The sequence below is a fragment of the Taudactylus pleione genome, unplaced genomic scaffold (assembly GCF_031769625.1).
Source record: "Taudactylus pleione unplaced genomic scaffold, aTauple2 ptg000040l, whole genome shotgun sequence".
NCBI lineage: Eukaryota > Metazoa > Chordata > Amphibia > Anura > Myobatrachidae > Taudactylus > Taudactylus pleione.
The window spans coordinates 24,258,498-24,330,586 of record NW_028284442.1 but is presented as its reverse complement, the minus strand read 5'-3'; the positions used below and the strand labels follow the sequence as shown (position 1 = coordinate 24,330,586).

The window sequence follows — 72,089 nt, the reverse complement described above, 5'->3', positions numbered from 1 at the left end:
TATGCATGACACAAAATATTGATGCACAAACATATTGATACTATTATAATGATGATAAGCCCTTATCAATATGCAGGTGTCGATTCTGCGTCGATGTAGACACTTTGATATTTGATTGTCAATCCACAATTGTAGAGTGTATGTGTGTCTATTTGTTTACACTCTGGCACCGTAATGGTGCGTACACACAGTCAGATAAGCTGTCAGATATGTACGATAACGATCCTATCGTTATTGTTTAAATCTGACAGCTTCTGGCCCCTGCAAACGATGGTCGATGCGCAGCCACGTATGGTCGTTATCGACTATCGTCGGTAGTCCGTGCAGGCAGGCATACCTGGTCGATATCGACCAGGTCAGCCCGTTTACAATAGGGACCCGCGATCGTTAATTGCGAGTCGTTATAGCTATAAGGTACTTGCAGCATGTGTTGGATGTTCGATAACGATCATCCAACACAGGCAGGACGATCAGATAATTAGATAAGTGCCTCTTGGCCTACTGAAGTTGCATAGTGTATAGTGATCACAATTAAGAATTTAGAGCCTGATACGGAGATGTGCTCTATAGCATAGTCACTGCATCTTTCTATGCAGCGGCTGTGCTAAAATATGCAAAAGCCACAGGAGGCGACTTAAGTAAAAAGACTGGCTTATCTAATCCGATGCTACGTCTGAAGATCATCTGTGTGACCATCAAACATCTCAGGATGTCCAGCAACATTTGATGGTATAACATTGATGGTTATACTGTGCGCACGCGCGAAACCAGTCAGAACTTCGCACATGTGCACAAAAGCTGAGCTACGGGCAGGGCCGGTTCTATGGTTACGCATGGTACGCGGCCGCGTAAGGCGCCACGTAGTGAAGGGTGCCGCGGCCGCGACCATGCAGATTTCAGTGGCTTACAGTGGTGCAGACTGTGTCTCTGTGACACAGTCTACACCGCGCGTGTAGCACTGACCGGACGGAGTTCGGTCAGCGCTACACAGTGCCAAACACACAGCCGCCAGAGCCGGCAACTGTGTGTTTGTTTCAGCAGCTGATGAGAGTCTGTCAGACTCTCATCGGCTGCTGTAGCTCCCACTGCGGGAGCCATCTTCCGGCTCCCGCAGTGGGTAATGGGAGAGACGTCGTCATGACGACGTCTCTCCCATAATGCAAAGCGGCCCTGGAGAATGGTCGGGAGTAGCTGATATCGGCGGCGGGAGCAGGAGCGGGGGTTTCAGGTAAGTGGGGTTTTTTTGTTTTGTTTTTTATAACGTGTGTCTCTACTGGGGGGGGGCTACAAGGGGGATTACTACTGGGGGCACTTGAAGGGGGGATTACTACTGGGGGCACTTGAAGGGGGGATATTACTACTGGGGCACTTGAAGGGGGGATTACTACTGGGGGTACTTGAAGGGGGGATTACTACTGGGGGAACTTGAAGGGGGATTACAGGGGGCACTAGAAGGGAGGATTACTACTGGGGCACTTGAAGGGGGGATTACTACTGGGGGCACTTGAAGGGGGGATTACTATTGGGGGCACTACTACTGGGGGCACTTGAAGGGGGGCTACTACTGGGGGCACTTGAAGGGAGGATTACTACTGGGGGGGACTACTACTGGGGGCACTACATGGGGGGGAAACCTCCACTGGGGGCACAACAATGGGGGGACTACTAGGGGCACTACAAGAGGGGGGACTACTACTGGGGGCACTGTATAAGCTTACTAATGGGGGCACAAGGGGCACTGCACAGGGGGGACCACTACCGCGGGCACTGCATAGGGGGGGCGCCAAAAAACCTACTCGCTTACCAAAAAATTTGGGCTAGGGCCGGCCCTGGCTGCGGGCGCAGACAGCCATCCGATGGGCATGGGAATGCTGCATCCAATACCATCCATCCAACACCCGTAATTCAATGTCTGCCGGAGTGGCAACATATAACCATCGGTTTCATACTCTATTCCCTTGGCAGTATTGTAGCAGTCTGTGACCACCGACATCCCACCCTAGAATGCCATGCGAAGAACACTCTGGGGCGCATGCTCCTGTATTAAAAGTGGGGAACTTAGGGCCTGATTCAGACCTGGGTCGCAAGCGCTGAGCGCTCGCAACCGGGTCAATGTTTGCCCATGCGCGAGACCCAGCTTGCTCCGGGTGCTCCGTCATTCCGGGTCTCGCACCAAAGGGGGCGAGCTGTCGATGGTGAGTGACAGCTTGCCCCGTTTGGTGGGCGGGCTGGGGGGGTGGCCGGCCAAACGGAGGCGATCCCAACGGAACGCTTGCCGTTTGGGGGCGGCCCCACTGATATCACCAGTGATGTCAGTGTGAGAGCTTCCGACTCTGTTACAGCCGAAAGCCCTCTGGGGCTTGCGGCCACGAGACCCTACCACAAGGGTCTCGTCGCAAGCCCGATGGTCGCGATGGTCTTGACCATTGCGACTATCAACCTGGCCGCTCGCTATAGCTGTGGGTGGTCACCCACAGCTATGTCACTGACAGCTATGCGAGCGGCCAAGAGGCCGCTCCAAAAAAAAAAACGCCCTGATGTGGAATATAGACCAGCACACTCCAATGCAAAAAACATGTAATTTAATATCCATGATGTAACAAGGGAAACAAGCCATCCATATGTTTAGGTATATATAGACATCAGTACTTATCATAGCCAACAAAATACAGGCTCCATGATGTCACCATATCAATAACGTGCAGGAACAGTCCCGACAGCCGTTTCATGAGTATTTCTTCAGGAGACCACACCACAATGAAGTGCACCACCACTCATCCACCAAGCACACCTGGAAGTCCCACCGCACGGGTCGCACACCAACGATGTCACGCCACGCCGCCAATGTCTGCAGCGGGCGGAACAGAAGTGGTGGGCCTAGCCGTGTGGAGGAAAAAGAGTTCCGTTGCGCTGGAAAGATGGCCATAGTAACGCCGTGATGGAAACCACGTGACACAGCCACCTAGGCAACGCGTCCACACGGAAGTGCAGAAGCGCTGCCCAGCAGCCAAATGACGTACAACAATAAACATAATAATATAACGTTACGGGGCAAACATCACGAAGACATATACAAAGAATGTGTCCAGCAGAGAATCACTCTAAGCTACACATATGTAAATAATAGGTGATAATGTATTATTTGAAAATCAGAGTCCCGATCAAAATTTCTAATAACAATAATCCATAGCCCATATTAGTGAGCTCGACTGTGCACTCACATGTTACAAATGTAACCCATGCTGTGGGTGATATGTTAACCCTAATTAAAAAAGATGTACAGGTGAAACCTACTCAATGGTATGTACCAAAATAGAAATAACAGGTCATCTAAACAAAAAATCAAGAATAAATCATGATGAATTAAGTCATATCTGCAAGCTAATCTGTAGGATAGAACAGCTCAATTATTAACCCAAAAAAGGTCAAAAAGAGAATTCCTCATTCAGGCCATGAGGACTCAAGATGAATCCATTTGCACTCCTTCTGTAATAAAAGTTTATGTCTGTCTCCTCCCCTCAATGGTGGCACATGGTCTATTGACATAAAGACAAAGGACCTCATTCAGAGGCGGCCGTTAGATGCAAGCGGTCGCTCTGAATGAGGGCGGCCGCTTGCATCTTATAGTGCCGCCTCTTGGTCAATCGCTAAGCTGTCTGTTACCACCCACAGCTCTAGCGACCGACAAGGGTGATGGTCGCGATGGTCAAGACCATCGCGACCATCAGGGCTTGCGACGAGACCCTAAGGTTGGGTCTCGGCACTTGCAAGCCCCAGGGAGCTTCCTGCTGTGATCGAGCAGGAAGCACCCCACTGACATCACTGCTTATGTCAGTGGGGCCGCCCCCAAACGGCAGGCGTTCCTTCGGGAACACCTCCGTTTGGCCGGCCATGCCCCCTGCCCGCCTCCCAAATGGGGCGAGCTGTCACTCACCATCGACAGCTCGCCCCCTTTGGTGCGAAACCCTTAGCAACGGAGCACCTGTCGCTAGCCGGGTCTCGCACATGCGCACGTCAGAGCCGCGCATGCCCAGTGGGGAAACATTGACCCGGTTGCAAGCTATCAACGCTTGCGACCGGGTCTGAATGACCACCCAAAATCTTTAATCGTATGGCCACTTGTGACAAAATGCTTAGCCACTGGCGGCGTAATAGATTCAAGTTTCACACTTGCTTTTTTAATGGATGATCTATGCAGATATTCTTTCCTTTATCATTCTGATAGTCTTGCCAACATAAAATTTGTTGCAAGGACACAAGATAATGTAAATTATAAACTTGGTTTCACAGTTCATCCTATGATGGAGAAATGGAAATACAGGAATGGAAATGGAAATACAGGAATGGAAATGGAATACAGGCCCTGATTCAGAGACGGATGCTCTGAAAGAGCGCTCGCTCTGAATCTGTTTTTTTTTTATTATTATGCGGCCTCTTGGTGATGTCAGTGGGGCCACCCACAAATGGTAGGCGTTCGCTTGGGAACGCCTCCGTTTCTGAAGCCACCCCCCAGCCACGCCTACCAAATGGCGCGAGCTGTCAATCACCATCCATAGCTCACCCCCTTTGGTGTGAGACCCGGAGCGACGGAGTGCCCATCGCTAGCCGGGTCTCGAGCATGCGCACAACGTAGCCGACTCCGTCGTGCGCATGCCCAGTGGGCAAACATCGACCCGGTTGCAAGCACTCAGCGCTTGCGACCGGGTTTGAATCAGGCCCACAGTTCCTTTCGTAGGATGCCTAACCATCGGACCCGTCTTCATATAGTGGCAATTTGTACACCCGGTACATTTAAAGACTTGCTTAATTGATTTCAGCCAACTTGTCGAAATAGTAGAAGTACTCACACCAGTATCGGAAAACATACTCTGATCCTTTATATTTGGGCTGCTTTTATAGTAAAAAAGTGGTGTATTTTGACAATAGTCATGTAGAATCGGGTCAGTTTGAATTATATGCCAGTGTTTAAGAATGGCTTGTTTAATGCCCCTGGATGCAATTGAATAGGTACTAGAAAAAATCAATTGTTCATTTTCATTCACGTCATGTTGTTTTGGCATAAATAAATCACTTCTATTCACATTTTTGCATCTTTGTATTGCATTGTTCACTTCTTTATGGTCATATACTCTATCAAGGAATTTTTGTCCCATAGACTCTAATGCTTCACACAATTTGTTATGGTTTGATGTAATCCTGGCCACTCAAATTAATTGTGAGAAGGGGAGGTCACTCTTCAGTGGTTTAGGATGAAAACTAGTTTCCAACAGCAGAGTGTTTTTATCCGTGGGTTTTGTGTAGAGCTCAGTAGAAAAATGATCTTGGTCTATTCTAATGCGCACATCAAGATAGTCAACCACTTCTGGACTATACACATAAGAAAAATGAATAGAACCTGGCAATATGTTCAAACTATCCACAAATTCTTTGAGCATCATCTCTCCTCCAGTCCATAACATAAAAAGATCGTAGATAAATCGAACATAGAATCCAATAAATGGAGAATATCTAGAATTACCCATGATATGTTTATTTTCAAAATGAAAAATATAAAGGTTTGCATATGCCATGGCCATATTTGACCCCATAGCGGTCCCCTTTAGCTGGATATAAAAAGCGTTATTAAAAAGAAAATAATTTTTGTGAAGAATCACCTCCATTAGCAATAGAAGAAACTCCAAAGGTGGACCTTCGTACAATGGACTGGAAGAGAGAATTTCTCTTATAGCCTGCATTCCCTCTGTGTGTCCTATGTTTGTATATAAACTGGTGACATCCATCGTCACCAGTAGACAATCTTTTAAAGGAATAGTGACCTGCATTAATTTGTTCAAAAAGTCTGTTGTATCACGAATATAGTAAGGTGTTTTACAAACTACTGGTTGCAAATAGAAATCTATGTATTGTGATAAACTTTGTCCCAAAGATCCCCTAGAAGAAATTATGGGCCTCCCTGGTGGGCTGGTCAACGATTTATGTATCTTAGGAAGTATGTAAAGTAAAGGCACTTTTGGACAGTCTTGTATAAGAAATTTGGCAGTGTGTTCATCAATCCAACGATTACCTAATCCTAATTGGATAATAGAGTCAATCTCTTTTTTTAAATTATCTGTAGGGTCAAATGTCAGTTGTTTGTAATATGAACTATCCGACAATTGTGACATGACCTCATTTATATAATCATCACGATTAAAGACTACAACTCCCCCACCTTTATCGGCGGGGCGTATGATAATTGAAGGATTATTGCGAAGAGCAAAAATAGCCTCTCTCTCCTCTTTAGTTGTATTATAGAACCTCATTTTAGATTTTTGTACTAAAGGTAATGCATCATCCTTAACCCGTCGGATGAATGTTTCAATAGAAGCATTATTACTAAGGGGGTCGAAAGTGCTAGTCTTTCTAAATGGTAATTTGGACACTAGAGATGTCTCCTTTTGATTTTTAGCAAAAAAATCTTAAAGTTTTAACTGATGATGGAAACAATAGTTCTTTCTCAAAACCAAAGCTTTTTTGTGCATAAGTCTGTACAAATGTTAAACCTTTAGTTAAAACTGACTTTTTGCTCTCTATCAATATATAAGAAGATAAATTAACAACTGTTATTTCCTGGTTTCTTTGTAATTTTTCTTTGGTGTTGTTTCGCTTCCTCTCCCCTCGCCTACCGGGTTTCTTGTATCTTTGGTCCCTTTTTGTCACACTGCATGTCAGTGCCTTGTCACCTAAAAAATAACTTTTGCTCCCTGCGGAATGGTCTGAGTCGCTATATGATGTATGTGACTCAAAATCATTGAATTGGACACCTGGTCTTCTCCAAAAATTAGTACCTGTCCTCCAAGGACGTCTATTAGACTGACCAACCAACCAGGGATAGACCCTCAATTCTCTATTATCATCTTTCACCTTGCGATATTTAGACTTCTTAAACAACAACAATTCAGTTCTAAAGCTATTAACTGTTTCATCTAACTTTGCTAACCAGTCCAAACTTGTATCTTTTTTTATATCCAGCTAAAGGGGACCGCTATGGGGTCAAATATGGCCACGGCGTATGCAAACCTTTATATGTTTCATTTTGAAAATTAACATATCATGGGTAATTCTAGATATTCTCCATTTATTGGATTCTATGTTCGATTTATCGACAATCTTTTTATGTTATGGACTGGGGGAGAGATGATGCTCAAAGAATTTGTGGATAGTTTGAACATATTGCCAGGTTCTATTCATTTTTCTTATGTGTATAGTCCAGAAGTGGTTGACTATCTTGATGTGCGCATTAGAATAGACCAAGATCATTTTTCTACTGAGCTCTACACAAAACCCACGGAGAAAAACACTCTTCTGCTGGCAACTAGGGCATTAAACAAGCCATTCTTAAACACTAGCATATAATTCAAACTGACCTGATTCTACATGACTATTGTCAAAATACACCACTTTTTTGCTATAAAAGAAGCCCTAATATAAAGGATCAGATTATGTTTTCCGATATTGGTGTGAGTACTTCTACTATTTCGACAAGTTGGCTGAAATCAACTAAGGGAGCCTTTAAATGTACCGGGTGTACAAATTGCCACTATATGAAGACGGGTCCGATGTTTAGGCATCCTACGAAAGGAACTGTGGGCCTGATTCAAAGCCGCTCGCAAGCGGCCGCTCGTTCGCTCCGATCGATGTTCGCACAACTGCACATGCGTATGGGTCGTAATGCGCATGCGCCAACCAGTCAGTGCGGTCGGAAATAGAGCGCTCGCAAAATAGCGAGTGCCTGCTAATTTGAGTGACAGGATGAGGCGTTTGTGGGTGGTAACAGGGGAAGGTGCTTGAAAACGGGGAGTGGAGATCCAACCGCAGGCATGCCAAATGGTCAAAACGGGCGTTTTAAGGGTGTGCATAATTAACAAAGCAGCGTCATCGACCACGTCACTTGGTTGTTTCCTGAACTGTTCGCATGACTGCGGTAGGAAAATCCAACCACAAGCACTGCGAGCAGTTCAGACGCCTTTCGATGTACTCGATTAATCAAATAGCGGAGATGACGTATGATGCGAGCGGCCAGGGGGCGTCTTTACAAAATAGCGAGCGCATGTTTCGTTCGCTCGCTCAGACATAGAGGCGTCAACAGACCGCAAAGAGCAAGCGCTCAATTTAAATAGCCGGCCCCTTTTTCTGAACGAGCGAGCGCAAATAGCGTCCGGCTCTGAATCTGGCCCAGTATTCCATTTGCATCATAGGATGAACTGTGAAACCAGGTTTATAATTTACATTATCTTGTGTCCTTGCAACAAATTTTATGTTGGCAAGACTATCAGAATGAGAAAGGAAAAAAATATCTATACACAGATCATCCATTAAAAAAGCGAGTGTGAAACTTGAATCTATTACGCCGCCAGTGGCTAAGCATTTTGTCACAAGTGGCCATACGATTAAAGATTTTGTCTTTATGCCAATAGACCATGTACAGACATAAACTTTTATTACAGAAGGAGTGCAACTGGATTCATCTTCTTGGTACCATGAGTCCTCATGGCCTGAATGAGGAATTCTCTATTTCACTTTTTTTGGGTTAATAATTGAGCTGTCCTACCCTACAGATTAGCTTTCAGATATTACTTCTGCGATGGACAAAGACATAATTCATCATGATTTATTCTTGATTTTTTGTTTAGATGACCTGTTATTTCTATTTTGGTACATACCATTGAGTAGGTTTCATCTGTACATCTTTTCTTGTTTAATTAGGGTTAACATATCGCCCACAGCATGGGTTACATTTGTAACATGTGAGTGCACAGTCGAGCTCACTAATATGGGCTATGGATTATTGTTATTAGAAATTTTGATCGGGACTCTGATTTTCAAATAATACATTATCACCTATTATTTACATATGTGTAGCTTAGTGATTCTCTGCTGGACACATTCATTGTATATGTATTCGTGATGTTTGTCCCGTAATGTTATATTATTATGTTTATTGTTGTACGTCATTTGGTTGCTGGGCAGCGCTTCTGCACTTCCATGTGGACGCATTGTCTAGGCAACCTAGGTGGCTGTGTTACATGTTTTCCATCACGGCATTACCATGGCCGTCTTTCCAGCGCAACGGAACTCTTTGTTCCTCCACACGGCTGAGCCCAACACTTCTATTCCACCTGCTGCAGAAATTGGCGGCGTGGCGTGACATCGTTGGTGTGCGACCCGCGTGGTGGGACTTCCAGGTGTGCTTGGTGGACGAGTGGTGGTGCGCTTCAGGTGTCACACAGGTGAATGTAGTTGATGGTTGTTAAGGGGGTATTTAGCCTCACTGGGTTTGTCATTGTGGTGTGGTCTCCTGAAGAAGTACTCACGAAACGGCTGTCGGGACTGTTCCTGCACGTTATTGACATGGTGACATCATGGAGCCTGTATTTTGTTGGCTACGATAAGTACTGATGTCTATATATACCTAAACATATGGATGGCTTGTTTCCCCTGTTACATCATGGATATTAAATGCCATTTTTGCATTGGAGTGTGCTGGTCTATATTCAATATTGGATATTTTTCTATATTATTGACCTGGACCTGGCACCTCAACTCTGACTATATTGCTTGAAATTGTGTGCAGATTCTTTTTTCCTATTTTATATATATATATATAGAACGTATAAATGATCTGCACTCACATGGTGCTCCTCACTGTACTAATGGTACAGTACTTGTCAAACGTCTGAGCACACCAGTATATTTTAAGAAATTTTCAATTTAACTGCACAGTAACGAAATAAAACCTGTTTTATTGGCTTTGTTTACAAAATAAACAACTGTTTGAACAAAAAGGAATAAGAAAAGAAAATACTTGTTTTGACTTTTAGGCAACTTTATTTAGGTAGTTTTAGGTAGTCTGCTTTCATTGAAGTGACGACCCTTAGCTTTTATAAGCGCTTTGCATATCCTTGGCATCCTATTTACAAATTTTTCCAGCTTTTGGCGATACATTAGACTCCAGCAGCTTTGAAGAGCCTCCCAGAGGCCCTCAGTGTTGGTAGACATCTGTTTTCGGACTTCCCAGTCTAGTTCTTCCCACAAAAGCTCGATGGGTGAAACATCTGGTGATTGAGGTGGCCATGCTATTTTTGTTACGACTTGAGCGTCTTCTTTTTTTTGCAAATAATTAGTCCACAACTTGGACGTATGTTTTGGATCGTTATCTTGTTGGAAAATTAAGTTCTGACCCACAAGTCGCCTTCCAGAGGCAATCGCATGACGCATTAATATGTTGTGGTACACCTTTTGATCTATTATTACGTCGATTTGTAGTGTTCCTTCTAGCTCCGGCGGGAGGCAGGGCACCAGAGCTAGAGAGGGCATGCAAAGGCGCGCGCGACCGAGAAGGGGGCGTGGCCATCGGAAAAGGGGGCGTGTCTATAAGACGCGTCCTCTTTTTGTCACTCTTGGGGGCGTGCCCGGCACTTACGGACACGCCGGGCAGCCCCCAAGCCGTGCAGACAGGGAGAATAGATGCCGGGCGCATGCGCCCGGCGTCTATTCTCCGGCGGTGACCGGGTCACCGCATGTTTCTCCACCCGCGGGACACTGCGTCCCGCGGGTGAGAACGGCCCCCGCAGGCTGTGAGGGCAGGGCGCTTTTTGCCCTCCAAAAGGAGGGCAGGGCGCCGCGCCCTGCTAAAACAGCCTAGCGGGAACGCTAGATTTGACTAAGTCACCAACTTGGTTGCCTACGAAACATCCCCAAACCATCACATTGCCTCCTCCGTGCGTAACTATTGGTGCTACACAGTCTGGGTGAAAGCGCTCACCTGGATGACGACGCACAAAAGCCCGGCGATGCGAGCCAAAAAGTACAAATTTTGATTTGTTGGTCCAAAGCACTGTTCCTCAGTCCAATCCTTATGCTTCTTAGCCCAGGCGTACCTTATTGATTGTAGAAGTGGTTTTCTTACCTCAACCCTACCACTGGCCATATTCCTACAACCGCAACTCCCTTCCTATTTCCGAAGCAGTCAAACATCTGTTACGCTTGCTAGTAGTCACAATGAAGTTGTCCTCACGAACAGTAGTTGTTTTTGAACGACCAGTTCGTTTTCTTGTAACATTTTGACTGTTTTTTTACTTTCGTTCAATAGCCCGACGCACGGCCCCAACGGATACCTTCAACCGTTTGTGGATTTGCCGCAAAGAATAACCTTCTTCACTCAAAACAATGATTTGAGCACGTTTCCACACTTAACTCAGTTCTTTTTGGCCATTTTTGACTAACTGGAGCTTTCAGGAAACTTGTTGACAATTTGGAACGTAAGAAAGCAGCAGAAGTAGCAGAATATATCATAAACACGCTTATTTTCGATTTCATGGTGTGCGCTCAGACTTTTGTCAAGTACTGTAAAGGGGCCTATCCATTAGCAGATCTTTCTGAAAGACAAAAGATTTATCTTTTGAAAATTCCTGGGGCTGCTGTGACAGACATCTGTCATGTACATAACAGATTTTTGCAAATAACGAACGCTATTGCATGACATCATTCTGGGAGTGGGTTTCTTTTTACGTTTCTATTCATTTTCATTAAAAAATCGTTCGTCGTTTACCGTGACAGATATTTCTATATCTGTCAGCGATAAAACGATAATTGACCAACATGTTGGAGAGACAAAAGACCCAATTTGCCGGCCACCAGAGTGCGCATTTTTTATCGTTCAGAGCCTATCCATTGGCAGATAAATTGAACGACTGAACGATAAATCGTTCATCGTTCAAATTTATCTGCTAATGGATAGGCCCCTTAAGTCCAGATATTCACTAACATGAGGTTTCTCACTAGAATTCATATGCAAAAGACGTTACTGTAATAGCACTGAGCACATCACCGCAAATGGATTAGCGCACAGCACAGCAACAGCCGCCAGGTTTAGTTGCTATGTACACTAACTGGTAGCTGTTGCTGGACGCACAGTCTACCACGGCACAACGTAATCCTACTCGGCACTCAGGCCACGCCTCCATCCGTCTTCGTCACGGCGCATCCAAAGCGCCTCCATTGTATTTCCTGGAAGTTGAACCCAACCGTGTAACGTGACTGGGGGGTAACTTTCTACATCCGGGTCACCGCTGGGATCATCGTGTGCGGTGCGTTGCCGCCATCCTAGTGCTGTGAGCAGCGGCTGGCAGCGGAGACGGTGAGGCGGAGAGCCGGGTATGTGTTACACAGGAGGAGGGGGTCGGAGTGAAGATATTAGTGTGATGCTGGGAATTGTGTGACCGCGGTGCGGTGAGGGAAAGACCAGGCCTCGGGCCTACGCTGCAGGGGGAGCCCCAGCCCGTGCTGTAGTTGCATAGTATCCCCACATTACACCTGATGTCTCTGCGGGCACGGTACTTTGCAAGAGTATCAGTTGTTGTTTATATTGCCCAGTGATGTAAAGCTGCAGTCTCTGGTGTATGCAAAATCCTGCAGCAAGCAATGTAACACATCGACACTTTTCCACACTTCATCTCTACCTCTCCCAGATCTAACCCCAAAGATGAATAGTTGTGGCTTGTCCATCACGTTCCCATTCTGCAGTGGGATTGTGAGACAGTTTTATATGGAGGGGCCAAAAGAAAACACACTGTTTATAAAATTGTTAATCATTACTTACAGTGGTGGCTATTACACTGTGTATAACTGCTCTCACCCTCCTGGTGTTTAGCTCTTTCTGGTGCTAATATTTGTTCATTGGTTGCTTGTGTGCAGTTTTATATCGGATAAGCCAAACTCCATTGCCATTCAGAGATGAGGTTACCTTAAAGTCGTTGTGGATTGTAGGGTTTTCATTCATTTTACAGATCTTGCATGTTATTTGGTGCTCTTAAGGTGTGTACACACTGGATCACTTTTTGAAAAATTTTAAAGATTCTGACGCAACAAAACTTCAGTTCGTCACGTGTGTACACACTATGCGCGCTCCCGTGGCGGTGTCGTCGCATCTTCAGGTCACCCCTACATGCAGCTCATTTGGACAATCTTGTTAACGATGTTGTTAAAATTGTGCAGTGTGTACGTACTACCGGACAACCGGGTGATATGTTAACATTATATAGTTAACGACCAAATGACTGTATGACGCACGATATATCGTTTGGTAGATTGCACAGTGTGTATGCACTAGATTGTTTATTTGTCCGGGAGTTCAAGGGAAATCTGGATGACCATTGCATCGTTTGCAAACAGTCTAGTGTATACGCACCTTTTAGATCATTTACCTACCAGCGGGTAAACCCCTCTAGGTTTTTACACCAGTAAAAGCATGCAATGTGTATGGGATATTTTATGCACTGCTAGGTGTCCTCCATTAACCTGCTCTCCTGGCATGATATAAGCCAGTTTGTATTTTACGTTTAGCGGCCCTTTTAAAGGCGAGCTAAACACAACATATTTAGCCATATAGTTTTAAAAATGTGAATTCTATTTATTTATGTTGCATTTGTAGTCTATGGTATTATGTAATGTCTGTCTTTTTCTACTACACTAGTATTCAAACGTGTTTGCTAATATATTTGTTTTCACAGTCAAGGCTTTACCATGCATCTGTGTCCTCCCTACTTCTTTGCTGAGTACACACTACATGATGTGTGTACCCAGCGATGGCACGATGCAGTGGATGTCGGTGCGATGTGCAGTTCCATGCTGCATTTGGCAGCATGGCGTCATTCATTTGATCATCCCGTCTGCTATGCTGCTCAGCAGATGGGACAGTTCAATGAACGACCTGCGGGCATGCGTGATTGGGCATACACATTATGTGATCCTCACGATACATCGTTCTAATCCGTGTTAGAATGAGATCGTGCATTGAATCAGGTAGTGTGTACCTAGTTTTACGCACACACTGCAGAGCAGGGCTTGACAAATTTTTCTAAAATCTAGGAGCCAGGATGAAAGTGTAGGAGCCAGACCACCGTCCATCCAAAAAAATGACAGGAGTGAGTGAGGAGCACAGCTCTGTGTGTTATGCAACTGTTATACACACTATACTAGTCCACAAAATGGTCACAGTTGAATGGATACAGTATAATGGAGACCCCCTTCACTGCTCTGCACAGCTTCCCTGCTCCACCCTCCAGTAATAACGGAGCACATTTCACATAAAATAATGGTGCCAGAAAGTACAACAAACCCCCCCTCCCCTCGTGGTCACACCACTATCCCTCTGAAGCCGCTCCACAATCCCTGGCCACGCATAGACCCTACTACCGGAGAGCTCAATGCTGCCGGAGATAGGAGACAGTAGACAGCCGGGACGTACAGGAGGATCAGCGTAGATTGGGACAGACAGCAGGGATCAGAGCAGGTCAGGATGTAGAGGAGTCGTCAGTGCAGGACGGACACAGGCACAGCAGTCACCGCAGGCGACACTCGGCATATGCACTCCTGTGCATGATATGAACACCGCAATACTATAGGCACGAATCTCCGCCGGAGCTGATGAGGATCTGCTTCCTCCCTCACTGCAAAATCTAGTTGCCAGGCAGCAAAATCTGGTAGCCATGGCGACCTGGCCCCCGGGATCTGTCGAGCCCTGCTGTAAATACCTTCTGAATCTTATTACAGTTGCTAATTCCTCAAGCCTAAAATATAGTTTAACATAAGTGAAACCAAGAAGTACTGTAACTTTATCAACTTGCTACAGTGTCATATCTAGTAGGACTAACTTAATGGGGGCAAATCAATTCCCAGCTTGGCGGGGCACTCCCGGAGTTATTCGGTTGACTGCGCTGTAAATCCGCGACCAGAGGATTTCTGCTCACATCCTCCTGAGGTGCTAGCACAAATCCGACTTAACCTCTCTACCTCAGGGCAGCATCCCGTGCGGTAACAGCATCGTGCCAGGCACTTAAGTCGGAATATGCAGTTTAGCGAAACGAAGCCCCAGGCATTAGTCGTGGTAAAAGGCATCTCCAAACTTGAGTGCATGGTGCCATGCGGGCAATTGAATAGCTCTGGGCACTCATCACAGAAGCTACATTACTTCACTTGGAATTTATTTGCTCCAAATTAATATTAAGCTTTTTTTAGAAGTCACTTTATAATTCTTGAACTAAGAATTGCTTAAGGTAGTGTGGTATCCATGGTTACACCCTATGGGGTCGATCCAATTATCCTTGAAGGGTGTGAATTGCAGTTGCCACGGTGTTAGAATGCTAGCAGTGGCCCTGCAACTTGCGGCCCATTACCAACCCAAATTTGCTCATTCAGTTTTGCGCAATTCAGGCTGCAGTAGAGTGCGGCTGACTCTCACCCGCGATACGTATGAAACCAATTCAATTGACCCCCATAATTGTTTTCCTGTTTAGTGGTGTAATTTGACTGCGCAGCGCTTTATTTTCTTTAAACATTTTAACAACCTGCTTAGGGGCATATTCAATTTGGAGTGAAGAGTCCGTTGCCAGACTTTTCGCCGTCATCGGAGGTTTCCCCGTCAAAGTTCTCGCGCTCGTCCCTGCGTATCCCCGTATTCAATTCCAAATCGGCTGAAACTCCTGTCTTTTTTGGGGAAATCAGCTCTGACATAGGGGTTCACTATGGGTAGCCCTGAATAGTCCTGATATAGGTATTTGGGGGTCTTTAAATGGTCTCAATAGGTGCTATTTAGCGTCTTTCAGCAAGTGGTGAAGAATAGTATTTAGCATTGTTTTTTTTCTTTAAAAAAAAAAATCAGTTGTCCCATCAAATTTGGGGTACATGAAAATGGATCCAAGCATATTTAAAAATCGCTAAAGTCAAGCATTAAAATGCGCAAAAAAATGCACCTTCAGCAAACACCTGCAATCCACAAAACATCTCCCCCATACTTGCAGACCCCCCCAAAGGCTATTTCGCTAGTTTTTTAATTTGTACCCCCACTTTGAACTTTTCCACCCACATTTTCAAAGTGCTTTTTTTGGGGTGTCCTTTGTTTTTGTTTTGTTTTTTTTGCCTCAGTTAGCGTCAAGTGGGGTGTACAAAGGGTGCAAAGTGGTTTCTGCACCTCTGCACCCCAAAACCGCAATTCTGCATTTTTTTTTCCCGCCAGGTAATAATAGGCGAAACTTTTTCGCCTATTACATTGCATTCCGTTTTTCAACTGGCGAAAAGACGCTACAATTGAACACTGAGATGAGTGAAATCAGCGAAAATGATGTCATTGGCGAAAAAGTTTCGCCGAGAACGACTTTCTGCTCCAAATTGAATATGGCCCTTAGTCTCAAGTAACTTTTTATGTTGTGGTATCTTAGAATGTTCTTTGCTGTACAAGTAATGATGTGAAATGCTGCTTATGCCCAAAATGTGTGGGCAATAAATCAGTGTGTTTTCTTTTTTTTTTTTTTTTTTTTCTCCTTTTTACCCTAATTTCCATATAATTTCCTAGATACTTCTTGGTAGGAATCAAATATCCTGTACATGATTTCTTATTTAATGTATTAATGGGCTCACTGTGTTTTCAATCTCTTACAATTTCTGCAACAAAAATACATTTTGTTAAAAGTATCCATACTGTATGACTCAGCTGGTTTTGCTCTGTTATACATTGGAGGCCCCATTCCTTAGAGACTGTTGTCTTAAGTGTGTGTGTTTTTTTTTTGCCATTTCCAAGTATGGGCCATATTCATTTTGAGGCGAAAAGTCCAGACTTTTTGCCTGTTTTCCAGACGGAAAAGTATCGTGCGTGTGCCAGATATTCCCCGTATTTAATTTCAGAGGACGCGAAAATGGGAACCAGCAAAACTTGGAGCGGCAACAAAGAAAAGGGAATTTTTGAGAAATCATACTTGCCCCCCCCCTAAAGATGTCCAGACATGGGGGATAACTATGGGTACCCCCGTCTTTGCATGCAGAAGGATGTCGGGTTTTTAAATAGCCGCGGCAGGTGCATAAATGTGGCTTTTTTTTTTTTTTTTTTCTTTTTTTAAGCCTGCACCCCTAAACCCCAATTCTGCACTTTTTTCGCCAGCTAAAGGCTGGAGAAAAATAATCCCCGTTTTTTTACATTGACTTTTCGCACCGGCGAAAAGTCAATGTAATGGAATATGGGGATAATGACAATAGGTGAAAATGACGTCATCGGTGATAAATTATCGCCGATGACGGCTTTTCGCCTCAAATTGAATACTGCCCTAAGTGTTCTGCAGTGTTTCTTATGCCGGAAATGCACTGAGAGATCAAATGTCTGTCCGGCCGACAGCCATGTTATCTGACAAGCTGAAACCATTAGCTATCGTGGCCAGACACTGTGAGATAGCTCACAGTGTATAGCCACAATATCGGTTTTCTTCTCCTGGGGAGGAAATATTTCCCTGTTCCGCCTCTTTGAAATAAGGGGAAATGTCAGGTGGTCTGCCGGAACGCATGCACTGCCAGATACAGCTGACCAATTATTAGATCTTTCGGACATGCTGGAGCGATGATTACTACTACAGCGGCAATGCACTGTTCAATTATCAGCCCAAACAGGTGGATATTGGCTGACTGGGATAATAATTGAACAGTATGCCAAGCATTAATAATACTATACTTTGGCCATTAATCTGAATTGTCGGTCGGTGAAAGAGTTTTATTGTACTCGGCAAATAGTTATGGTTCCGCTTCGCACTTCAGTAGTTACATGGGCCGTGTGTCTGCAGATAATTCTGCGTTTTGATAACATTTGCTTCACATGCTTACTCCATCTTTCCTTTGTTTTACAGGTTGAAACACCATGGCTGGTGTGTTTCCATACAGACCTGGGGTTCCCCCAATGCCTGTACCCCCGGGTTTAGCACCTGATTACATGTCTGAAGAAAAGTTGCAGGAGAAAGGTGATTAATACTAATAGACAAAGCTAAATTGTCAAATTGTTTACTTCTGTGTAGTCTATGGGCTCGATTCAATTGAACGTGATTTAAATAGCGCCGGGAGGGAGCTCCTGGAGCTGTTCAATTCAGTGCGCTGTTAGGTTGGAGAATGCCTGTTCTCCCGCCCCTCGCGCCCTAAGGTGCATATCCACTACACGCTAAAATTGAACGATTACGACATTAGTAACGTTCAATCTTTTCATTAATCGTGCAGTGAATATGCCGGCAGCGACCAGCAATGCGACAGGTTGTGCATGTTCAGGGATGAGAGAGGCTGTCTGCACTGAACGACATATTGCTCAGTGTGGACACTATGGCCCTGATTCAGAGGCGCACGCTATTTGCGTGCGCTCGCTCTGAATCAGGGCATCCCTAATGTTTTTTTTTTTTTTGACCGGCCTCCAGGCCGCTCACACAGCTGTGGGTGACCACCCACAGCGTGTGCGTGTGTCCTGGCGATGGTCGCGATTATCGCGACCACCGGGCTTGCGAGTAGTCCCTGTGCTAGGGTAATAGAGCAGGAAGTCCACTGCTGACATCACTAGTGATGACAGTAGGGCTGCCCACAAACAGCAGGCGTTCCTTCGGGAACGCTTCAGTTTGTGCAGCCAACCCCCCCCCCCCGCCTACAAAACGGGGCGAGCTGTCGATCAACATCGACAGCCGCCCCTTCTTGTAGCGAGCCCCGGAGTGAGTGATTTCTCACTCGCTCCAGGGCACGCCGGAGTGCACGCCGCACGTGCGCAATAGCCCACCATCGACTCTCTGGCCCTATGCGCTCTGAATCAGGCCCTATATCCACTGCACAGATGAACGATTACAATAAGGGCAGAAAATCGCATCGCGTCTCTACTTTCGTCGGATCAATTGATCGGCCAATATATCTGCTGCCTGCCGGCCAGTGTGTACAGACGATATGTCTGAACGACGTCGTTCAGGCATATCACATTGGCTGTGCTGCACAGCCAATGGATAGATATGTCTGCAGACTTATCTATCCATCGGCATGTGTGTACTGGCGGTCTGCAGACTGCCCATACACATGCAGCAGCAGGGAGGGTGGCGGACATGCCCTCCGGCCAGCGGGACCCGCAGTTGCTGGATAGATGGTCGTTCAGTGTGTATGAACGACATCTACAGATATATCTGCAGATCACTTTTAAAGATTAGCTGGCTAGTTCTCAGGGAGGAGCTGAAGTTCCCTCCTTTTGTTACAGGCACATGCTCTGCAGAGTGTCAGGCGCATAGCATTCTGGCGTGCAAATTTGGCAGTGATGTTGGTGCTAGATCACTGAAGGAGGAGGAGGAAAGCCATTCTGCATATGTATAGAATGTATTTCCTCTAACAGCTGGGGACACGAAGTAGGACGGATCTGTTGCATAGTATGCGATTGTGTTGGCGAAAGATCAGTTGGCTGCTGGGGTAAAAGGGGTAGAGTTGTGTTTAATCTCTTTAATCTTTTTTTATTTATAATTTTTTTTTTTTTTTTACAGCTAGAAAATGGCAGCAGCTCCAGGCCAAACGTTATGCAGAGAAAAGGAAGTTTGGGTTTGTGGATGCTCAGAAAGAGGACATGCCTCCAGAGCATGTGCGTAAAATCATCCGTGACCATGGTGACATGACCAACAGAAAATTCCGGCATGATAAGAGGGTCTACCTTGGGTAAGAGAATATATTTTTGTCATTGGGCATATGAGTATTTGGCAAGGTAAACGTAAGCCAGAGTAGTAGCATATGTGACACTTCGCCCCTTACCTGATTACAGTATTATAATACACAATGTCTTTGTTTGCAGAGCTCTAAAGTACATGCCTCATGCTGTTCTGAAATTACTGGAGAACATGCCCATGCCTTGGGAGCAGATCCGAGATGTGCCAGTGTTGTATCACATTACAGGAGCCATCTCATTTGTCAGTGAGATTCCTTGGGTTATTGAGCCTGTCTACATAGCGCAATGGGGGTAAGAAACAAATTTGTCTTGCAAGATGTGTTATGCATAAACAGTAATGACATTTACAGTAATGGGTTACTTCCCTTACATAATGGGCGAGATTCTACAAAGCATTGTAGTAATAGTGGCATTGTAAAGGCGCTTATCCACTAGCAGACTGTGAAACGATTGAACGATTATGACATTGTAATCATGCAGTTGTTTGTCTGTTCTGTGCCTACACTGAACGCTCAGTCTTTCAGTGTAAGCACCCTCCCTCATCCCTGAACATGGCCAATCTGTCGATATCGGCAGACTGACCAGCATGTTCGGGCGATGATAGATGTCAAAAACGACCAGCGGGAGAGCGTATTGCTGGTCGTTTTCGATGTTAAACTGCTCGATTTGTGCCTGATTAACAAGTGATTGAACAATAGCGATGTCGTTATTGTTTAATTTCGTAGTGGATACGCACCTTTACAGTAGTAAAATTTTATTCACATAGTTCTATTTGAATCTGCACCAACACTAACTTTACCCTTCGGCTTTACAATATGTAGGGATTGTCTAATGGGGTATAAGCTCAATCTGAACAGGAAACCTCAATTGGAAGAAACAATGTAGACTTCTAACTCAACTTCTTCTATACATGTGGACATTTTTGAAAGCTAGAGCACAGGAAACCTGGTTTTGCCTATAGCAACCAATCATGTTGTAGCACACTTTTGGGGCACTATAAAGAATGAAAGCAAAAATCTGATTGCTATGGGTTTCGCCAGTTTTCTTGGTCTCTAGTTTTGAAAAATGTTCACCCATAGTTGGTAGATTTTGAACCAAATAGAATTGTGTTTTTTCAGATAAACCTATGGTAAGTTCTTTGACTTTGTCTGTCCGAAGTCTTCTTTTTTATTTATTTTTTCCCCCCTTCTAACCTTTTACCACAGGTCTATGTGGATCATGATGAGACGAGAAAAGAGAGACAGGCGGCATTTCAAGAGGATGAGGTTCCCTCCTTTTGATGATGAAGAACCACCGTTGGATTATGCAGATAACATCCTTGATGTGGAGCCGCTAGAGGCCATCCAACTGGAACTGGACAATGAGGAAGATGCTCCTGTCATGGACTGGTTCTATGACCACCAGCCACTAAGAGACAACCGAAAGTAAGACTTGTTACACGTCCTTTACATCTGATTTAACTTGATAAATGGACAGAAGATTGCATTTTTGTTTCTCAGTTGGTTAACTTATACTGTAAAAATTGTTGCCTATGCTGTTATTATTGGTTTGCAAACAAGCCATTGACCTTTAGCACTTGTTCTTTCCTTGTAGATATGTAAATGGAACAACATACCAGCGTTGGCAATTTACACTTCCAATGATGTCTACGCTGTACCGATTGGCCAATCAGCTGCTCACAGATCTAGTAGATGACAACTACTTCTATCTATTTGACTTAAAGGCCTTTTTCACTTCTAAGGCTTTAAACATGGCAATTCCTGGTGGTCCAAAATTTGAGCCTTTGGTTCGAGACATTAACTTGCAGTAAGTGAGAGAGTCATTTGTTTTTACCACTGATTATGTGTGGTTTATTTTTTTTCTGTCATTTATTTATTTTTGTTTGTTTCTTTTAAAAGGGATGAAGACTGGAATGAATTTAATGATATCAACAAGATCATTATCCGCCAGCCAATTCGCACAGAGTACAAGATTGCATTCCCTTATCTGTACAACAACCTTCCCCATCACGTACACCTGACATGGTAAGGAGGAGCAGTCGCACAATTTCTGATATTTCAGTGCATACGGTGAACATGCTGCTAACTTTGATATCTGGTTACAGGTACCACACACCAAATGTAGTGTTCATTAAAACCGAGGATCCGGACCTGCCAGCTTTCTATTTTGATCCTCTGATCAACCCCATTTCACACAGACACTCTGTAAAGGTGAGAGTCATTTATGGTCAACCTTTTACTTGTTGCTTATAAAAACTTCAGTAGTAACTCCACTATAATTATGCTCCTCATATTAGTGTCTCTAGGTTCCGTTCTTGCAAAGGAGCATCTAACCCCCCAATTGCTGCTTTTTATTATTCACATTGTTGTATTTCTGCATGAATTCTTCTATATCTGTATATCTGTGAACCTCATAGTGCTTCTGGCTGTTGAGGCCAGTTACCTCTCTCAGTAAATATATAAATCCTAAACCTCTTTCCCTTCAGAGTCAAGAGCCCTTACCAGAGGATGATGAAGAGTTTGAGTTGCCAGAATATGTTGAACCCTTCCTCAAAGATACCCCTCTGTATACAGACAACACAGCCAATGGCATTGCTTTGCTTTGGGCTCCTCGTCCTTTCAATTTGAGGTCTGGTAGAACCAGGAGAGCTGTTGACATCCCTCTGGTGAAGAATTGGTGAGTGATTTTATCAGTACAATCTAATGACGTTTGGTAGGTAGCGTAAAGTACAAGCTTTACACCCAATGATATTGAATTTTGTCCCTTAGGTATCGGGAGCATTGTCCCGCAGGTCAGCCAGTTAAAGTTCGAGTGTCCTACCAAAAACTTCTGAAATATTATGTGCTCAATGCTCTTAAACACAGACCACCTAAAGCTCAGAAGAAGAGGTATGTTGGATTGCTTATGTGTATAATGGACTACAAAAATCCTTTGATTTTGAAATAACATTGTCTGTTTTGTGTTTCCCAGGTATCTGTTCCGTTCATTTAAAGCCACAAAGTTCTTTCAGTCCACAAAGCTGGATTGGGTAGAGGTCGGCCTGCAGGTTTGCCGTCAGGGCTACAACATGTTGAACTTGCTGATCCACAGAAAGAATCTTAACTATCTCCATTTGGACTACAATTTTAATCTGAAACCAGTGAAAACACTGACCACAAAGGTATAATACAAATATAAAGCCTATGTTAAAGCAACAAGCCACCTGCAGACAATGAAATTGCCTAGTTACCTATGTGTGGAGAGCTGTTCTGTGAGCTTAATGATATGAAGATTGTTTTATGGTAATTCAGAAGCGCCTGATGCTTCTAGCTCTTTTCTTTCCCAGCTTCTTGCTAGTTATGTACATGTAGCCTATAGTTTGCTTACATTGCTGAATTAAAGCACGATTTTAGTGATCCTGTCATTGCTAGTTTTCATTCCCATTCTGAAATTTTAAATATCTGTTCACATTTATCTCCCTAGGAACGTAAGAAGTCACGGTTCGGCAATGCCTTCCACTTGTGCCGGGAGGTTTTACGTCTGACCAAACTGGTGGTGGACAGCCATGTGCAGTACAGACTCGGTAATGTGGATGCTTTTCAGGTAAGGACCAACTAAGTGACTTCTTGTATTCTGTTTTATCTTCCACTTCCAGAGTATGTAATTTTACATTATGCTTTAAACCAAATAGAGAGTTATAATAACAGGAAGCTGAGATGAGAACAATCTGAATAGCCCTGTATTTTCCTTACAGTTGTCTGATGGGCTACAGTACATCTTTGCTCATGTTGGTCAGCTGACTGGAATGTACAGATACAAATACAAACTCATGAGACAGATCCGAATGTGCAAAGATTTGAAGCATCTGATCTACTACAGGTTCAACACAGTGAGTTCTTGTTGCACTTTTATTTTGCTTTTTTTTTTCTGCTGATAAGAATTATCAGAAATTAGACCCCTTCTTTTTTTTTTTTTTTTTACCTCTTAATTAGGGCCCCGTGGGGAAAGGACCAGGCTGTGGGTTTTGGGCAGCAGGCTGGAGAGTTTGGCTTTTCTTTATGCGTGGCATCACTCCTTTGCTGGAAAGATGGCTGGGAAATCTACTGGCCAGGCAGTTTGAAGGTTAGTCATTTAGGATTACCTTTCACCAGTGTGTCCTATGTTCAGAAAGGTTCTTTGAAATTGAAGTATGGTGTTATTTTTCCTTTCAGGTCGTCATTCCAAAGGGGTAGCAAAAACCGTGACCAAGCAGAGAGTAGAGTCTCACTTCGATCTAGAGCTCAGGGCAGCTGTCATGCATGACATTTTGGATATGATGCCAGAAGGCATCAAGCAGAACAAAGCCAGAACCATCCTGCAACACTTGAGTGAAGCTTGGAGATGCTGGAAAGCAAACATTCCATGGAAAGTAAGTACAGGAAGCTTTATTATTACTCTACATCTCCTCAAGGTTCGCTTAGAAGTGTGTTTTTTCTTTACAGTTGTAATATTATGGCCCTTTGTGTTGTATAAAATGAGAAATATAGATTTCGACCACAGATTTAATTTCAGAAATTGTCATGTAATCATTTGAAACTGTGCATGCTCCAGCTTTGCTTTCCTCTAAAGTTTGTTTTTTCTTCCAGGTACCAGGTCTCCCCACACCTATTGAGAACATGATTCTTCGTTACGTGAAGGCGAAAGCTGACTGGTGGACGAACACTGCCCATTACAACAGAGAGCGTATTCGCCGTGGTGCAACTGTGGACAAAACTGTGTGCAAGAAAAATCTGGGCCGACTGACCCGACTATACCTGAAAGCTGAGCAAGAGAGACAGCACAACTATCTGAAGGTGATCAGAGTCCCTTGTATTGGTATTAATTGATTTATTGGTTTAAATTTTTGCTAAGCTGCGTGTGTGGTTTGTAGGACGGGCCGTACATCACTGCTGAGGAGGCTGTAGCTGTGTACACCACCACAGTCCACTGGCTGGAGAGCAGAAGGTTCTCTCCTATTCCGTTCCCTCCTCTTTCATACAAGCACGATACGAAACTACTCATCTTGGCCCTGGAGAGATTGAAGGAGGCATACAGGTAAATAAATGGTTATGTAGCCTTTTTAAATTGGAAAGACTGTATACGTTTAGGAAGCCGGCGGTCGGAATGCCACCCACCGGCTTCCAGACAATTTAATCCCGACGAGGGACGAATGACAGGCGTCTAAATTTAGACGCCTGTTATTTTACCGATGCTGGGAGACCAGCGCCCGGCATCCCAATCAAGCGGATGCCGGGCGTCGCAGCGGACAGTCGCGGGGGGGTTAGGTTTAGGGCTCCTGGGGGGGACTTAAAGTTAGGCACCTGGGGGAGGGAGGGTTAGGTTTAGGCATCCCCGGGGGGAGGTTAGCGTTCGGCTAGGGAGGGTTAGGTTTAGGCATCCCCGGGGGGAGGTTAGCGTTAGGCTAGGGGGAGGGAGGGTTAGGTTTAGGCATCCCCGGGGGGAGGTTCGGGTTAGGCACCACCCCCGGGGGACGTTGGGTTAGGCACTGGGGGGAGGTTAGGGTTAGGCACTCTAAAGGAGGGTTAGGGGGAAAAATAGGTTAGTTTATACTGACCTAGGGCGATCGGGATTTCCTCCTCTGTCGGCCAGCCGCTGTCGCAATTTTGAACAGTCTGCCAAGGGTCCAGCGGTAAATCATACCGATTCCGGAAAGACATGCCAGTCTTTTGGTCCCTATCACATATTTAGTGTTTTTCATATAGGTATTGGTTACTTGTTTTATAGTCTTTGCTCAAGTGCAACATATCTATGGAATTTTCTTTGATCATGTCGCCTTATCCCTTTTAACACCGAGATATAGATTTCTAATATTCTTTATTGGAACAAATTAATGAGACAATATTTTTTTAAATGTTCTTTTCTGCCAGTGTGAAGTCTCGGCTAAATCAGTCCCAGAGAGAGGAATTGGGGCTAATTGAACAAGCATACGACAATCCTCACGAAGCCTTGTCCAGGATCAAGCGTCACTTGCTTACTCAGAGAGCCTTCAAGGAGGTAATGGTCGTTTTTTGTTTACTGATGATTATGCACTTTGTTTGTTTTTATGCAAAAGTGTTCTCTTGCCGCTGTAAAACTGATTTCTGTTCTTTTCAGGTGGGAATTGAATTCATGGATCTCTACAGCCACCTGGTCCCTGTTTATGATGTGGAGCCTCTGGAGAAGATTACTGACGCTTACCTTGATCAATACTTGTGGTATGAGGCAGACAAGAGGCGTCTCTTCCCTCCTTGGATCAAACCTGCAGATACTGAGCCACCTCCACTGCTAGTGTACAAGTGGTGCCAAGGTAGGATACATTCCTGGTCTGTATGTTGGGCTTTCCCAGTCTGCGTTTGTAACCAGAGTGAAACCATTTTGTTGGCATTATATATGCTAAACGGCAAATATCGTATACGATTCCTGTAAATAAAATGGTGGTTCTACTACTTGTTTTTCTGTCTGGTCATGTGGTGCTTGATTAGTCAATAAGTTCCCTGAGGTTAGAGGATATAAAAGGGGAGTAGTCTTAAGAATTTGTTTTTAGATTCAAATTAAGTGCTGTAAATTCATGTATCAGGCTTTATACCAGAGTTTCCCAAACTCCGCAATTACATTCCAGGTATTAAGGATATCCATGCTTGAGTCCAGATAATTAAATCGAATTGAATGAGGTACTAATGAAGTCACCTGTGCTCAAGCATGGATATTCTTAAAACGTGTACTGTAATGTCGAAGTTTGGGAACTTCTGACGTATAGTGTTGTACTAATGAAGTCCTGTGCTAAAGCTTGGATATCCTTAAAACCTGGACTGTAATGGCGGAGTTGGGAGCCTCTAGTATACCCTAAGGTTGTAGTGCCTTTAATAGAATTGTATAGAAGGCTTTAACATATGTGTAAAAAGTCTGTTTTTATTTAATGTGCATGGCTTGAGATTTCCTATATAAAATCTTCATTCCTTTGCATTTTACCCCAGGCATTAACAACCTGCAGGATGTGTGGGACACCACTGAGGGCGAATGTAATGTGATGCTGGAGTCACGGTTTGAGAAGATGTATGAAAAGATTGATTTGACCCTGTTGAATCGTCTCTTACGTCTCATTGTTGATCACAACATTGCTGATTACATGACTGCAAAAAACAACGTGGTGATCAATTACAAAGTAAGTATATAGAAGCTAGTACCTTACTGTTCATTGTCCAAACTATAAATATATGATCTTGTGAATACAGCACAGGTTCTGTGGGCATTGCTGGCACTATAAAGGATCACCGTTGCTCACACTGTTGGTACACTTGGCAATGCACATAGATCAGATTTTTACCCTGAGTGTTTCTCTCTTTTGCACAGGACATGAATCACACAAACTCGTATGGCATCATTCGAGGGTTGCAGTTTGCTTCTTTCATTGTTCAGTACTACGGGTTGGTGATGGACCTGTTGGTCCTGGGTTTGCACAGAGCCAGCGAGATGGCCGGTCCACCTCAGATGCCAAATGACTTCTTGAGTTTCCAGGATGTGGCCACAGAGGCCACTCACCCCATCCGCTTGTACTGCAGATATATTGATCGCATTCACATCTTTTTCCGGTGAGTGAGAATTTTCTGCCGGTCTGTTGTTGGACAGATAGATGCTGCAAGTGCCAGTTTTTAGAGGTTATAATAAAAATGTTTTTCCCCTTTCAGATTTTCAGCTGATGAAGCTCGAGATCTTATTCAGAGATACCTTACAGAGCATCCAGACCCCAATAACGAGAATATTGTGGGCTACAACAACAAAAAGTGCTGGCCGAGAGATGCCAGGATGCGGCTTATGAAGCACGATGTCAATCTGTAAGTCACCTTTCAGAGTATAAAGTTAATGTCCATGCCATGAGTTTCTGTTCTAAGTCCTAGCATATTTCAGCAGTATCCTGATATTCTTTAGCTTTAATGTAGTTTTCAAAGGTTCTTCCAACTTTCAGACATGTCCTGTATTAGTTACTGCTGTTTTCTGAATGCATTGGTATATTTAGGCTCACTCTGGTACACTACTGTTTTATTGCTGTCAAGTATGTAGTAAATGTATAATACCAAGATGACGCAATCCACATGGCAGATCACACTATAATGAAAGTAAGTTCTCCATATATTGGTCCTAGCAAAATAAAGTAGAATGAAATGGCTCCTTTTTTATTTTTTCTCAAATTTTCATAGGTCCTGCAATTGTATTCCTTGCTCCCAATACCAAGTTTAGATGAGACTACTACAGCTTTAACTTTGTAACAGATCATTTTATTCATTGACACCTAAAACTGTATAATATACAGATGTGTCCACTTACATCTAGCTTCCTTGTGCGTTAAACAGCCTTTCTAGTCGCGTCATGGCATGGAGTGACTCGGTAGCGTCAAGTGTCTTTTCGTGGTACTTTTTACCTTCAAATGAGTCTTATTGGCACAACGATGTTGGCACAAGCCGCTACAACGATGTTGGCACAAGCCGCTACTGCTGATGAAAATATGCAGTATACCTATATTCTGAGCGACTGCACGTCTATCTGCATGCATAACGCTACGTTGGTGTCAGCGGCTCTAACACTCTAATGTAGCGTCACACACAGAGCGTAGGCATGCTGCATATAATTTTAATCAGCAGAAGCTCACTGTGCGAATAACTCATTTGAAGGTAAAAAATCGCATGAAAACACTTGGCGCTACTGAGTCACACGGAGCTCCCGCGTCATGTATAGCGCACAGTTTTGATATATTTGGATACATCTGTACTCTAAAGAAAAACATTCTTGGGTTTTGCCCAAGTATGTTGATTTAAAATAAGACCGTATAGCAGAGGTTTTCCAAACTCTGCTATATTACAGTTCAGGTTTTAAGGATATCAATGCTTGAGTCCAGATGTTTAAATCAAATTGAATGAGGTACTAATGAAGTCACCTGTGCTCAAGCATGGATATTCTTAAAACGTGTACTGTAATGTCGAAGTTTAGGAACTTCTGACGTTATAGTGTTGTATAGGACCCTTCTAAGAGAATGCTTGCAGCATAACATAGGGCTATCTGAGCACATCAAGCAGACCACCAGTTGTAGTGCAATAAACAGCAACCATCAAGTTCATGATTGTTCGTACACGAGTAGAACCACAAACTTGAAGACATGTCTGTCCCATACATTTTGATCTTTGCAGCACTATTACTTAGATTTTTTTACTCTGTATATATGTACTAATCCTAAAAAAAAATTTTTTCTCTATAGTGGTCGTGCTGTGTTTTGGGACATTAAAAATCGCCTTCCTCGTTCTGTCACCACTGTGCAGTGGGAAAACAGCTTTGTGTCTGTGTACAGCAAAGATAATCCCAATCTGCTATTCAATATGTGTGGTTTTGAATGCCGTATTCTGCCCAAGTGTCGTACAAGCTATGAAGAATTCACTCATAAGGATGGTGTCTGGAATCTGCAAAATGAGGTTTGCATAGTGTGGTTCCTGTTTTATTGCAAAGCAAATCTTTTATGTTGAGTCGGAGATGGGAACAGGTTTATTGGAGTCTCATTTTTGCAGGTGACCAAAGAACGTACAGCTCAGTGTTTCTTGCGAGTGGATGATGAGTCCATGCAGAGGTTCCACAACAGAGTTCGTCAGATTCTCATGGCCTCAGGGTCCACTACATTTACCAAGGTAAGTTGTTTATGTAAGACTTGCATTTACTTTTGTATTTTACCCAAAACATACAAAGTTGGAAAGTATTTTAGGCTGTTCCCAGAAATGCTTATATGAAACATTGCTTTCCATCTTGCTGCACTATTCCTGACTGCTTTTGTCGTGCACGTTGGAAAGATGGCTGTGTGTACTCTGAGGCTCCATCTCCATTATTCAGCAGTCCTATTTAGACAAGGGGAGTGGTGGGAATGATTAATGCTTGTGCGTAGAAGCCCGTTTCGCCTCATTCGCCTGTTTTGAAGAAAAGTTTTTTCGCCTGCTTTCACAATGCGCGCACCCGCTTGTCACCCTATTCAATTGCGAAGATGCATATGTGCTAATGTAGCGAAAAGGACAGCTTTTTGGGGGAATTGTCTGTACCCGCTAAGAAGCATAACTGACATGGGGAATCCATATAGAAGTATATTGATAACCCTAATAAAAGTAATTAGGGTATTTTAAATTGAGTTAAAGGGCTGTTCTATGCATATTTGCATAAGTGTGGGAAAATTATGGAAAGCAATTTCTTTTGGATAAAATAATTGCTGTAGTTTAATAGGGGGTACATTAAAATGGCTGCTAGTATATGTTTGTGTCTATAAAGTGCAGATTTAAAAAATACACCTGCTGCAGCCAACTGCAATCCTAAAAACACCTGCCCCAACCATACAGCACCCCAAAATACCTGACCCAGTACTTTAGACCCATTTTCCAACACTTTTTACATTTTCATCCCAAAAATGACGTCTTTTTTGGGGTAATTTAAGATGTTTTAATTAGTCATTAGGGGGGTGTCCAAAGTGTTCTGAACGAAGTCCCCACATTTTTACCCCCAAAATATGGATTTTGCACTTCTTTTCTCCTGCCTTTGGGTGGAGAAACTTATTTTTTTTTCATCTGCTTTTGCCTGTGGAGTTTTTGCCTAGGCAAACAGGTGAAAACCACGCATCGGCGAAAACTTCTTGCCGATCGCAGCTTTTTGTCTTTAATTGGATACGGGCCTAAATTGGGCGTAGTCTTGGTGTGTATATACCCTTGATTTGGTTGTCTTGATGCGTTTCTCCAGATTGTGAACAAGTGGAACACTGCATTGATAGGCCTTATGACCTATTTCCGTGAAGCTGTGGTCAATACGCAGGAGCTACTTGATCTATTAGTGAAATGCGAGAACAAAATCCAAACCAGAATAAAGATTGGACTGAACTCTAAAATGCCAAGTCGTTTCCCACCTGTGGTCTTCTACACACCAAAGGAACTTGGAGGTCTAGGCATGTTGTCTATGGGACACGTGCTTATCCCACAGTCTGATCTCAGGTAATATACATATGAAGTTCTATTAATATTGAACCTAGTCTCTCCATAATGTAACTGCTGCAATACACTAGTATTTTCTTTGACTTGACCTTCCTGCATTTGTGAACAGATGGTCTAAACAGACAGACGTTGGGATCACCCATTTCCGTTCTGGTATGAGCCACGAGGAGGATCAGCTGATTCCTAACTTGTATCGCTACATTCAGCCATGGGAGAGTGAGTTTATTGACTCGCAGAGAGTCTGGGCTGAATATGCTCTGAAAAGACAGGAGGCCATTGCTCAGAACAGGTAAAGAAGCCATACTTCCCTATTCCCATTCCTGGTTACAATTTTGTAGTTGGTATTGCAAAACTTATTTTACCTTCTTATTATAGGCGTCTTACCCTGGAAGACTTGGAGGATTCATGGGATAGGGGTATTCCACGTATCAACACGCTCTTCCAGAAGGACAGGCACACCCTGGCTTACGACAAGGGCTGGAGAGTTCGTACAGATTTCAAGCAGTACCAGGTAACTTTATTTATATAAAGTAAATGTTTTTGCTTCTTCGCCCTATGTGCATGCAGTGTTACTGATCAATGCTGCTTGATCCATCAGGTACTAAAACAGAACCCATTCTGGTGGACACATCAACGTCATGACGGGAAGCTCTGGAATCTGAATAACTACCGCACAGACATGATCCAGGCACTTGGGGGTGTGGAAGGAATTCTGGAGCACACACTGTTCAAAGGCACTTACTTCCCCACATGGGAAGGTCTTTTCTGGTAGGTTTATACACTCTCTGAATACAGCAAATACACCAATGTTATCTGTAATTAAAATTAATGGTTCTCTAATATCTAGGGTTTATCTAAAAAAACTATGCACTTTGGGCAACGTACTCTGGTGGGTTAACGTTTAGTGTTTATCACTGCCGTATACTAAACTAATGTTATCAGCGAATGTAAAAACTGCCCATGGACCTATATTATCCTCCAGTCTTTCTTCAGCCCTCAATGCCTTACTGTGTTTTGTTACCAGGGAAAAAGCCAGCGGCTTTGAAGAGTCTATGAAGTGGAAGAAACTGACCAACGCTCAGAGGTCTGGTCTGAACCAGATCCCCAACAGAAGATTCACTCTTTGGTGGTCTCCCACAATCAACAGAGCCAATGTACGTCTCTAATTTGCACCTACGAATTGCAGTTCTTAATGGCTTGCTATTCCTGTTATTTACTCTCGATTGTACTTTCTTGTTAGGTATATGTTGGATTCCAGGTGCAATTGGATTTGACTGGCATTTTCATGCATGGCAAAATTCCCACATTAAAGATCTCTTTGATTCAGATCTTCAGGGCCCATTTGTGGCAGAAGATTCATGAGAGCATTGTCATGGACCTGTGTCAGGTATGGGTCCCTTTCATATTTGATGTATCTTGTGGTGTTCTCCTCTTGATCAGTGACTTGCAGTGTGTAATAAGTCCTGATGGCCCTTCCTGTGTCATTCAGGTGTTTGACCAAGAGCTGGATGCTCTGGAAATTGAGACTGTTCAGAAGGAGACCATCCACCCTAGGAAGTCTTATAAGATGAACTCATCTTGTGCAGATATCTTGCTATTTGCTTCCTACAAGTGGAACGTGTCCCGCCCATCTCTGCTTGCTGACTCCAAGTATGTACTCTGACCCCATTGCATTGTTACAGTTCCTCGTAATAATTACATTTCTCATTCTTAACATTTAATCCACAAATTTGTGTAGCTGTTTTGTTATAACCCTGACCATTGAACTCCACCTTCTGTTTTCAGTTTGTAATCGTTGTACAGGCCTTGGCTCATTTTACAGCCTACTACTATTTCCCTGATTGGTCCTATCTGGTAGATCAGTTGCGTGTCACTTATAACAATGAGCTGATACAATGTGCGTTCTCTCCTGCAGGGATGTAATGGATAGCACTACCACACAGAAGTACTGGATTGATATCCAGTTGAGATGGGGAGATTATGATTCACATGACATTGAGCGCTATGCTCGTGCCAAGTTCCTGGACTACACTACTGATAACATGAGTATTTACCCATCACCCACCGGTGTGCTAATAGCCATAGACTTGGCCTATAACCTCCACAGGTGAGAGACTCTCATTAATGATGGATAATCTTTTTATCTGTTGATGTTGGATTGATGATTATCCTGCAATTATGTCCGACTGTAACAAGCATCTTCCTTGTTTATTTCTAGCGCCTATGGAAATTGGTTCCCTGGAGGGAAGCCCCTGATACAGCAAGCAATGGCCAAGATCATGAAAGCAAACCCTGCCCTCTATGTGCTGCGTGAGCGCATCCGCAAGGGATTGCAGCTGTATTCTTCTGAGCCCACTGAGCCTTACTTGTCCTCCCAGAACTATGGCGAGCTCTTCTCCAATCAGATCATCTGGTTTGTGGATGACACAAATGTCTACAGAGTGACCATCCACAAGGTACAGCTTATGTGTCATGGTACTGTGGCTCTAAGCTCTGTAACTGGAATACTGGAGTTACCAGACGTTTTATCTTTTTTTTTTTTTTTTTTAATTCCTTTCTTCTATATTAGACTTTTGAAGGTAACTTGACAACCAAGCCCATCAATGGAGCCATTTTCATATTTAACCCCAGGACTGGACAGCTTTTCCTGAAGATTATCCACACTTCTGTGTGGGCAGGACAGAAGCGATTGGGTCAGGTATGTGAAGTACCTGCTGGTGTTCATGAACTTGTATCAACTCTGTATTTAAGAATATAATGGTTAAATGAATAGTTCAGTCTGTCTATAGTGCAATGAACCTATGATCTCCTTTTTTAGAGGAAGTTTGAGTAAGAAATACTTTCAATTTCTGACTTTGCTTGATGGGGATCATCCACATTGGCTTAATCCGTAGCAGTCTTAATCCTATTAAGGGAAAAAAGAATAGATCAGTGATATGGTTTTGTTTCAATATTTCAATTTCTCCATGTTTCCGCTTTGTAGCTGGCGAAGTGGAAAACTGCAGAAGAAGTTGCTGCTTTGATCCGTTCTTTGCCAGTAGAGGAGCAGCCGAAGCAAATCATTGTTACAAGGAAGGGCATGTTGGATCCTCTTGAGGTAAGAGCAGAAATAACACTCCACCCCGTCGTAATGTTTAGGTGGCTTGGTCGTTTTGGCTACTTATTTATCCCTGGTCCACTTGAATCACAGGTACACTTGCTGGACTTCCCCAACATCGTGATCAAAGGATCTGAACTGCAGCTCCCTTTCCAAGCATGTCTGAAGGTGGAAAAGTTTGGAGATCTGATCTTAAAGGCCACTGAGCCACAGATGGTTCTCTTCAATCTCTACGATGACTGGCTGAAGACCATTTCTTCATACACTGTAAATAAATGTTCTCCATTTCCAATTGGGTCTGAATTATTTGCAATTACATGTGTTACGGGTTTCAATTTATCATAAATTATTTTGGCTTCTATACATGATGTCGCTCAGTTGGCTGTAATTGTTGCAGGCGTTCTCTCGACTGATCTTGATTCTGAGAGCACTGCACGTCAACAACGATCGCGCAAAGGTAATCCTGAAGCCGGACAAGACGACAATTACCGAGCCTCACCATATCTGGCCCACACTAACGGATGAGGAATGGATTAAGGTGGAAGTTCAGCTGAAGGATCTGATTTTGGCTGATTACGGGAAGAAGAACAAGTAAGAACATTTTTTCAAATTACGCAAAGCATGTTTTGGGCTCTAAACAGATATCTAGTCTTAAGCCTAAACCCAGTCTGGGACAAGTTTGTAATATGTATGAATATTTCTACATGTGTTTGTATATCGGCTTAGTTCTTCTCTGGAAAGATAAAATAAGTTAAACAAACCGTGCAAAAGGTCTGCCATTTATTTATGACTATTTGTTTACTAAATACACCTTGTAATCCAGTTTAGTACCCTCTGGCTATATGTTTACTAGATTGTCCCAAAAGTCTCTGCTACAAAAGTTTTTTTTTTTTTTTTCTTCCTGCTGCTTCAGTATGTACCATTGTAAGCTGTGGAAGTGGTGGTTTGTAACCAAAGTGCATCATCTCTGTTTCTAGTGTAAATGTGGCTTCCCTAACACAGTCTGAGATCAGAGATATCATCTTGGGTATGGAAATCTCTGCCCCGTCTCAGCAGAGACAACAGATCGCAGAAATTGAGAAGCAGACAAAGGAACAATCTCAGCTTACTGCAACTCAGACACGTACCGTCAACAAGCATGGGGATGAGATAATCACTTCCACCACCAGTAACTATGAGACGCAGACTTTCTCCTCCAAGACAGAGTGGCGAGTCAGGTACAGACATGACGACACTTCAGCTGGTTCTGCATGTTATATACTGACTTATATAAACTCCAGCACGCACATCTACATGCGGTGTGTGTGTGTGTGTGTGTCTTGTCCTGAGATTTGCCAGGTGTCACAATTAATATTACTTTTACTATTGGATCATATGTTGCTCTGGCTAGGACAATTTGTCATGGGTGTTTGCCAGTCTCAAGTGTGTGTGTGTATTTGCTTGGTGGAATTGTTTATGTAACAGTGTGTACTTTCAGGACAATACTCTGTTTTGTTTTTGCAGAGCGATATCTGCTGCTAATCTTCATCTGCGAACCAACCACATCTATGTGTCCTCTGATGATATCAAGGAAACTGGTTACACCTACATCTTGCCCAAGAATGTGCTGAAGAAATTCATCTGCATCTCTGACTTGCGAGCCCAGGTCAGTGTTACTGCTGGATGGAGTGTGTAGGGGGAGGGGGCTTTTCCTTCCTCCTGTATGCACCTATGTGTTTTGCAATAACCATTATCTTGCCCATTCATCCCAGTTACATAATGGCAGGCTACATTGTAATCCGACTGATGTTAGTAAATCAAATCACATTAGTGCATATTATCATTTAAAAAAAAAATTCAATTATGGTTCAAAGAGACCAAATTTATGCTTCTGTTTGGCGTTGCCCTTGTGGGGAGTTACATAAAACATTATATCCTCGGGTGGGGTTTTCAGTAGTGATTTGAAGTTGATTTCATTGTGTCCCTTGAACAAGATACCCTTTTGAAAGCACTAATTGGCCATTTTCTATCACAGTTTGTATTGTACAGTTTCTCCTTTAGAAATGATTTTGGCATTTGTCTGTTCTTTTAGGTTTAGATGGAATGTGTTGTAATGATTATGTGTTCCCTTACATTTTGTTGTATAAAGATTGCTGGCTATCTGTATGGAGTGAGTCCGCCTGATAACCCTCAGGTGAAGGAAATTCGCTGCATTGTGATGGTGCCACAGTGGGGAACTCATCAGACTGTTCACTTGCCTAGTCAGCTGCCACAGCATGAGTACCTAAAGGTAACTTTTACAAGCAGTTTGTCTCTTTCAGTTCTCCAATTGAATTTCTCACCTCCTCTTGCACTTAGTATTGTAATGAGCTGTGTTACCAGTTTTCAACTTGCGTTGTTTTCTACAGAAGTGTCCACGTACACTTATACTCAAATCGCACCAAATAGCCCAGTTTGGCGTGCCATGGACTTTGCTACTAATCTGCGCCTTGTGTCCAGCCTCAGACTTCAGAAAATATGCGTCTTTTATTCGCATCACTAATCCAACAAATGTACAATGCATGGGTAATCTGGGTGCTAGAATTTCATGCAGCTGCTACTCTGACGCTAACCAGATGTCTAATACGAGTTGGCCACACCACATGTTTACACCATGCTTCTTCACACCATGCATCGTTGTGCTTAATCTGCCACTTCGTACCAATTCCTTTGCAACATAAACACTAATCCTAGAGCCTAGTACACTGCAAGTGACTTTGTATGTGGCTATGACACTAATCCTAGAGCCTAGTACACTGCAAGTGACTTTGTATGTGGCTATGACACTAATCCTAGAGCCTAGTACACTGTAAGTGTGTCTGTATGTGGGTATGACACTAATTCTAGAGCCTAGTACACTGTAAGTGTCTCTGTATGTGGCTATGACACTAACCCTAGAGCCTAGTACACTGTAAGTGCCTCTGTATGTGGCTATGACACTAACCCTAGAGCCTAGTACACTAAGTGACTTTATATGTGGCTATGACACTAACCCTAGAGCCTAGTACACTGTAAGTGCCTCTGTATGTGGCTATGACACTAACCCTAGAGCCTAGTACACTGTAAGTGACTTTGTATGCGGCTACAATGCGAATAAACCACAAAATGCAAAAAAAAAAAAAGTACAAGAATAACTACCTTTGGCAGAGTTTCTAAGCCGCGCCATATGGCACGTAAAAGATAGGTGTATGAGTACACATTTTTTTTTTTTTAATTTTAATTCTGTCCACTAGGAAATGGAGCCTTTAGGATGGGTTCACACGCAACCAAACGAGTCTCCACAGCTTTCCCCCCAAGATGTTTCCACTCATGCTAAAGTTATGGCTGATAATCCTGCCTGGGATGGAGAGAAAACGATCATCATAACTTGCAGGTTAGCAGGCGTTAATCATTCTTACACACAGTAATTATCATTCTTTATATCTCACATAACATTCTACCTTGTGAGCATCATCCGTTGCTGCTCAGTCACAAATGTTCTGCTTACCCACTCCCACAGTGCATATTTGAGTTACATTGATCCTCCTACATCAGGGATGGGGAACCTCAGGCCCGGGGGCCGTATAAGGCCTGCGGAATCATTTGGGCTGGCCCTTGGAGCTTTTTCTGTTAGCCTCATCTGGCTAGCAGTGTGCCTAGAATGGCATCCTGCAGCCAGAATCTATGCAGCAATGCCGCCTGGAGCATCCTTAGGACACTTCAGACGGTCACACCGCTGACCTTACAGCTCCCCGCAGCATGCTCAGGATGCTCCGGGCATTGTAATCATCGGCGATTGTGGCCCTGCCCTGTGTGACGTCACATGGAGGGGACGTGGCCTGCTGCAGGCCCGCAAATAATGTTATATATATATCAAAATGGCCCTCGGCAGAAAAAGGTTCCCCACCCCTGTCCCACATAGTAAACATTCCTTTTTATTCTCAAAATCATGTATGATTTCCTTAGTCTTGAATTTCTGTAGGGTATAGAGTATAATTTCTGGTCTGTATGATGTATTACATTGGAGCTTTTTGTGTCCTCAGCTTCACCCCCGGCTCCTGCACACTTACTGCCTATAAACTGACACCCAGCGGTTATGAGTGGGGAAGGCAGAACACCGATAAAGGAAACAACCCCAAAGGCTACCTGCCCTCTCACTACGAGAGAGTCCAGATGCTGCTGTCTGATCGTTTCCTTGGCTTTTTCATGGTGCCAGCACAGGCATCTTGGAACTACAACTTCATGGGTATGTAACTTTCTTTGTATAACTTTGCTTTCTGTAACCGTATGGGTTTTCTTAATGTAGAGTAAAGAAAAGATGTAGAACTTCTCTTGTGTCAACTTGTGGTTTCTTTTCTGCTAGGTGTTAGACATGATCCCAACATGAAATATGAACTCCAGCTGGCTAACCCCAAAGAGTTTTATCACGAAGTTCACCGCCCCTCGCACTTTTTGAACTTCGCCTTGTTGCAGGAGGGTGAAGTGTACTCTGCTGACCGCGAAGACCTGTATGCATAGTCTGTACATCAGAAAATTGGAGGACTTGATCACTGTTGATATTCAACATGGGGGACTCTTTTAAGCGCATGCTCAGAATCGTACATCTCTGGTTTTCTCCTTTGCAAATATATATATTTTTTTTTTGCTTATCGTAACTTTTTTGTAATTTTTTTTTTTTTTTGGTTGACTTCACTAAAGCTGTGTAGAAACTGTACGGACCTTGTTCTTGTTGATATCTTTGTACAATGTAGCTAAATGATTTAATAAAACTTTTTTTTTTTAATGTATCTTTGTTTAATGGAAAAGAGGTTTTATTGGGAGCTGTCAGGATGTTTCTGGTAAGACTGGGTTATCTTAAGTTTCTCTTGTGCAAAACAAATGATAAAGGAAGCTCTTAATGGCGTTTCCAATAACCATTGATTTAAGAGATTAAGGGTATGTGTTGCTCATTCCTTTTATCAAGCAGCAATAAAGATTGAGGGCAGACTGTTCTCTTTTGCAAGAGTCTGACACACTTACAGTAATTGGTGTGTGATATAGTCTTCACTGATAGCACTCAAATCAAACCTTATATTTATTCTTACACAATATGTAATTAGATACTGTCCAGTTAGGGAATGGTGAAGAGTGACTTATCGGGAGAAAAAGTAATCTTCAATCCCTTCTCATTATGGGGGTACATTTTCCTCAGTATTGCAGGACCACTAGTTTGTCAGGCTAGAATGACATTCATATAATGTGATTTTGCCCCTAATATCTAACAGCAGGTGGTTTCACAAAAATAGTTCTCTTTATTTTTGGTTTTTCTCCCCTGGCCCAGGCATGGAGCCATAAGCCCAATATTAACAGTGACATTACAGCTTAGCCAAACAAATGGTCTGTCCAGAGCTGCAGGGGTGATCATACAAGTGTGCTAAGGTTCTGTCCAGAGCTGCAGGGGTGATCATATAAGTGCACTAAGGTTCTGTCCAGAGCTGCAGGGGTGATCATACAAGTGTGCTAAGGTTCTGTCCAGAGCTGCAGGGGTGATCATACAAGTGTGCTAAGGTTCTGTCCAGAGCTGCAGGGGTGATCATACAAGTGTGCAAAGATTCTGTCCAGAGCTGCAGGGGTGATCATACAAGTGTGCTAAGATTCTGTCCAGAGCTGCAAGGGTGAACATACAAGTGCGCTAAGGTTCTGTCCAGAGCTGCAGGGGCGATCATACAAGTGTGCGAAGATTCTGTCCAGAGCTGCAGGGGTGATCATACAAGTGCACTAAGGTTCTGTCCAGAGCTGCAGGGGCGATCATACAAGTGTGCTAAGGTTAGTCCAGAGCTGCAGGGGCGATCATACAAGTGTGCGAAGATTCTGTCCAGAGCTGCAGGGGTGATCATACAAGTGCGCTAAGGTTCTGTCCAGAGCTGCAGGGGTGATCATACAAGTGTGCTAAGGTTTTGCAGAGAAAGTACCAACCAATCAGCTCCTAACCCACTTCACAAGTCTATTTACTAAGCCTTGGATGGAGATACTTTATCTCTGTCCACTTTATCAGCCAACCAGCTCCTAACTGTCATTTCTACTTTAGGGTCCATAGGGTATCCACAGGATACCTTGGGGTCTAGGCGATGCGGCAGCATCGGGCACCAAAGAGTTAAAACTTTAGCCTCCCAGGATGCACTGGGGTCCCTCCTCTATACCCTGCCCCCCAGCCAAGGCCATCAGTTTTTGTCGGTGCCCGGCCAGGAGTCGGAGCACATGTAGCAGAGTGGGGCTGTTAGAGCCCCTGAAGACTTTCCTAGGCAGCTGTGGCTGCACATCTAGAGCAGTACAGCATGGACAGTCTGTACAGACGTCCATGCTGTTGCTCCTTCACCCCGCCGGTACTGATATGAGAGTCTGGGGTCACGGCTAGCTGTGACCCCGGACCAACCGGACTGTGGCCGGATCTAAGGGGACCATGTAACCGGAGGGTACCCGCCGGAAAACACAGTCCTCAGTCCCCAGGCAGGGCGCTCCCTGGGGACTGGCTTGCGAGTGGAGCCAGGTATTAACCTGCGCTTCTACAAGCCCCAGGGACAGCGGGCCACGACTGAGTGGTAAACGTCCAGCGTCCACGGGGTTAAATGCATGCCAGGGGAGTGTGTCTTCCCTGTTTACAGCCGGCGCCTACCCCGCTGCACAGTGCCTCTCCACAGCGTTCTGGTGGGCTGTGTTCAGCGTTCCTCCCCCGGGGCCACCTCCTCTCTGCTCCTCGGTGGCCATTTTATGAATAATGTGCAAGCGCTGCTGGACACTGATGATGGTGGCTGTGTGGCCCGGGTCCCCCTGCATACCTCTTCTTCAAACAACGTTAAGGTCAGTGTATGCTGCGCTGTGTCCTACCAGGCTCTGTGTCTGTGTAGTTGATCTCAGCGCTGGTAGTGCAGGAAGTTATTTCTGCATTGTATGTGACTTAATGTTGCGCTGTCTGCCTGTACTTTCACTTCTGACTGTCAGCCATGTTTTCTATCCCTGTTTTTCCTCTGCTAAAGCCCTTTCGGTGCGGTGCTGCAGGGTAGTCATTGCCTCATTGTAAAAGTATTTGTGAGGAAAGTCACATACACTCCGTTACACTCATCATGTCTGAGAGTGAACGTGATTTTCCCCTATTGCTAAAGTGTACCACTTGTAATGTACTAATAGCGAAGGGTAATGTAACACTGGGGGTTTATGCAGGGCGTGTTTCCTAATGTCACGCCCAGTTACTGTGTCTGCACCTGTACAGGAATACCCTGGCCTTGTTGGGCTTGGGTTAGCTGGCCACACCCCCTGTGTTACCCCATAGGGGTTATCACAGCAGTCGGTTGGGTCTTCACCCATATAGGGGTTCACCAGTGTCTCCTGCTCTCGCCCACCCAGGCATGAGCCGGTGTGGGTTCACGGTCCAATTCGGTACAGCACCTAATGGTCGTGTTACAGGGGGAGTCGTCATTGCGGTCTGCTAAGTGGTCTGTAGTGTCTCAGAATGTTCTGCATGATGATGATATGACATTTGATGACTGACATTTTTTGACCTTTCAGACCAGAAGTCTAAGTCAAAAACATATATGCCAAGCCTTATACGGGCAGTCCGTGCGGTATTGGTTATTGAAGATGGCGACTTGAACTGGCGGAGTTGGTGGGCAATCCCAGAGACTCAGCCACGTATATTAATGAGGCAGCCGTTTCCAGAATCTCCTCGCCAGTCGTGGCAGTTTGCCGCACCCCAGGGTTGCGCTCTTGGAAAGCGGATGCAGATTCTGAAAAGGTTTTGGGAAATGCTTGCCCTTAAATGGACAGGTCCTTTTTGACTCTGATTTGGACAACATTGTGGCGACTCTGGCAGCAGCTAAGTCTGCGTGTCTGCCATCGGCTCTGATCCCATCAGGGTCTGGTGCTTCGTCCTTTCTGCCCTCTGGGACCCAGGGTAAGTCCAAAGTGCAGTCCTTTCCTCGGCAGTCAACAACCAGAAAATCTGCCAAGCCAAACAAGCAGGCTTAGAGCACAAGACATCCTACTCCCAGGTCGGACGATAAGCTTTCAGCCTAAGGCCTCCCCTTGGGGGACCCCAAAGTGGGAGGCCGGCTTCTTCAGTTCGCCCAGTGCTGGTTTCTGACTACTGTGGACACTTGGGTCAGAGAAGTAGTCTCTCTGTGGTACGCCCTCTTGTTTTGGCGGAGGCCTCCCAGCCGGTTTTTCACTACAGGCCTTCCATCCATCAAGGCCATGGAACTCCAGAAAAGCTGCACTCTATGCTCCGGGCTGGAGTTATAGTGCCTGTTCCGTTATCCCAACAGGGAACGGGATATTTCTTGAATCTCTTTCTGGTACACAAACCCAATGGGTTTTACCGGCCAAAACCTCAGGTACCTAAACAAGTCTTTGAGGTTCTTCAGTTCAGGATACAGACCCTCTGTTCAATTATATTGGCAATGGGACCTAGGGATTTCATGGTGTCTCTGGACAATGATGAAGCCTACCTTCATATACCTATTATCTTGGCGCAACAGCAATTCCTCAGGTTTGTGATGCTAAGCCGCCATTTCCTGTTTCAGGCACTGCCCTTTACTCTGGCCACTGCGCCTCAAGTATTTACCAAAGTCATGGCGGTCATGGCAGCACACCTTCAGATGCAGGGAGTCCGCCTGTTGTCCTATCTGGACTACCTCCTGTTGTTAGCAGGGTGTCCAGAAATTCTTCAGCGCCATCTGCAACTAACAATATCTGTGCTGCACAATCATGGCTAGCTGATAAACTGAGAGAAGTTCTCCCTGGGTCCCTCACTGAGGATGCTCCATTTCAGAGCCCTGTTGGGCTCTCAACACCAGGGGATCTTTGTGACAGAGGACAATATCTCTGCATTACAGGAGTTGCCTTCGCAGCCGACAAGTGTCTGTGCACTCAGCAATGTGGTTACTGGGCTCAATGGTGTCGATGTTCGACATGGTGGAATATGCCCAGTTCCACTCCAGACCTCTGCAGCATCTAATCCTCAACAGATAGAATGGGTTGCCGAATCGGATAAAGACACAGACAATTGTGCTTTCCCCAGAGGTCCATTTGTCTCGAGCCTGTTGGCTACTAACTGCTCACCCAATCAGGGTGCGCCCCTTTTGAATTGCGGACTGGGTCCTTCTGACGACAGGCACCTGTCTCCAGGGCTGGGAAACAGTGATGGGTCCACACTTCTTTCAGGGAAGGTGGACGCCAACAGAATCTGCATTTCCAATAAATCTCTTGGAACTTCGGCCAGTATTCAAAATTCTCCAGCAGGTAACACATGTCCTCCACGGGCGGTCCGTGCAGGTACAGTTAGACAACGCCATCACGGTGGCTTACATAGACCGCCAAGGAGGAAACCGAAGGTCGGGCAGTTCTGACAGAAATGTCCCCTGCCATAATTCTGCAATGTTCATGCCAGGAGGCCTCAACTGGGATGCAGACTTTCTCTGCCGTCAAAACGTGCATCCAGGGGAATGGTCTCTTCACCAGGAAGTATTTCACCAACTGGTGAACAAGTGGGGCTTTTTCAGAAATAGACCTCATGTCCTGACACAACAACAAGCTTGCCTGTGTGCGGTTCAATCACAAAAGACGGAGGGGCTCTTCTGGTGGACGCTCTGTTGGTAAGGTGGACCTTCAGGTTTGATTATCTGTTCCCTCCGTTTTCCCTTCTTCCTCGAATTATTCGCAAATTCAAGCAAGAAGGCAACACGCTTCTGCTGATAGCTCCATCGTGGGCCAGGCAGCACTGTTTCTCAGATCTTCGGGGTCTCTCAGTCGACACGCCGATATTGTTGCCTCTGCATCTGGACCTGTTGTCTCAGGGTCCTTTCCAGCACCCGGACCTCGGTCGTCTGGCTTTGACGATGTGGCTGTTAAGTCAGCCCTCTTAAGGTCCTGGAGTTTTTCCAGCTCTGTTAACACCATGCTCATAGCTCTGAAACCTACTTCTACAGGGATTTCCCACCGGGTGAGGCATACTTTCTTTGAATGGTGTCGCCCTAGAGGTTCTGATCCTCAGGTCCTTATGATATCCAGGGTTTTGGCTTTCCTACACATGGGCTTAGATCCCGGTCTTCGCCTTGCTTCACTGAAGGTGCAACTTTCTACCCTGTCAGTCTAGTTTTCAGCATAGGATTGCTACACTTCCTAATGTCCACACCTTTATGCAAGGTGTACTTCGTATTCAGCCTCCCTTCATCACGCCAGTGGCTCCTTGGAATTTTGCTGTGGTCCTGAGGGCTCTCCAAGGATCACCATTGAAACCTCTGGGCTCAGTGGCTTTCAAATGGCTTACAGCTAAGACTGTGTTTCTTCTGTCCATTACTTCGGCCAGAAGGGTGGCAGATTTGGGGGTTCTCTCAAGTCCTCCCTTTCTGATTTTTCATAAGACAGGGCAGGGCTTCGCACTCGCCCTGGTTTTCTACCTAAGTTGGTAGCTAGTTTCCACATTTAATTAGGAAATCATAGTACCGGCTTTTAATTCCCCCCCCCCCCCCCCCCCCGACCTCTCTGCTGGTGAGGCCTCTTTGGATGTGGTACATGCTCTAAGGATTTATGTTGACCGTACCAGTTCCTTTAGGAAATCGGACTCCATTTTTGTCCTCTATGGTTTCCATAAGAAAGGTTGACCTGCCACTAAACAACTTTTGGCTGGATGGATTCGCATGGCGACTTCTCAGGCTCTCGTGAGAGAGCTTACATTCTAATGGATTTTAATGTAACTTACATGGAACTATAAATGAGTTGTATTTATTAGGATAGTATTCAGTCTTTATTTGTTCCTTTAATAGCCACTGTTTTACCTTTGCACATATGAAATGTTAAGTTGTTTAGTTTAATTTACGACTTAAACGTTTATCCCAGTGATGAGTTTTGTGTAGCAGCTTTGTGGTAATTGAATGTTTCCCTGTTTGTGTATGTGCTGGGCAGGAAGTCCCAGTGTTTGTCTATCAGACAAGTCTGCTTCACTTTTATTCTGAGTGCATTGAATTCCAGTGTCTGTCTATATGTATATGTAAGGCACCGAAATAAGAAGTCTGCTGTCCCTGCTTTTTTCTTTCCCCTTACAACAACATTCTCATAAACCTATGAATGTTTTATTGCTTCTAATATTTGTATTTTAGATAGTCCCTTAAAGAGTAGGCTCTTTAATATAGACACTCAAAAGGTGTATGAATAGTATACCGATAGAAAGGTGAACTCTTATTTATTTTTATTTATTAACAGTTTCTTATATAGCGGAGCATATTCCTTTGCGCTTTACAATTTGAAACATTTATAGAACAAAACAGGATAACAGACAGACATACAAGGTAAGAGGGCCCTGCTTGCAAGCTTACAATCTCTTGTACACAATGTCAAACATTTGATATAGCCAACCACTTTAAGAAATATTGTTATGATGTGCATTCTCTAAAGAGAAGAGACTGTATCAGTGCTGTAAAAGGGCAACAGTATAGTCTACAATTTGTTGTAGTGATTTCAGGTTCCTGAACAGTACCTATTGAAGTATTCAGTCACCTAGCAGGACAGCAAACCAATAAAGAAGAACAGAAAATGTAATCTTATACAGATATGGCCACATACATCATTGCTGCAGTCAAGCTAAACTGCCCCTCTCTGTGCACCAGGTCCTGTGTGACTCTGCTAGAGTCAGGCGTCTTTATTGTTTTGTTTTGCCGACTGCGTCTTGGTTACAATGCGATGTGACTAGGACGCACCAGGAGACAGCACTGATGAATTTAATATGCAACACTTGTATATCTGTGCCCGGCTGAGTCTCTGGATATGTTGGCGAAGTGCTAAGATGCAGTGTCTTTTTCCACTTCAGGGTCCATAGGCTCCACAGAGAGACCTTGGGGTATAGGTGATGGCAAAGTCATCCGGGCACCACGCAGTTAAAATTTTACTCCCAGGATGCACTGGATTTCCCTCTATACGCCGCCCCCAGGCCAGAGGCACCTCGGCTGGAGTCGGGCTACTGTACAGCAGTGGGCTGTTCCAGTCCCTGAAAATTTGTAATAGCTTCTCTTCAGAGCGGACCGCATCAGACAGTCCAAAGGGCGTCCACATTGCCGCTTCGGCGCCGAGACGCCGGTACTGATCCGGGGATCTTGGCGGGACTCTGGAGTCTGGGCTAGCCCAAAGAACCTGCGGGACTCCCTGGACTGCGGCCGGACGTCACAGGGAACAGGTAAGCGGCGGGTCACTGCTTGCGGTAATCCACTATGAGCAGTCCTTCTTTTTCCTCCGGGTCTTGGGGACGGCCCAGAGATGACAGCAGGAGGAACCAGGCTCAGATTCCCTGTGCTTCCACTAGACCACCAGGGACTTAGGCTGGTGCATATGCCATCATTCTGGGGGTTAATTGCTGGCCAGGGGAGGCAGCTATCCCTGTTCACAGCCGGCTCCTCACCTCTGCTCAGCGTGCCATACCACTACAGTCTGGTTGGGCTGAGGCAGACCTCCTATGGGTACGCCCCTTCTGAGGGCTCTGGCGGCCATTTTATTTCCCTGGCTAGTCACAGATCTCTGAACTTGCGGAGCCCGGGTCCGTCTACATACCTCACCTCAAATACTGGTCAGCGTATGTAGCACTATAGTCTACCAGACACTGAGTCTGTATAGTTGACTTGTAGTGCCATTGTGCAGGTGTTTTCTGCTTTGTATGTGACCTTAAGCTAGCGCTGTCTGTGTTTCTAATTCTGTCAGCCATGTTACTCTACCTTTTCTGAGCCCTTACAGTACAAGTTTTGTCAGGGTGTTTATTATCTGTGTGGTTTTGTCACATTCAGCGTGCACTTTCCTTTCTGCAATATGTCTGAAAGTGAGGATAATGGAGCTCCCACCCTGCTGGCATGCAAACCATGTGCGGCAGGGTTAGGTGCGGTGAACATTATGCAAGAGGGGTTATGTGTGAGGTGTTATAGTCCTCCAGGCCCCTCTATGGTCTCACCCACCTCTCAGGAGCCTCCTTGGGCATGCTTTGCTCAGGCATTGTCGGCCATTGCAGTGTTTGGCAGTACCTCCTGTGTTTCCCCCGATGGGGTTCTCACAGCAGTCGGTTTTGCCCTCACAGGGCCTGCCTCAACAGGTATCGCGCCATGCAGATTCCATCTGTGCCTCCTCCGTGGGTAGATACATTCTCTACTACGGTGCAGACCCTGGCGGATGCCTCTACTGCCCTCCAGGCTATGCTGCAGGGGGATAAAAACCTTAGACCTGCTAAAAGGCCTATGCCGTCATCTCAGACTACACTACATGATGACGATGACATGAAATCTTATGACTGGTAGATTCTAGACCGGAACTTTTTTTTTTACCTTTTACCCCAAAATATATTTAGATACGGCGACGTTACCCCCTTGATTTGAAAGGAAGGAAATCATATAGTAGTGCCCCCATAGTTATGCCCCTGTAGTAGTGCCCCCATATAATGCCCCTGTAGTGTCACTTGTACAAAAAAAAAAAACACCTTAATCACCGCTCCTGCATCCGCCGCTGTCCTGTCCGCCCGGCTGCTCCTCGGAACTATGGGAGAGACGTCATGACATCTCTCCCATAGTGCGCATGGAGAGAGGCTGGAGTTCAGAAAAGAACTCCGGCTAACGCGGCGCTGCAGGAAAGGAGCCGGGCGCTCGCTGGTAATAACAGCTCAGCGGGCGTCCGGCTTAGAGCCTTCCTGTGGCACAGCCGGGCATGCATATGAATAATTATAGAATGATTCATATCCATGCCCGGCTGTCCGTCCATTTCCCCCAGGAATTTCATTTTTACCCCATGTGGGGTAATTTACCCCTGTTCCCTGACTACTGTTCTAGATGTCTCTGATTCCGGGCCCTCTCTGCGAGAGGTGCATACTGAGTCTAGCATCAATATTCCGGCTCTGATACGTGCTGTCCGTTCGGCCTTAGTCATAGAGGAGAACGAACCACCAGCTCCTCACTCCAAACATGCCCTGTTCAAGGAAATAAAGGTTACTTTTGCGGTATTTCCTTTATCTGATCAGCTAGTAGAACACATGGAAGTGGCTTGGAAATTGCCAGGGAAGTGTTACCAGCCTCAAAGATGCCTGGCTTAGGCATATCCCTTTCCTGAGGAACATTGTACCAAATGGGAAAGCCCACCCATGGTGGATTCTCAAGTGACGCGCTTAATTAAAAGTGCTACTCTACCTATGCCATCCATGTCTTCCTTAAAACATACTACGGATAGGAAGGTGGAGGTTTGTTTAAAATCAATTTATTCTCTTTCTGGGGCAGCTTCCAGGCTGGCCATGGCTATCTCCTGGCTATCTTGCAGGAGGCCCTACAGCAAGCCAGACTCATACTTCACAGAAAGCCCGTGCAATTTCAGTCAGACAACGCCACAACTGTGGCTTACATCAATCATCAAGGAGGAACTTGTCAGGCGACAATGACAGAGGTGTCACACATTCTGACATGGGCGAAAGGTCATCTCCCAGCCATATCGTCAGTGTTCATTCCAGGAGTTCTCAATTGGGAAGCGGACTTCCTCACCCATCACGATGTGCATCCAGGGGAATGGTCTCTTCACCAAGAGGTGTTTCAGCTCCTAGTGGACAGGTGGAGCCTTCCGGATGTGGACCTCATGGCCTTCTGACACAATCGCAAACTGCCAGTGTACGGGTCCAGAATAAGAGATGCCGGGGCGATCTTGGTAGACGCTCTATCGGTACAGTGGACCTTCCAGTTTGTATACCTGTTCCCTCCAGTCTCCCTTCTTCCTCTAGTAGTTCGGAAGTTCAAGCAGGGAGGCACTGTCCTGCTGGTGGCTCCAGCGCAGCCCAGATGTCACTGGAATTCAGATCTTCAGAGTCTCCTTCAACACTCCGTTGCTGTTGCCTCAATGTCTGGACCTGTTGTCTCAGGGTCCTTGCCTTTACGCGGACCTGGGTCGTCTGTCTTTGATGGCATGGCTCTTGAGAACATCCCCCCCTGAGGTCCAAAGGTTTTTCCGGCTCTGTGGATAACACCATGCTCGGAGCGTGTAAACCAGCCTCTGCCAAGATTTACCATAGGGTGTAGCATACCTACTTTCAATGGTGTCGTCCAAGGGGTTATGATCCCCAGGTGTTTCGGATATCCAGAGTTTTGGCTTTCCTGCAGGCGGGTTTGGATCTCGGTCTCCGCCTTGCTTCACTGAAAGTGCATGTCTCCGCTCTTTCAGTGTGGTTCCAGTGTAGGATTGCTCCTCTTCCTGATGTCCGCACTTTCCTCCAGGGCATCTTCCAGATTCAACCACCCTTTGTCCCTCCGGTGGCCCCTTGGGATTTGGCTGTTGTCCTTAGTTCCCTCCATTTGAACCCCTGGACTCAGTGGATCTCAAATGGCTTACAGCAAAGACTGTTTGTTTTTCTTCTTGCTATAGCTTCCGTCAGAAGAGTGTCAGGCTGGTGAAATATAAGAAATGTCACTTCCCATTTCTTATATTTCACCAGGACAGGGCAGTGCTTCAGACTCTACCCTGGGCTCCTTCCTAAGGTGGTATCTAGTTTCCACATTAATGAGGAAATTATTGTACTGGCCTTTAATTCTCCAGACCTCTCGGCAGGTGAGGCCTCATTGGATGTGGTATGGGCCAGTTCTCTTCGGAAGTTAGTCTCCTTGTTTGTCCTGTTCGGATTTCACAAGAAGAGTTGGCCAGCCAATAAACAAACATTGGCTAGATGGCTTCGTATGACGATCTCTGAGGCTTACACGGGTGTAGTAGGTAGGTAATAAGGCATGGCTGGCGGTTCAAATACCGACAGCAGAAGCCCGGCAGGGGTGAAGATCCCGATTGCTAATAAGGTAAGTATAACTAACCCTATTTTCCCCCCCCTAACCCTCCAATAGGGGTGCCGAACCCTAACCTCCCTCCCAAGTGCCTAACCCCCCCTTCCCCTAGCCTAACCCTCAGTCGCCCCTGGGAGCCCTAAAATCGAACCCCCGCCCCGAAACATTCCACGCTCGACTTACCTTTGTTCGGGTGTTGGGGTTCCCGCTGTAGGTCTAATGACAGGTGTCGGGTTTTAGACACCTGTCATTAGTACCTTGCCGAGATTTGACAGTCGTGAAGTCGGCGTTCGGCATTTAGACAGTCGGTTTCCTGACTACATCCCGGCTTACTCAGGAGGGTCTTCCTATTCTGCCTTCTGTGACTGCTCATTCTACTTGGTCTGTGGGTCCCTCATGGGCAGTTCGCCGTGGCGCATCGGCTGTTCAGCTTTGTAAGACGGTCACGTGGTCTTCTATCCAGACCTTTCTGCGGTATTATGCATTCTATATCTTTGCCTCTCAGGATGCTTCCTTTGGGCAGAGGATTCTCCATTCATCTCAGGAGCATCCCCCACCCTTAAAAGGACTGCTTGGGTTATCCCCAAGGTCTCCCTGTGGAGCCTATGGACCCTGAAGAAAATAACAAATATGCTAAGAACTTACCTTTTATCTCTCTTTCTTCAAAGTCCATAGGATCCACCTGTGCTTCAGATGGGCTTTGCTCTGGTCATCTGTTTTCCCGTCTCTTCTATGTGAGAATGTGATTCTTGAGTGTTCCAGAATTTCTTCTCTCTCTTTTATCCTCCTCCGGCCTTTGGCTTACTACGAACTGAGGTGCCTCTGGCCCGGGGGCGGGGTATGGAGGGAGACCCAGTGCATCCTCTGAGAAAAATTTTAACTGCGTGGTGCCCGGATGACTTTGCCATCACCTATACCCCAAGGTCTCCCTGTGGACCCTATGGACTTCGAAGAAAGAGAGATAACAAAGGTAAGTTCTTACCATATCTCTCATTTTTTCTATGCCAAGTTCCATTGTGCTTTGTATACAGACTCATGTCACACTTGTATATCTGTGTGCATCTATCAAATTCATCAGTGCAGTTTACTGGTGCATCCTAGTAGCATTGCTTTACTACCAACACACATTTTTGGAAAAAAAAAAAGACTCCCAACGCCAGTATTGTGGCATTGTTGGATTCCGCTCTGGTTTCAGCAACCAACTGCCACTGACTACTACTACTAGTGCCACTTGACAAAGTTAGCCTCACTCCCTATAAGTGTCACCAGTTGTGGAAGGGCAACTATTGCCACCACTAGACTTCTTCCCCAGCACCTAGAACCACTCACACTCCTTGGGCACTATAGATCTGTTGCAACTTGTCTGCTGGTTGCTCTGGCTGGCTCCTGTGCATCTGCTTAATGTGGTACTGCTGGGTAACTAGCAGGGCACTTCTCTAGGGGTCAGAATAAAGTGTTGGCGTTAATCTATTGGCTAAAGACTGGTTTAGGGCTGTGCCAAAGGGCACTCAAATAGAGCAGCCTAAGGAGAATGGGATGTTCCAAAATCACCCCATGGAAACACTAAAGGTGCATACACACATAAAGATTTTCTATCCAACAAGTTGATTGGTTGGAATGAAAATCTGGTAAGGTATGAAAGCAATGGACAAAAACTGTTGTTTGAACAAACTGTTTAGAGCAAACATTTAACAAACTTTTCTGACGACCATTTTCATCTGTTTTCTGGCATTTAGGAGCAAATTGCTGATCATCGGTTACTCCCATACGTTACCAGATTTTCATCCCAACCAATTAACTAGTTGGATGGTTGGACAGAAAATCTTTACGTGTGTATGCAGCTTATTATGTAAAAACATATCTCTTTGCTCTAGTGAGTGAAAGCTCAAAACTAAAATGGCATATAGGTGATATGGTGGCTATGAATAAACAGTCCCTTACATATCACAATGGAGAGCTAAATAGTAATGCTGGATCAGTTCAATAATTTATCAGACAAATGCTTGGTGAGGTTTATTTGAGATTAAATTGGGGAAGGTGATTTAGAAATCTGTCTGAAGAGCTAATTGAGAATTTGGAATACTTTCTGATATTGGGAATGGCTTCTTATTACGTATTGATTATGATGACTTTTACAGTTAAGAATTGCAATATGTGACAAGACGGACCATTCTTAGCTGCCCTTATGGTGATATGTTGGCCCATGTCTTTTGCCTTTTGATACTACACACTGTTGGCTCAAAGTACTGCTCTCAAACCAGCCGCTGTCATTTGAAATCCATATCTTCCATTAGCAATGGCTCACAGCTAAAGATTTTGTTTGACTATAAATTTACCCATGCGGAATATTATTTGAGATCTGGTCTGTGGGGATCAAATTGGACTACAAACTAACATACCTATTCTTCAAAGTGTGGTGTTATCATTTACACAAGGTATACATAGGGCCGGATTCAGCAAGGATCGCAATTGAAATAATGCACGCAGGTAGCTTTGCAATTGTAGGAAACCCCCTGCTGCATTTGCGATCCCAGCACTATGACGGATGTCGCAGGCTGGGATCACCATCGTGACCATTGGTTGTTGATGGTGGATGGCGCCGGGCAGCCAGCTGATTAAGCCACAGCTTATTCAGGCTGACCAGCTTGCGAGCCCAGCAGACTGTGTACGTCCATGCAGTCCCTGGCCGGCCACTCCCCGAACTTGGCAGACACGCCCTGTTTCTGGGAACGCAGGCCGCACCCGCAACGCCCCTTAAATGCCTCTGCCTGTCAATCAGGCAGAGGCATTCAAGGGCTTGCGTGTGTCTTAGAAGGACCCATTCTGCACATTTGCTGCTGGATCAGGCCCATAGTGTGGTACAAGAGTAAAAGTGCATACACACACAACAATTTTTTAAACGATATCGTTCAATCGTTGAAAAAATCGTTCAATTTCTGAGTTAAAACGATGAACGAATATTGTTCATGCGCTTTCACGTTTGTAGTTCAGTCAGACTGACCAACTGAACGATTTTCATAAAGTGAATATGCAAAAATCGTTTGTAGTTCAAAAAAATCGTTCATTACACTACAAAAAATCTGACATAAAATCGTTCATAAAATCGTTGTGTGTGTATGCAGCTTTAACAGTAAATAAAGTATTCAGCATAAATACAAAGTGCGACTGTGCACAGTCCAAAGCAAAAATACAAGTACTGCAATAAGATACAGGGGAAAGGGTAGAGCAACTCGCTGTAGCTGTGTTCATGATTATTATATACCAAGGAGTGGTACTGGTCAGAAAGCAGCAAGGAGGAGATTTGTTTAACACCCCCCATCATCCAAAATTAGAATTTTATTTTAAATCCATATTATGTTTAATATGGTGGAGAGATTACCTGATGGTGTTCACAGGTTAGACTCCAATAGCCCTAAGAATGCAGAAATTTAGGAATGTGAATCTAAGCTGGTCGGGAGCAGAGTCAGCAGTAGTGAGACACCAATTAACAAGTGCAGCAATAAGGGACATATTACTCTTGCACAGTTCTTTTTTGGCAGATGCACAGACAGCAGGGCCGTATCTATAATTGGTACAGGGTGTGTGGGGTACACCCTGCACCCATATGTTTAATACTTACCTCTCCGCCGTCCCACGTCGGCGCCGGTAGTGGCACTGTCAAAATCGCCTGGAAAATACCTGCCGTAGTCATTTTCCTGGCATTTTGTGCATGCGCAGTAGGGAAAACAGGGAAAATGGTCGTGGTGCAATTTTCCCGGTGATCTGTGCATGCACTGTAGACTCCGGTGCATACACTGTAGTGCATACACTGTAGACTAGTGCCCAGAGTCTACAGGTGTGGTGCTTGCCGCTGAACGCAGCCGGAGTGAGGAGGGGGCCCAGTACAGAGACTGCACACGGACCCCTTCCTCTCTAGAAACGCCCTTGACTGACAGGAGAGAGAGTACCTGGTACCATAGACAGCGGCCGTGTTATATCCTGTTTTACTGGCCAGGGCAGGGGATATATTTACTAAAGTGAGTTTTTTAGAAGTGGAGATGTTGCCCATAGCAAGCAATCAGATTCAAGCTATTATCTTCTAGTAGGTGCTATATACAGTCAGGTGCATAAATATTGGGACTTTGACAGAATGTTCATATTTTGTCCTCTATTCACCACCACGCTGGCTTTGAAATGAAACAAACAAGATGTGCTTTAACTGCAGACTTTCAGATTTAATTTGAGGGTAATTACATCCAAATCAGGTGAACGGTGTAGGAATTATAACGGTTTCTATATGTGTGTCCCACTTTTTAAAGGGCCAAAAGTAATGGGACAAACGAAACAATCCTAAATCTAACTTTCACTTTTTAATACTTTGTTGCAAATCCTTTGAAGGCAATTACAGCCTGAAGTCTGGAACGCATAGACATCACCAGACGCTGGCTTTCATCCCTGGTGATGCTCTGCCAGGCCTCTACTGCAAATGTCTTCAGTTCCTGCTTGTTCTTGGGGAATTTTCCCTTCAGTTTTGTCTTCATCAAGTGAAATGCATGCTCAATCGGATTCAGGTCAGGGGATTGACTTGGCCATTGCATAACATTCCACTTTTTAGCCTTAAAAAACTCTTTGGTTGCTTTTGCAGTATGCTTCGCGTCATTGTCCATCTGCACTGTGAAGCGCCGTCCAATGAGTTCTGAAGCATTTGACTGAATATGAGCATATAATATTGCCCGAAACACTTCAGAATTCATTCTGCTGCTTTTGTCAGCAGTCACATCATCAATAAATACAAGGGAACCAGTTCCATTGGCAGCCATACATGCCCACGCCATGACACTACCACCACCATGCTTCACTGATGAGGTGGTATGTTTTGGATCATGAGCAGTTCCTTTCCTTCTCCATACTCTTCTCTTCCCATCACGCTGGTACAAGTTGATCTTTGTCTCATCTGTCCATAGGATGTTGTTCCAGAACTGTAATGGCTTTTTTAGATGTTGTTTGTCAAACTCTAATCTGGTCTTCCTGTTTTTGTTGCCCACCAATGGTTGACATCTTGTGGTGAACCCTCTATAATCACTCTTGTGAATTCTTCTCTTGATGGCTTGCTTCACTGATAGTGACAGCTCTTTGGATCTCATATTGAGAGTCGACAGCAACTGATTCCAAATGCAAATGTCACACCTAGAATCAACTCCAGACCTTTTACCTGCTTAATTGATAATGAAATAACGAGGGAATAGCCCACACCTGTCCATGAAATAGCTTTTGACTTGATAGTCCCATTGCTTTTGGCCCCTTAAAAAGTGGGAGGCACATATAGAAACCGTTGTAATTCCTACACCGTTCACCTGATTTGGATGTAACTACCCTCAAATTAAATCTGAAAGTCTGCAGTTAAAGCACATCTTGTTTGTTTCATTTCAAAGCCATTGTGGTGGTGAATAGAGGCCAAAATATAAAAATTCTGTCAATGTCCCAATATTTATGCACCTGACTGTAAATGTTAAGTAGAATCTGATTGGTTGATTGGGCAACATCTCCACTTCTAAAAGCTCTCACTTTACTAAATGTATCCACAAGTGTCTATGAAGTAATTACAGCGGAATGTGGCTTTTAGTGACATATTGACACTTTTTTGGGAGTAATAATCGTCATTCTAAATGAATAACACTTATCTTAAATAATCACCCATTTAAGTTATTTGTTTTTTAAACTTGGCACATCAAATAACAGCCATTAAACAGTGCCACACCTGACACTGTCCAGGTTACAGATGATGGCATGATACATATGATATGATACATATAATTACATATACATACATATACCTGTATGATACATATAATTATCTGCATAGTATTAGTGATTGAATTTCCTTATACACAGCTACATCTTAGCAGAAATGACTTCTCTCATGGGTTTTTTGCATTTATTTTACCACTCAATGTGTAATAACAAATATTGATAAGCAATAAAATAGCATGAATTGGACAAGACTCAGCAAGGATTTGAATGTGGCACAGGGATGTTTTCCCACTAGTGTCCCTTTCTGTTGTGGGTTGTATTGCCCTCACATACCACACATGTGGTTAGGATACAGGTAACAGTTACTAACACTGCCTACTTTTGTGTTGGCCCCAGCTACAGCTGAATAAATCCCACCAATGTGAGGCCACTCTCAGGATAATTTTTAGGGACACTTTTAAGGGCCTGATTCAGAGATGGACAATGCCGATTTTTACGCAGATTGGGCGATTGCGCATGCGTGTAAGCCACACTGTGGATTCGCTGCGATTGTCTTGAGAATCTGCATGCACAGAGAACCCATTCGCAAAATGAGTGACAGGTAGTCAGTGTTTGCGGGAGGTAACGGGAGTGGTCAGAAAAACGCAGGTGTGTCTTCCCGTTTAAACGACGTTACATGGGCGTGCATAAATTAGCCATTGCGATCACATACGCAGCATGAGAGCGCTCTACGTGTCAGGAGAGCCGCTGTATTAGACAGGTAAGACCTGCCGCAAGGGCTGCATTGCTGGTCGATGTTACCGATATTTATTCTGGTATGTGATGACAGACGCAGATGAGAAGGCAGCAGTGGGCGCTTCTATGTTCTGGTAAACTTTGGAAAACATTAGCATATTTTTGCAGCTGCGATCGTATTAGCGGCCATCTCTGTATCAGGCCCTAAGGTCCCATCCAGTTCCTGATGACAAAGCACGTATGAGCACACTGGGGTATAATATGCACCATGTTGTCTACTACAACCCAGGGTTTGGTACACTTGCATGCAATATGGAGTACAGAATGATTATGCAGAAGCATAATCTTAACACAATCCGGGGTCTGCACACTTGCGGGCAATATCGCAGTGTAAAGTCTGTCCACGGTCTAATATACTTACAGAAGAGCAGAAGCGGCTGCAAGGTACAAGGCAGCAATCGCGGTACACAGGAATGAGCGGAATCCAGGGCACAAACTGAATCCGACAATGCTGCAAATGAGCAGATCGTATACATGGATGCCGAGACCTGGCATAGATGAACAAGGGGTCTATTTACTAAGCAGTGTTAGGAGACAGAGTGAAAAGTGATAAGGTGCCAGCCAATCAGCTCCCAACTGTCATCTCACAGGCTGTGTTTGAAAAATGACAGTTGGGAGCTGATTGGCTGGCACCTTATCACTTTCTTATCACTTTTCACTCTGTCTCCTAACACTGCTTAGTAAATAGACCCCTAAAACTCTTAAGTTCTGAGCCATACTGGCAAATTGTTGTGACTAGACTGTCTGGCTAGGCAGACAAAGTAGCGCAAATTAGATATGAGCAGCATATTCCAGACTCTCTGACAATCTGCCTTAGCACCACTGAAAACAATGAGCCCGTATAAAATAATAGCTTCTTAAAAATAATTTTTTAGGAGACAAATTAAAAAACATTTTGATGCTCTCACCATTAAAAATTGTCATTCCTTGTTATTCAATATTTTTTATCTCTGCTATACTGAGTTAGAATGCATAAGATTCATGCAGGAAAGAAGAGTTTGTGGCACTTGATAAAAAGCAGAATACAAAATACAGAATTAAACCATCATAATTTCAGAATTACGCCCTTATCAAGGAAGCATTTGCCACATGGACCCTGTCACCATTCAGTTGTGTTTTACGTGTTGCTTTGGTCTTTTGTGTTCACTCTTTAGTATAAGCAGCGTAGTGTTTTTTCTCCGTTGCAAAGAAGAGACTTCTTTGGAATCTTTAGCTTTTCAGTTTCTGTGCTACTACGTACCTTGAAATCATAATATCTTCTTGGGAGTTCCAGGAATTTGAAAAGATAACCATTCCGTATTAATGGACTGTATGTACTAGATGAAGACATTAGTTAAAGAGTTGGTTCAACACTCTAGCACAGGGGTTCCCAACCACGGTCCTCAAAGCACACTAACAGTCCAGGTTTTAAGGATAGCCATAATTGAGCACAGGTGACTTAATTAGTACCTCGGTTATTTTGATTTAACCATCTGTGCTCAAGCATGGATATCACTAAAACCAGGACTGTTAGTGTGCCTTGAGGACCGAGGTTGCGAGGTTACGTCTAGCAAGTGACTAGGCATTTGATCAAAGCAGCCATCAACTCTTGAGATTTGAGTCACTCTGGCTACATAAGTGCTTCTCCACAATGTTGAAAGAGGAGTACGCTATTGCACAGACTCCATCTTCCTGTCCCCCGGAAGGTTTCATTCCCTGTACCAAGATGGCCACTGTAGTTAGTACTGTGCATGTGCGGGTCATTTTACCACTGTGTAGAGTGACATGGTGGAAGATGGACATCTACTTAGGTAATGAGAGACCTGTTACCTGCATTAAAGTCTGTTCCAGTGACCTGTACCGCTACTCACAGGTGTCATACACTCACTGAGCTATATGAAACCCCATTCCGTTCCATAACCAGTGTGTATGGGACAGTGAGTACAGCTGTACCTGATATCTATCAATAAACCAACATCACTGCTTATGTAGCTGCGCTGTTCATAGTTTGAGTCATCCGATAGTGTGTGCCTAACAACTCTGCAATAACAACACCTGTACACACATCATTTCCAAATGTGACCCTATCACTATCAAATGAAATTGAAATCAAGTACTTATAGCTACTAAAATTGGTACAATTAGAGCTCACTTAAAAATTCGGAACAAGAACAAAAGTCACAGAGATCCAAGACGTGCTTTATGTACCAGAAATAGGAAAAATGCTTATAGCCATCAGTGTCCTAGAACAGAGAAGTCAGAGTTCACTTAGCTTGAAGAAAGTGCATTGTGAGAAACAGAAAAGGGATTGTCATAGCTACAGGCACAAGATGTTAGCAACAGTATGTCCTTGACACACATGACCGTTATGCAATGATGAAAACTAGGTCGCCATCCTTAGAAGTCAGGCATAGAAGATATGTTACCTTGAATACAACAGTGTTCAAAAGCTACAGAACGGGATGGTCACAGGAATGGCGGTGGCTAACGCAGAGAAGCCCATATGTGTGAGCTGTATTGTGGGGACACAAAGTCATCAGCCATTTACAAAATCAACAATCAGAGCTACAGATCCACTTGAAATAGTACATTCAGGTGTGTGTGGTCCAATGGAAGTAAAGTCAGTGAGTGATTACAGATACTTTGTGATGTTTATAGATGACTTATCAGAAAAATCTGAAGTGGCAAAAAAGACTACAGATTACAAAAGACTTGTAGAAAATTACACAGGTCACAGGCTCAAGACTCTGAGATCTGAAAACGGTGGAGAATATCTCAACGGGGAGGTAACAGTAAAAATAGAATCGGTGAATTAAACTCGAGTGTCCTTTTGCTATGTTGTTATTTTCTGGAAAAAGAAAATAAAGGGAAAGTCCAAGTTTGACCCAAGTTCGCCTTGTTATAGTTAACAGAGAAGTACGACCTCATATTTTTAAAAGATAAATTTTACATTTTTGTAAGTGAAAATATAAACAGTGAAAAGAAATGATTATACTAAATTTAAAGATATGGTAGACAAAGAACATAACTGTCTCATATCTTACTTTTTAATCAATTATATGGAAGGAAAGAGGAAGGGATATGATAATAGAAAATAGGTATGGGGGAGAGAAAGAAAGAGAAAAAAAATAGGAGGGGAAGCAAAGGGAAGAGCAGCGTATCCAGGACACGGAGGAGACCGCCCTCCATGACAGCTAAAAATATGGGGTGGAATGAGATATATTTTATGGCTAGACGGGTGTTGTCGGAGGAGAGACGTGACTACAGCCACTGTGTTGGCTGAAAACACCTAAGTATCAGGCTTCCAATGTCACTAGGTTGAGAGTCAATGTATCTCTCCCAAATGCTAAAGAGTTTCTTAACACAAAGCTCTTTCCGAAAGGAAGCTTTTGTCCAATCCATTTTGTAATTCTTAATAATGTAGGGAATAGAGCATCACTTGACCATTGTTTATACTCCTGAGCAAAATGGTGTCAGTGAATGAGCAAACCATACACTGGTAGAGAGAGCAAGATGCATGCTAAAGGATGCAGGTTTAGACACGCAGGTTTGGGTAGAAGCTGTGTCCACAGCAGTTTATCTCAAGAACCATTCTCCTACAGTTGCCCTAAAGGACATAACACCTATTGAAGTGTTGCCAAAGAGAAAACCAAGCGGGAATTCCACGCATGCAAGTCCTCGCTGTCGGACTTTACATGTAGGTGCGAGGTAAAATCTGCGTGAGGCCGCCCTATTCAGCCTCACATGAGCGGGTCAAACACACTGATTCCACAGTTCTCGGGGAATCAGTGTGTTCTCGCGCACGGGACTTTTGCCTGACAATTAGCTGCGGGTGAAACCCCGCGGCTAATTGGATATGCCCCCAAGTGTTAGAAATCTCAGAACTTTCGGAAGTACAGCCACGTACATATACCAAAAGAGAAAATATGAAAGCTGGACTCAGTAAAGTGCATCATGCTTGGCTATTGCCATGAGAGCAAAGGTTACAGAAAGTACAATCCAAAACCAGAAAGCTTGTTAAGTCACAATATGTTATTTTTAAAGAAACAGCACAAAATTAAGAAAAGCTGGAAGTTGATATGCAAGGCAAGTATGTGTCACCGGACATTCCAGCAGCTGAAGATATATCTGAACCAGAGACAGCGTGGAAGTTCAACCACAGAAAAGGTCTTCTTCAAATATCCGCAAGCCACCTAAGAGGTATGATGAGGAATTTGCGAACACTGAATTCAGTGAGTCTCAAGATATCCAGAAGATTTAAAAACTGCAAGTCCCAAGTTCGTGAGTCGAGAGAGACGGTTGTTACGGCCCATACTATCAGTGAAGGAACTATTGCTGATGTATTTTCCAAGAAGGCCGAGCTAAAGTCACTTGTTATGGTGATACCTTTCCATAATGTATTCCAATGTATTTTACAGGTCGCTACTACAGAAAATTTGAAAATTAACTGTTTGTATGACATGGAGAAACTTGTAGAATGGGGGGAGGGCTGCTGAAAGAGGAGTGCGCTATTGTGCATTCTCCATCTTCCTGTCCCTCCAAGGAGGCCACATGCGCTGCCCATTGTGCCACTGTGTGGAGTGACATTGTGGGAGACTAACGTCTCCTACCCAGCTCATAAGAGACCAGGCTATTAACTGCAGAAGTGCTGTGAGGGGGGGAGGGGTGGGGCCCCACCGTCTTACCTGTCAGTGGCAGCACCCCTTCTCCCCATTACAGCACATGCTTCTGTGTACTGCGTCTATCTATGGCTGTGCTATGGCTGTGGGAGGGAAGGGGCAGGGGTTGACATATTAAATGCTGCCTTGGAGAATATTCAAGTTTTTTTTCAGGGGCTGGCTTCTTCTAGATGTATGAGAAAGTCCTCGCCCTCTCTGGGATCCCTGATAACTGACTTGCCATGTAGATGAGCAATAAGCTTGAAGGAGAAGCCCCAATGGTAACAAATGCCTCAGTCCCGTAGATCTCTGGGCCTGATTCAGAGCCAGACGCTATTTGCGCTCGCTCGTTCAGAAAAAAGGGGTGGCTATTCAAATGAACCGTTCGCTCTTTGCGGTCTGTTCACGCCTCTATGTCTGAACATCCTACGTCATGTCCGCTATTTATTAGATTAATCGAGTACATCGACCAGCGTATGAACTGCTCTCTATTCTTGTGGTTGGTTTTTCCTACCGCAATCTTGCGAGCAGTTCTGACTATAAAATAACCCAGTGACGTGGTCAATGACGCTGCTGTATTAATTATGCACACCCATAAAACGCCCGTTTTGACCTTTAAGCACGCCTGCGTTCGGATCTCCACTCCCCGTTTTCAAGCACCTTCCCCTGTTACCACCCACATACGCCTCCTCCTGTCACTCAAAATAGCAGGCATTCGCTATTTAGCGAACAAACGATTTTCGGCCGCACTGACTGGTTCGCGCATGCGTATTACGACCCGTGCGCATGCGCAGTTGTGCAAACATCGCTCGGAACGAACGAGCGGCCGCTTATGAGCGGGTCTGAATCAGGCCCTCTGTTCAGGTACCGGAATTCCCTTCTCTTAAGGCTCATACACACTAGACGATGTGCTGTATGAGCGATATTGTGAAAGATATTGGGTGTACACACTGAAATATATTGTTTGTTAACAATATCGTTCAGTGATGTCATCCTGCCACATCCGTCAGATTGGCCTGCATGTTTGTACGACAGCAAACATCATGAACGACCTGCGGAAGCGCGCATCGTTGGTCGTTTGGTGCATATACATTGGACGATATGAACGATATATCGTTGAACAATATCGTTCACTTTTATCGTCTAGTGTGTATGCCCCATTGGCGATTGTTAACAGGAGCCAGATGTTTGTAGAATTAGCACCATCATGGAGGATATAAGGCTTGCCTCGCATTTGCGTTAGAACAAGTTCATTGTTTTTGTAACTGAGAAATCTCATAGACCTCCTCCTGGGACTTACCAGGGTTAGCAGGGAGCTCTTCTAAAGGGAAGTCACTACCACTGCTAGGCAGTCCCTGTGGTTGGTGGATTTTACTTGGGGGCTGTAGACACTGGTTTTATGTCTTGCAATATTTATTCCCTACAAATCTCTTCTTGGTGGGAAATCATTTTTATGTTTCACATTGGATACCAAATGGACAAGAAAGACACCTTCTCATTCACATCAGCATGCCCTTCTTCCTAGCAGAAGTAAAACCGAGAACTGAGATTTAGAGGGTAGTTACAGTAGGATTTTATTTTGTATAGTGTATGCCTGTTGCTAGATAGATTTACCTGTATTTATAATAACCTGCTACGAACCAACCCTGTTTTCACTGTAAATTCACTGCAGGGCACCATACATGCTGTTGGTCCTGCTTCCCTGAGTAACCTCTCACCATCATAGCTATAAATATAACATATTTACTCTGCGCTTACTTATATAATTACAGAGCACTGGGCACATCCTTTATTGTATACAAGAGAATGTAAAGAAATGCAGTGTGAGAGCCTGGATCAAGCTATTTAGTTATACAAGCTATATTATTTATAGTTATTTTTCATTGCGAACACGATACACCATCTGTATTACTACACCTATTCAGGATGTTTTTTAGGCATTTTAGATGCAGTCCCTTTGTGTGGTTGAGTATTTATTCTTAATCCTCCAATAACACTCCAGAGGCGTCACTAGGGTTAGTGTCACCCGGTGTGGTAGCTCATGGTGTAACTCCACCCCCCCACATGGACCTTCTCCTATATCACACCACACGGAATCCTTAATGTTTTGTACTAGTTTCACATGTAAATCATAATTCCTGTATATCACTAAATGCAATGGCAATTGTAGTGAGATAAGCAGCTATCAAAATTAACATTATACCTTTAAATTACAATATGCACAGGTAAAATTAAATAACATTTACATAAGAGTTATGCAAATTAAACTCAACGCCTAAATAATTTTTGCACACTTGCAAGGTGTTACGGATGTGAGTAAAGGGAAGTGGGCATCTTTATATTGTGTTGCGGCGGCATTGCGATTGCACACATTTGCATAATTTTAACTGTTTGTATGACATGGAGAAACTTGTAGAATGGGGGGAGGGCTGCTGAAAGAGGAGTGCGCTATTGTGCATTCTCCATCTTCCTGTCCCTCCAAGGAGGCCACATGCGCTGCCCATTGTGCCACTGTGTGGAGTGACATTGTGGGAGACTAACGTCTCCTACCCAGCTCATAAGAGACCAGGCTATTAACTGCAGAAGTGCTGTGAGGGGGGGAGGGGTGGGGCCCCACCGTCTTACCTGTCAGTGGCAGCACCCCTTCTCCCCATTACAGCACATGCTTCTGTGTACTGCGTCTATCTATGGCTGTGCTATGGCTGTGGGAGGGAAGGGGCAGGGGTTGACATATTAAATGCTGCCTTGGAGAATATTCAAGTTTTTTTTCAGGGGCTGGCTTCTTCTAGATGTATGAGAAAGTCCTCGCCCTCTCTGGGATCCCTGATAACTGACTTGCCATGTAGATGAGCAATAAGCTTGAAGGAGAAGCCCCAATGGTAACAAATGCCTCAGTCCCGTAGATCTCTGGGCCTGATTCAGAGCCAGACGCTATTTGCGCTCGCTCGTTCAGAAAAAAGGGGTGGCTATTCAAATGAACCGTTCGCTCTTTGCGGTCTGTTCACGCCTCTATGTCTGAACATCCTACGTCATGTCCGCTATTTATTGGATTAATCGAGTACATCGACCAGCGTATGAACTGCTCTCTATTCTTGTGGTTGGTTTTTCCTACCGCAATCTTGCGAGCAGTTCTGACTATAAAATAACCCAGTGACGTGGTCAATGACGCTGCTGTATTAATTATGCACACCCATAAAACGCCCGTTTTGACCTTTAAGCACGCCTGCGTTCGGATCTCCACTCCCCGTTTTCAAGCACCTTCCCCTGTTACCACCCACATACGCCTCCTCCTGTCACTCAAAATAGCAGGCATTCGCTATTTAGCGAACAAACGATTTTCGGCCGCACTGACTGGTTCGCGCATGCGTATTACGATCCGTACGCATGCGCAGTTGTGCAAACATCGCTCGGAACGAACGAGCGGCCGCTTATGAGCGGGTCTGAATCAGGCCCTCTGTTCAGGTACCGGAATTCCCTTCTCTTAAGGCTCATACACACTAGACGATGTGCTGTATGAGCGATATTGTGAAAGATATTGGGTGTACACACTGAAATATATTGTTTGTTAACAATATCGTTCAGTGATGTCATCCTGCCACATCCGTCAGATTGGCCTGCATGTTTGTACGACAGCAAACATCATGAACGACCTGCAGAAGCGCGCATCGTTGGTCGTTTGGTGCATATACATTGGACGATATGAACGATATATCGTTGAACAATATCGTTCACTTTTATCGTCTAGTGTGTATGCCCCATTGGCGATTGTTAACAGGAGCCAGATGTTTGTAGAATTAGCACCATCATGGAGGATATAAGGCTTGCTTCGCATTTGCGTTAGAACAAGTTCATTGTTTTTGTAACTGAGAAATCTCATAGACCTCCTCCTGGGACTTACCAGGGTTAGCAGGGAGCTCTTCTAAAGGGAAGTCACTACCACTGCTAGGCAGTCCCTGTGGTTGGTGGATTTTACTTGGGGGCTGTAGACACTGGTTTTATGTCTTGCAATATTTATTCCCTACAAATCTCTTCTTGGTGGGAAATCATTTTTATGTTTCACATTGGATACCAAATGGACAAGAAAGACACCTTCTCATTCACATCAGCATGCCCTTCTTCCTAGCAGAAGTAAAACCGAGAACTGAGATTTAGAGGGTAGTTACAGTAGGATTTTATTTTGTATAGTGTATGCCTGTTGCTAGATAGATTTACCTGTATTTATAATAACCTGCTACGAACCAACCCTGTTTTCACTGTAAATTCACTGCAGGGCACCATACATGCTGTTGGTCCTGCTTCCCTGAGTAACCTCTCACCATCATAGCTATAAATATAACATATTTACTCTGCGCTTACTTATATAATTACAGAGCACTGGGCACATCCTTTATTGTATACAAGAGAATGTAAAGAAATGCAGTGTGAGAGCCTGGATCAAGCTATTTAGTTATACAAGCTATATTATTTATAGTTATTTTTCATTGCGAACACGATACACCATCTGTATTACTACACCTATTCAGGATGTTTTTTAGGCATTTTAGATGCAGTCCCTTTGTGTGGTTGAGTATTTATTCTTAATCCTCCAATAACACTCCAGAGGCGTCACTAGGGTTAGTGTCACCCGGTGTGGTAGCTCATGGTGTAACTCCACCCCCCCACATGGACCTTCTCCTATATCACACCACACGGAATCCTTAATGTTTTGTACTAGTTTCACATGTAAATCATAATTCCTGTATATCACTAAATGCAATGGCAATTGTAGTGAGATAAGCAGCTATCAAAATTAACATTATACCTTTAAATTACAATATGCACAGGTAAAATTAAATAACATTTACATAAGAGTTATGCAAATTAAACTCAACGCCTAAATAATTTTTGCACACTTGCAAGGTGTTACGGATGTGAGTAAAGGGAAGTGGGCATCTTTATATTGTGTTGCGGCGGCATTGCGATCGCACACATTTGCATAATTTTAACTGTTTGTATGACATGGAGAAACTTGTAGAATGAGGGGAGGGCTGCTGAAAGAGGAGTGCGCTATTGTGCATTCTCCATCTTCCTGTCCCTCCAAGGAGACCACATGCGCTGCCCATTGTGCCACTGTGTGGAGTGACATTGTGGGAGACTAACGTCTCCTATCCAGCTCATAAGAGACCAGGCTATTAACTGCAGAAGTGCTGTGACGGGGGGAGGGGTGGGGCCCCACCGTCTTACCTGTCAGTGGCAGCACCCCTTCTCCCCATTACAGCACATGCTTCTGTGTACTGCGTCTATCTATGGCTGTGCTATGGCTGTGGGAGGGAAGGGGCAGGGGTTGACATATTAAATGCTGCCTTGGAGAATATTCAAGTTTTTTTTCAGGGGCTGGCTTCTTCTAGATGTATGAGAAAGTCCTCGCCCTCTCTGGGATCCCTGATAACTGACTTGCCATGTAGATGAGCAATAAGCTTGAAGGAGAAGCCCCAATGGTAACAAATGCCTCAGTCCCGTAGATCTCTGGGCCTGATTCAGAGCCAGACGCTATTTGCGCTCGCTCGTTCAGAAAAAAGGGTGGCTATTCAAATGAACCGTTCGCTCTTTGCGGTCTGTTCACGCCTCTATGTCTGAACATCCTACGTCATGTCCGCTATTTATTAGATTAATCGAGTATATCGACCAGCGTATGAACTGCTCTCTATTCTTGTGGTTGGTTTTTCCTACCGCAATCTTGCGAGCAGTTCTCACTATAAAATAACCCAGTGACGTGGTCAATGACGCTGCTGTATTAATTATGCACACCCATAAAACGCCCGTTTTGACCTTTAAGCACGCCTGCGTTCGGATCTCCACTCCCCGTTTTCAAGCACCTTCCCCTGTTACCACCCACATACGCCTCCTCCTGTCACTCAAAATAGCAGGCATTCGCTATTTAGCGAACAAACGATTTTCGGCCGCACTGACTGGTTCGCGCATGCGTATTACGATCCGTACGCATGCGCAGTTGTGCAAACATCGCTCGGAACGAACGGGCGGCCGCTTATGAGCGGGTCTGAATTAGGGATGTGCAGGCTCGGATAGGTTCGAGTTTGCACGTGGAGTTCGGATTTTTCCCTCCAAAAAAACGGAACTCAGAACGAGGCAAAACGTCATCTTACATGGACGAACATCATCATTCCTGGTCTTTTGTCCAGGAATGATGATGTTCGTCCATGTAAGATGACGTTTTGCCTCGTTCTGAGTTCCGTTTTTTTGGAGGGAAAAATCCGAACTCCACGTGCAAACTCGAACCTATCCGAGCCTGCACATCCCTAGTCTGAATCAGGCCCTCTGTTCAGGTACCGGAATTCCCTTCTCTTAAGGCTCATACACACTAGACGATGTGCTGTATGAGCGATATTGTGAAAGATATTGGGTGTACACACTGAAATATATTGTTTGTTAACAATATCGTTCAGTGATGTCATCCTGCCACATCCGTCAGATTGGCCTGCATGTTTGTACGACAGCAAACATCATGAACGACCTGCAGAAGCGCGCATCGTTGGTCGTTTGGTGCATATACATTGGACGATATGAACGATATATCGTTGAACAATATCGTTCACTTTTATCGTCTAGTGTGTATGCCCCATTGGCGATTGTTAACAGGAGCCAGATGTTTGTAGAATTAGCACCATCATGGAGGATATAAGGCTTGCCTCGCATTTGCGTTAGAACAAGTTCATTGTTTTTGTAACTGAGAAATCTCATAGACCTCCTCCTGGGACTTACCAGGGTTAGCAGGGAGCTCTTCTAAAGGGAAGTCACTACCACTGCTAGGCAGTCCCTGTGGTTGGTGGATTTTACTTGGGGGCTGTAGACACTGGTTTTATGTCTTGCAATATTTATTCCCTACAAATCTCTTCTTGGTGGGAAATCATTTTTATGTTTCACATTGGATACCAAATGGACAAGAAAGACACCTTCTCATTCACATCAGCATGCCCTTCTTCCTAGCAGAAGTAAAACCGAGAACTGAGATTTAGAGGGTAGTTACAGTAGGATTTTATTTTGTATAGTGTATGCCTGTTGCTAGATAGATTTACCTGTATTTATAATAACCTGCTACGAACCAACCCTGTTTTCACTGTAAATTCACTGCAGGGCACCATACATGCTGTTGGTCCTGCTTCCCTGAGTAACCTCTCACCATCATAGCTATAAATATAACATATTTACTCTGCGCTTACTTATATAATTACAGAGCACTGGGCACATCCTTTATTGTATACAAGAGAATGTAAAGAAATGCAGTGTGAGAGCCTGGGTCAAGCTATTTAGTTATACAAGCTATATTATTTATAGTTATTTTTCATTGCGAACACGATACACCATCTGTATTACTACACCTATTCAGGATGTTTTTTAGGCATTTTAGATGCAGTCCCTTTGTGTGGTTGAGTATTTATTCTTAATCCTCCAATAACACTCCAGAGGCGTCACTAGGGTTAGTGTCACCCGGTGTGGTAGCTCATGGTGTAACTCCACCCCCCCACATGGACCTTCTCCTATATCACACCACACGGAATCCTTAATGTTTTGTACTAGTTTCACATGTAAATCATAATTCCTGTATATCACTAAATGCAATGGCAATTGTAGTGAGATAAGCAGCTATCAAAATTAACATTATACCTTTAAATTACAATATGCACAGGTAAAATTAAATAACATTTACATAAGAGTTATGCAAATTAAACTCAACGCCTAAATAATTTTTGCACACTTGCAAGGTGTTACGGATGTGAGTAAAGGGAAGTGGGCATCTTTATATTGTGTTGCGGCGGCATTGCGATCGCACACATTTGCATAATTTTAACTGTTTGTATGACATGGAGAAACTTGTAGAATGGGGGGAGGGCTGCTGAAAGAGGAGTGCGCTATTGTGCATTCTCCATCTTCCTGTCCCTCCAAGGAGGCCACATGCGCTGCCCATTGTGCCACTGTGTGGAGTGACATTGTGGGAGACTAACGTCTCCTACCCAGCTCATAAGAGACCAGGCTATTAACTGCAGAAGTGCTGTGAGGGGGGGAGGGGTGGGGCCCCACCGTCTTACCTGTCAGTGGCAGCACCCCTTCTCCCCATTACAGCACATGCTTCTGTGTACTGCGTCTATCTATGGCTGTGCTATGGCTGTGGGAGGGAAGGGGCAGGGGTTGACATATTAAATGCTGCCTTGGAGAATATTCAAGTTTTTTTTCAGGGGCTGGCTTCTTCTAGATGTATGAGAAAGTCCTCGCCCTCTCTGGGATCCCTGATAACTGACTTGCCATGTAGATGAGCAATAAGCTTGAAGGAGAAGCCCCAATGGTAACAAATGCCTCAGTCCCGTAGATCTCTGGGCCTGATTCAGAGCCAGACGCTATTTGCGCTCGCTCGTTCAGAAAAAAGGGGTGGCTATTCAAATGAACCGTTCGCTCTTTGCGGTCTGTTCACGCCTCTATGTCTGAACATCCTACGTCATGTCCGCTATTTATTAGATTAATCGAGTACATCGACCAGCGTATGAACTGCTCTCTATTCTTGTGGTTGGTTTTTCCTACCGCAATCTTGCGAGCAGTTCTGACTATAAAATAACCCAGTGACGTGGTCAATGACGCTGCTGTATTAATTATGCACACCCATAAAACGCCCGTTTTGACCTTTAAGCACGCCTGCGTTCGGATCTCCACTCCCCGTTTTCAAGCACCTTCCCCTGTTACCACCCACATACGCCTCCTCCTGTCACTCAAAATAGCAGGCATTCGCTATTTAGCGAACAAACGATTTTCGGCCGCACTGACTGGTTCGCGCATGCGTATTACGACCCGTACGCATGCGCAGTTGTGCAAACATCGCTCGGAACGAACGAGCGGCCGCTTATGAGCGGGTCTGAATCAGGCCCTCTGTTCAGGTACCGGAATTCCCTTCTCTTAAGGCTCATACACACTAGACGATGTGCTGTATGAGCGATATTGTGAAAGATATTGGGTGTACACACTGAAATATATTGTTTGTTAACAATATCGTTCAGTGATGTCATCCTGCCACATCCGTCAGATTGGCCTGCATGTTTGTACGACAGCAAACATCATGAACGACCTGCGGAACGCGCATCGTTGGTCGTTTGGTGCATATACATTGGACAATATGAACGATATATCGTTGAACAATATCGTTCACTTTTATCGTCTAGTGTGTATGCCCCATTGGCGATTGTTAACAGGAGCCAGATGTTTGTAGAATTAGCACCATCATGGAGGATATAAGGCTTGCCTCGCATTTGCGTTAGAACAAGTTCATTGTTTTTGTAACTGAGAAATCTCATAGACCTCCTCCTGGGACTTACCAGGGTTAGCAGGGAGCTCTTCTAAAGGGAAGTCACTACCACTGCTAGGCAGTCCCTGTGGTTGGTGGATTTTACTTGGGGGCTGTAGACACTGGTTTTATGTCTTGCAATATTTATTCCCTACAAATCTCTTCTTGGTGGGAAATCATTTTTATGTTTCACATTGGATACCAAATGGACAAGAAAGACACCTTCTCATTCACATCAGCATGCCCTTCTTCCTAGCAGAAGTAAAACCGAGAACTGAGATTTAGAGGGTAGTTACAGTAGGATTTTATTTTGTATAGTGTATGCCTGTTGCTAGATAGATTTACCTGTATTTATAATAACCTGCTACGAACCAACCCTGTTTTCACTGTAAATTCACTGCAGGGCACCATACATGCTGTTGGTCCTGCTTCCCTGAGTAACCTCTCACCATCATAGCTATAAATATAACATATTTACTCTGCGCTTACTTATATAATTACAGAGCACTGGGCACATCCTTTATTGTATACAAGAGAATGTAAAGAAATGCAGTGTGAGAGCCTGGATCAAGCTATTTAGTTATACAAGCTATATTATTTATAGTTATTTTTCATTGCGAACACGATACACCATCTGTATTACTACACCTATTCAGGATGTTTTTTAGGCATTTTAGATGCAGTCCCTTTGTGTGGTTGAGTATTTATTCTTAATCCTCCAATAACACTCCAGAGGCGTCACTAGGGTTAGTGTCACCCGGTGTGGTAGCTCATGGTGTAACTCCACCCCCCCACATGGACCTTCTCCTATATCACACCACACGGAATCCTCAATGTTTTGTACTAGTTTCACATGTAAATCATAATTCCTGTATATCACTAAATGCAATGGCAATTGTAGTGAGATAAGCAGCTATCAAAATTAACATTATACCTTTAAATTACAATATGCACAGGTAAAATTAAATAACATTTACATAAGAGTTATGCAAATTAAACTCAACGCCTAAATAATTTTTGCACACTTGCAAGGTGTTACGGATGTGAGTAAAGGGAAGTGGGCATCTTTATATTGTGTTGCAGCGGCATTGCGATTGCACACATTTGCATAATTTTAACTGTTTGTATGACATGGAGAAACTTGTAGAATGGGGGGAGGGCTGCTGAAAGAGGAGTGCGCTATTGTGCATTCTCCATCTTCCTGTCCCTCCAAGGAGGCCACATGCGCTGCCCATTGTGCCACTGTGTGGAGTGACATTGTGGGAGACTAACGTCTCCTACCCAGCTCATAAGAGACCAGGCTATTAACTGCAGAAGTGCTGTGAGGGGGGGAGGGGTGGGGCCCCACCGTCTTACCTGTCAGTGGCAGCACCCCTTCTCCCCATTACAGCACATGCTTCTGTGTACTGCGTCTATCTATGGCTGTGCTATGGCTGTGGGAGGGAAGGGGCAGGGGTTGACATATTAAATGCTGCCTTGGAGAATATTCAAGTTTTTTTTCAGGGGCTGGCTTCTTCTAGATGTATGAGAAAGTCCTCGCCCTCTCTGGGATCCCTGATAACTGACTTGCCATGTAGATGAGCAATAAGCTTGAAGGAGAAGCCCCAATGGTAACAAATGCCTCAGTCCCGTAGATCTCTGGGCCTGATTCAGAGCCAGACGCTATTTGCGCTCGCTCGTTCAGAAAAAAGGGGTGGCTATTCAAATGAACCGTTCGCTCTTTGCGGTCTGTTCACGCCTCTATGTCTGAACATCCTACGTCATGTCCGCTATTTATTGGATTAATCGAGTACATCGACCAGCGTATGAACTGCTCTCTATTCTTGTGGTTGGTTTTTCCTACCGCAATCTTGCGAGCAGTTCTGACTATAAAATAACCCAGTGACGTGGTCAATGTCGCTGCTGTATTAATTATGCACACCCATAAAACGCCCGTTTTGACCTTTAAGCACGCCTGCGTTCGGATCTCCACTCCCCGTTTTCAAGCACCTTCCCCTGTTACCACCCACATACGCCTCCTCCTGTCACTCAAAATAGCAGGCATTCGCTATTTAGCGAACAAACGATTATCGGCCGCACTGACTGGTTCTCGCATGCGTATTACGATCCGTACGCATGCGCAGTTGTGCAAACATCGCTCGGAACGAACGAGCGGCCGCTTATGAGCGGGTCTAAATCAGGCC

General features: G+C 44.4%; 1 protein-coding gene across 2 annotated transcripts; it reads left to right on the top strand.

Moving 5' to 3' along the window:
• The first annotated feature begins 12,091 nt into the window (after window positions 1-12,091).
• PRPF8 (pre-mRNA processing factor 8) lies at window positions 12,092-38,403 on the top strand. Of its 2 annotated transcripts, none has more exons than XM_088454841.1 (43): window positions 12,092-12,195; window positions 17,706-17,816; window positions 19,347-19,515; window positions 19,649-19,813; window positions 20,728-20,946; window positions 21,116-21,328; window positions 21,421-21,546; window positions 21,627-21,732; window positions 22,008-22,198; window positions 22,291-22,410; window positions 22,493-22,682; window positions 22,985-23,104; window positions 23,256-23,390; window positions 23,494-23,623; window positions 23,713-23,909; window positions 24,127-24,333; window positions 24,411-24,574; window positions 25,408-25,534; window positions 25,634-25,826; window positions 26,494-26,681; window positions 26,870-27,108; window positions 27,205-27,351; window positions 28,767-28,977; window positions 29,071-29,187; window positions 30,275-30,522; window positions 30,632-30,811; window positions 30,898-31,033; window positions 31,121-31,290; window positions 31,547-31,676; window positions 31,763-31,909; window positions 32,012-32,172; window positions 32,438-32,629; window positions 32,741-32,978; window positions 33,092-33,220; window positions 33,506-33,619; window positions 33,713-33,886; window positions 34,017-34,210; window positions 34,597-34,836; window positions 35,123-35,264; window positions 35,748-35,888; window positions 36,871-37,010; window positions 37,660-37,862; window positions 37,980-38,403. In XM_088454841.1, the coding sequence occupies exons 2-43, from the start codon at window positions 17,717-17,719 to the stop codon at window positions 38,132-38,134; spliced, it is 7,008 nt and encodes a 2,335-aa protein (XP_088310967.1). In that variant the 5' UTR covers window positions 12,092-12,195; window positions 17,706-17,716; the 3' UTR covers window positions 38,135-38,403. The 2 variants fall into 2 exon arrangements, with proteins under 2 accessions (XP_088310967.1, XP_088310975.1); XM_088454849.1 differs by having other exon boundaries at window positions 12,110-12,178.
• Window positions 38,404-72,089: the final 33,686 nt, after the last annotated feature.

Bases quoted from the DNA above. Each gene is read 5' to 3' on its own strand.
- PRPF8 (XM_088454841.1), top strand. From the start codon at position 17,717: ATGGCTGGTGTGTTTCCATACAGACCTGGGGTTCCCCCAATGCCTGTA. The intron at 30,523-30,631 runs GTAATATACATA...ATTTGTGAACAG, and splicing joins ATCCCACAGTCTGATCTCAG to ATGGTCTAAACAGACAGACG. The intron at 33,620-33,712 runs GTAAGAGCAGAA...CTTGAATCACAG, and splicing joins GCATGTTGGATCCTCTTGAG to GTACACTTGCTGGACTTCCC.